At 43.7% G+C, this 69,688-nt stretch overlaps 4 protein-coding genes across 7 annotated transcripts; all 4 read right to left on the reverse strand.

Moving 5' to 3' along the window:
* Positions 1 to 22,402: 22,402 nt before the first annotated feature.
* On the reverse strand, positions 22,403 to 25,091 carry LOC123583478 (cathepsin G-like). The gene is made up of 5 exons (XM_045450572.1): positions 24,962 to 25,091; positions 24,045 to 24,192; positions 23,469 to 23,604; positions 23,047 to 23,301; positions 22,403 to 22,647 (listed from the first exon to the last, which is right to left on the reverse strand). The coding sequence occupies exons 1-5, from the start codon at positions 25,014 to 25,016 to the stop codon at positions 22,474 to 22,476; spliced, it is 768 nt and encodes a 255-aa protein (XP_045306528.1). The 5' UTR covers positions 25,017 to 25,091; the 3' UTR covers positions 22,403 to 22,473.
* Positions 25,092 to 37,764: 12,673 nt separating this feature from the next.
* On the reverse strand, positions 37,765 to 41,409 carry LOC123583479 (granzyme H-like). 4 transcript variants are annotated; one of them, XM_045450573.1, is made up of 5 exons: positions 40,801 to 41,400; positions 39,568 to 39,754; positions 38,926 to 39,061; positions 38,465 to 38,722; positions 37,765 to 38,036 (listed from the first exon to the last, which is right to left on the reverse strand). In XM_045450573.1, the coding sequence occupies exons 1-5, from the start codon at positions 40,853 to 40,855 to the stop codon at positions 37,881 to 37,883; spliced, it is 792 nt and encodes a 263-aa protein (XP_045306529.1). In that variant the 5' UTR covers positions 40,856 to 41,400; the 3' UTR covers positions 37,765 to 37,880. The 4 variants fall into 4 exon arrangements, with proteins under 4 accessions (XP_045306529.1, XP_045306530.1, XP_045306531.1 ...); XM_045450574.1 differs by having other exon boundaries at positions 39,568 to 39,715; positions 40,801 to 41,393; XM_045450575.1 differs by having other exon boundaries at positions 39,568 to 39,728; positions 40,801 to 41,393.
* Positions 41,410 to 42,598: 1,189 nt separating this feature from the next.
* LOC123583481 (mast cell protease 1A-like) lies at positions 42,599 to 45,633 on the reverse strand. The gene is made up of 5 exons (XM_045450577.1): positions 45,432 to 45,633; positions 44,164 to 44,314; positions 43,785 to 43,920; positions 43,327 to 43,590; positions 42,599 to 42,969 (listed from the first exon to the last, which is right to left on the reverse strand). The coding sequence occupies exons 1-5, from the start codon at positions 45,574 to 45,576 to the stop codon at positions 42,697 to 42,699; spliced, it is 969 nt and encodes a 322-aa protein (XP_045306533.1). The 5' UTR covers positions 45,577 to 45,633; the 3' UTR covers positions 42,599 to 42,696.
* Positions 45,634 to 54,571: 8,938 nt separating this feature from the next.
* Positions 54,572 to 58,209, reverse strand: LOC123582253 (granzyme B-like). Its single transcript, XM_045448498.1, has 5 exons — positions 58,039 to 58,209; positions 56,315 to 56,462; positions 55,722 to 55,857; positions 55,261 to 55,518; positions 54,572 to 54,778 (listed from the first exon to the last, which is right to left on the reverse strand). Exons 1-5 carry the CDS (start codon positions 58,091 to 58,093, stop codon positions 54,608 to 54,610), a joined length of 768 nt encoding a protein of 255 aa, XP_045304454.1. The 5' UTR covers positions 58,094 to 58,209; the 3' UTR covers positions 54,572 to 54,607.
* Positions 58,210 to 69,688: the final 11,479 nt, after the last annotated feature.

A 69,688-nucleotide genomic window follows, 5' to 3' on the forward strand; every position in this document is an offset into this window, starting at 1 on the left:
CCTGAGCCGAAGTTGGACACTTAACCAACTGAGGCACCCAGCTGCCCCTGATTTCTCTAATTCTTTTTTTTTTTTTCATTTTTTTTAACATTTATTTATTTTTGAGACAGACAGAGCATGAACAGCAGAGGGGCAGAGAGAGAGGGAGACACAGAATCTGAAACAGGCTCCAGGCTCTGAGCTGTCAGCACAGAGCCCGCTGCGGGGCTCGAACTCACGGAGCGTGAGATCATGACCTGAGCTGAAGTCGGACGCTTAACCAACCGAACCACCCAGGCGCCCTGATTTCTCTAATTCTTAAATTGTGCTCTTTTGCCTTAATCTCCCTCTTTTCTCTGCTTTGTTATTCCCCATAAGTTTGTCCGCTATATTGCTGATTCTCTGTTCTACCTCATCCATCCTTGCCACTGTGGCATCCATTCGTGATCGCAGCTCAGTTATAGCATTTTTTATTTTATCCTGACTAGTTTTTACTTCTTTTATCTCTGCAGAAAGGGATTCTAACCTTTTTTGACTCCAGCTAGTATTATTATCGTGATTCTAAATTCTGGTTCAGACATCTTGCTTGTATCTCTGTTGGTCAAGTCCCTGGCTGTCGTTTCTTCCTGCTCTTTCTTTTGGGGTGAGTTCCTTTGTTTCATCATTTTGAAGGGAGAAAAGGAATTAATGAGGCAAAAAAAATTAAAATTAAAAAATTAAAAATACACACACACACAAAATCGAATAAATGATGCTAGATCCTAGGTGTGTTTTGGTCTGAGTGTTGAAAGTGGCTTGATTGGGGCGCCTGGGTGGCTCGGTCAGTTGGGCGTCTGACTTTGGCTCAGGCCACGATCTCGCGGTCCGTGAGTTTGAGCCCCACGTCGGGTTCTGTGCTGACAGCTCAGAGCCTGGATCCTGTTTCAGATTCTGTGTCTCCCTCTCTCTCTGACCTTCACCCATTCATGCTCTGTCTCTCTCTGTCTCAAAAATGAATAAACGTTAAAAAAAAAATTAAAAAAAAAAGTGGCTTGATAGATTAGAGAAAAAAGGGGAAAGAAGAAAAAAAGAGGAAATCGTTTGAAAATTTGAAAAAATGAATACACTGAAGTAGACTAAAATGAAATGATGGAAGTAAACTAGAATTTGAAAAAACTTACGCAAAGGTAAAAAATATAGTAGAAAAAAATTAAAGAAAAATATTTTTAATAAAAATTAAAAATAAAGATGAATCTTTTCTCTTTCTGTATTCAAGAAAAAGAAACGAAAAAGAGAAAAATGAAAGTAAAAAAAAAGGAAATCGTTTGAAAATTTGAAAAAATGAATACACTGAAGTAGACAAAAATTAAATGATGGAAGTAAAATAGAATTTCAAAAAAATTTACACAAAAGTAAAAAATATGGTAAAAAAATTAAAAAAAATTTTAATAAAAATTGAAAATAAAAATGAATTTTTTCTTTCTGTATTCAAGAAAAAGAAAAGAAATAAAAAAGAGAAAAAAAGAAAAAAAGGGAAAGAAAATTGAATAGATGGACCTACTGACAGACTATGGCTGAAATTACTTCGTTTCCCCCTAGAAGTCAGACTATGAAGCGGTTTATAGTCCATAAACTAAGCAGGTGGTGAGACTTTTGTTCTTGAAGAGCGAGGTTGGCCCAGTTGGGCAGGGTTTAGTGTAACGGCTCCGTTCTCCACTAGATGGTGCTGCTAGCCTCCTGGGGTAGATTATTGTGGTGCTCATAGATGTGTATGTACATGTGCGGGAGCGGTGAAAATGGCGTCACCCAGGTACCCGGTCTCTAGTATCAGAACTCTGTTCTCCCCGATCAGCAACCGCGCACCCATCCTTTGTCTTCAGCTTTCGTCCACTCCCCGCTTTTACACTGTCCGTGACCAAACCCCAGGTAGTATCTCTCTCCCGAGTTTTGTCTCAGATGGGGTTGTTTTTCCTGACCCTTTACTTCTGAAGGCCCGCGGCTTTGACCCGTTCTGCCTCTCTGTGGAGGGTCTCACCGAGCAATGGCTGGGTGCCAGCTGCACCCAGGAAAGTTCATGGGATAGTGTAGCAGCAGTGTCAGGGATTATGGAAAATCACAACACACATCTGGCACCAGGCTTCACACTTAACGACTTTGTTCCAGCACCAGTGAATGTGGCCGTTCTCTGGGGTCTGCTGGGACCAGGTGGCTTCAACAGTCTCTACCAAACGTCCTTTCAGCAGTGGAACTACTTCTCCCCATGTGGCTTGAGAACCTCTCGGGCCCCAGTCTGCTCCTGAGGATTCGCCCTTCCCACCAGAGCACTGCCAGGTATTGTACTGAGGAATTTCAGACTCTGTGCTCCCCTTGTTTACAGTCTTAATGGAATTTAAACCCTCTCTTTTCTCCTTTCTCCCTTTTTAGTTCAGCTCCTGTGGCTGTTTCTAATTTTCCACTTTCTCTCTAGCTGCTTTTCGGGAGGGGTGCTTTTCTGTATTCTCTCCCCTGACGCCGTCCTCTCTCTGCATGCAAAAACACTTCCCTGCCCTCTGTGGCTCCTCTCTCCCCAAGTTCACCTCTCTGTGCAGTGTACCTGCTGAATTCTATGGTTCAGGTTGTGCAGATTGTTGTGTTAATCAGATCAGTTTTCTAGGTGTGCAGGATGTTTAGTGTTGGTCTGGCTGTATTTCTTGGATGTGAGACACACAAAAAACTTCCATGCTGTTCCGCCATCTTGGCTCCCCCCACTTCCACCCAGTCTTAATCCCTTGATGATCACGTGACACATAATTGGCACTATCTCCCTTATCCTGACCATCCATTTATTTTCTCTTACTAACATATGAGTTCTTTCAGTGACAATGTTAGTGTCAGCCTGGATATCACAATTCTCCATTCCTCTCAGGCTCTGGGTTTCTGATAAAATGCCACTCACTCACTCACTTTATCGTTCAAATATATTTGATGAGCACTTACCAGGTGCCAGACCCTGATGAGTGTGCCATCTCATCATCGCAGTGCAAACAGCGCAGTGCAAATAGCACAGTGCTGTAATGGACAGATGCAGAGACACTGTGGGTGGTAAGAGAAGCTGTCCAGGCCATCCTGGCAAGGCAGCGACAGCTTCATTCTGTCTGAGATCAGAAGGATACGTTATATTTTGTCACTGGACAAATTGAGACAGGTCCTTCTCAGCAGAAGTAGCAACATATCTAAAAAGGGCAAGAGAAAGACTGCGTGATTGGGGAAACTACAAGTCCCTCAGTATTACTGAGGCATAATGTTAATGAAACAAGGGCAGGAATGGTGGAAGATGAGGCCAGCTAGATAGGAGCCAGTTTAGGGATGGCTTGTCTGCTGTAGAAGTGTGGAGTTTGTCCTATAGGTCAGCGGTTACAATATGGTGGTAAAAAATACATTAACATAAAACTTACCATCTCCACTATTTCTGAGTATGCAGAACACTGGTGTTAACCTTATGCACATTATTGTGCAATAAAAATGTTTATTTATTTTGAGAGAGAGAGAGAGAGAGAGAGAGCAAGTGGAGGGGAGAGGGGCAGAGAGAATCCCAAGCAGGATCTGCATTGTCAGCACAAAGACCTGATGCAGGGCTTGAACTCACAAACCATCAGATCATGACCTGAGCTGAAATCAAGAGTCTGACACTTAACTGACTGAGCCACCCAGGCACCCCACTAGGATTTTTTCATCTTGTAAAACAGAAACTCTGTACCCATTGGACAACAGCTGCCCTTTTCTCCTTCCCACAATTTTTGGGAAATCACCGTTCTAGTTGTTTCTTTTTTATTATTTATTTGTTTATTTATTGAGAGAGTGCACACAAGTGAAGGAGAGGGACAGAGGGAGAGAGACAGAAAGAATCTTAAGAAGGCTGCATGCGGGGCGCTTACGTGGCACAGTTGGTTGAGCATCCAACTTCAGCTCAGGTCATGATCTCACAGTTTGTGAGTTTGAGCCCCACTTTGGGCTCTGTGCTGACAGCTCAGAGTTTGGAGCCTGCTTCAGTTTCTGTGTCTCCCTCTCTCTGCTCCTCCCCTGCTTGCTCTGTGTCTCTTGAAAATAAATAAACCTTAAAAAAAAATAAGGCTCCATGCTGAGCGGGGCTTGGTCCCATGATCCTGGGATCATGACCTGAGCCAAAATCAAGAGTTGGATACTCAACAGACTGAACCATTCAGGTGCCCTACGTTCTATTTGTTTCAAAGAGTTTGACTACTTTAGATACTTCATATTAGTGGAGTATTTGTCTTTTTAAGACCGGTTACTTAGTATAGTGTCCTCAAGTTTCATCCACGTTGTAACATATGACAGGATTTCCTTCCTTTTTAGGGTTAAATGATATGCCATTGTATGTATCTATCACATTTCTTTTTTAACTTAAAATTTTTTTTAATATTTATTTTATTTTTGAGAGAGAGAGAGAGTGCGAGTGGGGGAGGTGCAGAGAGGGAGGGAGACACAGGATCTGAAGCAGGCTCCACACTCTGAGCTTTCAACATGGAGCCCCACGTGGGACTCAAACTCACAGACCATGAGATCATGACTCAAGCCGAAGTTGGTGCTCAACTGACTGAACCACCCAGGCACTCCTTCCTTTTTTTTTTTTAAGTTTTGTTTATTCATTTTGAGAGAGACAGAGAGAGTATGAGTGGGGGAGAGGCAGAGAGAGAGGGAGACAGAGGATCTGAAGCAGGCTCTATGCTGACAGCAGAGAGCCCTATGTGGAACTTGAATTCATGAACCGTGAGATCATGACCTGATCCGAAGTCTGACGCTTAACCTACTGAGCCACCCAGGTGCCCCATAACTTGTATCTTTCATTTAAAATTATGTTTGTGGGATTTGTTCATGGGTCATTGTTTCTGTTGTATGAATACATCATAATTTATATATCCATTTTACAGGTGATGGACACCTTTTTGTTCTAGTTTTTGATTATTAGGGATAATGCCAGTGAAAGCATTCTTAAACACATATCCAGTGCACATTTGCATGAATTTCTTTATGGCTGTAACTAGGAATGTAATCATTAGGTCAAAGTATATGCATTCCTTTAACTCTGATAGGAAATGCCAAACTGTTTCCAGAATCATTTTGCAAATTTGTGCTCTCATCAGCAACTTACAAGACTTCTTTTTGCTCCATATTTGCACTAGCATATAGTATTTTCAGATTTTTTTTAAAGTTTATTTTTATTTATTTTGAGAGAGTGGTAAAGAGCAAGCGGGGAAAGGGGCAGACAGAGAGGGAGACAGAATCCCGAGCAGGTTCCGCACTGTCAGTGCAGAGCCTGATGCAGGGCTTGAACTCGTGAACTGTGAGATCATGACCTGAACTGAAGTCAAGAATCAGCCAGCTAGGCACCCCTCAGATATTTTTATTTTAGAGAGAGAGCGAGAGCGTGAGAGCACGTGGGCCAGCGGGGGAGGGGCAGAAGGAGGCGGGGATAGAGAGAATTGTAAGCAAGCTTCATGCTCAATGTGGAGCCTGACTTGGGGTCCATCCCATGACCCTGGAATCATCATCTGAGCCAAAATCAGGAGTAGGAAAAATAAACCAAAGTCAACCAACTGAGCCATCCAGGCACTCCTTCAGATATTTTTTAAGTAAAATTTTTTTGAAGAATTACACGTATCGAAGTATACAAATCTTGTGCTGGAAGTCCTTGCTAGATTAATTTGGCAAGAGAAAGACACAAAAGGCATCCAAATTAGAAAGGAAGAAGCAGAATTGATATTTGCAGGTGATATGACCTTATATGTAGAAAACCCTAAAGTCTCAACCAAAACTCTATTGGAACTAATCAAGGAATTCAGTAAATTTGTAGGATATAAAATCAACATACATAAATCAGTTACATTTCTAAATACTAACAATAAAATACCTGAAAAAGAAATGAGGACAGCTATTCTATTCACCAGGAGATCATGGTGCTGTGAATCTGGGTGTTTTCTAACAGTATGATAAGGAAGACTTGCTCGCCTCTCCTGTCAAAGAAAGAATAGTTTTGGCAGGGGAGAAGTGGGGGGAAGAAAAAGAGCAATTTGCATTTTTCATTTGTATTGTGAAATGTGAAAATAAAATTGTCAACTGTTTTAGTTAAAAACAACAACAACAACAACAACAACAACAACATACTCCTGGGGCACCTGAGTGACTCAGTTGGTTAAGTGTTCTACTCTTGATTTCAGCTCAGGTCATGATCTCATGTGGTTCATGGGACTGAGCCCCGCGTCGGGCTCTGGGCTGACAGCGTGGAGCCTGTTTGGGATTCTCTCTCTCTCTCTCTCTCTCTCTCTCTCTCTGCTCCCTGCCCCCAAAATAAATCAATAAACTTAATATATATATATGTGTATATATATATATACATATATATATACACATATGTATATATATACACACACGCATATATACTCCCGATAAACTATCATAAAGTGGCACACTCATGAAACTATAGCCTAGATCAGAAAATAGACTATTGCCAGCACCCCAGAAGCTCCTCTCTGCCCTTGCCAGTCAATCTCTTTCTTTTCCCTAAATGTAACCTCTATCCTGACTTTCATCACCATAGATTAATTTTGCCTATTTATTTTTAAACTTTATACATTTAGAATCAATCAGTATGTATTCTTTTGTGTGTGGCTTCTTTTATTCAACATTGTTTTTATTTAAAAAAAAAAATTTTTTTTAATGTTTATTTATTTTTGAGAGAGAGAGAGACAGAGTGTGAGCAGGGGAGGGGCAGAGAGAGAGGGAGACACAGAATCGGAAGCAGGCTCCAGGCTCTGAGCTGTCAGCGTGGAGCCCGAAGCGGGGCTCGAACTCACAAACTGTGAGGTCATGACCTGAGCTGAAGTCGGACGCTTAACCGACTGAGCCACCCAGGCACCCCAACATTGTTTTTATTTTTTATTACTTTTTTCAACATCATGTTTTTGAAGACTCATTTTTGTGGATTGTTTGGAATGGTTTTTTTTTCATTCTCATCGATGATTCATGTTCTATTATGATTATTCTACAATTTATATGCCCATTTTACTGGATATTGGAATTTCCAGAGTTTTTGCTATTGGCAATAGAGCTGCTGTGAACACCATGTATCAGTATCTTATTGCAGTTTTTATCTTTTTTGTCTTTAGCCTTCTCTGAAGACTAATACTATTGCAAAATTTTTTACATACTTATGGGCCATTTTGGTATTATTTTGCAAAATGTGTGAGATTTTGCTCATTTAAAACATTACGTTGCTGAGGAGTGCCAGGGTGGCTCAGTCAGTGGAGCATGTGACTCTCGATCTCGGGGTTGTGAATTTTGAGCCCTGTGTCGGGTGTAAACATTACTTAAAAATAAAATCTTAAAAAAATTACATTGCCTGTATTTATCTCAGTGATTTGTGGAAGTTGTGTGGCTTTATATATCTTGGATGTAAGTCCTTTGTCAAATATATGCCTTGCAAAGGTTTTCTCCCACTTTACGGTTTGCCTTTTCACTGTCTCATCTTTTCATAAACAAAAATGCTTTTTAAAGATATTTTTCCTTATGATTAGTGTTTTTTTGTGCCTTATTTAAGAAAATTCTTACTCACCTGGAGGTTATGAAGATAGTCTTCTATATTAACTTCTGAAGTTTTCTTTGGGAGGATATTTTATTTTTATTTTTATTTAGTTTTTATTTTTATTTTATTTTATTTTATTTTTTCAACGTTTATTTATTTTTGGGACAGAGAGAGACAGAGCATGAATGGGGGAGGGGCAGAGAGAGAGGGAGACACAGAATCGGAAACAGGCTCCAGGCTCCGAGCCATCAGCCCAGAGCCCGACGCGGGGCTCGAACTCACGGACCGCGAGATCGTGACCTGGCTGAAGTCGGACGCTTAACCGACTGCGCCACCCAGGCGCCCCTAGTTTTTATTTTTAAAAGAGATTTTATTCATTTATTTATTTCAAGAAGTCTCCACACCCAGCCTGGGGCTCAGACTCACAACCCAAAGATCAAGAGTTGTGTGCTCTATGGACTGAGCCAGCCAGGCACCCCCCCGGGGGAAGATTTAAAATCAGATTCTATCTCTTCAACAGACATTGGGCTAGTCATATTTTCAAAGTTTCTTGTGTCAGTTTCGATGAGTTATGTTTTTCTAAGAATCCATGAATTTTCTAATCTAGAATTTCAAATTAGTTATCATCAAGTTTTATTATGTACAATTATAATATCATTTAAAAATATGTTTATTGTCTGCAAAATGTGGAGTGATGCCAAACTTAGGAGATAGGAAGAAACTGAAACAGCATTAGGGTGGGAAAGTCAGGGTAAGGCAGTAGGGGCATAGCAAGGATTCAGAAACCAGGCCACGGTATTCTAAAAGAGTGCCCAGAATCTGCTAGGGAAGGTGGACAGATGATGACATATGTAAGAAATAGGCAGAGGTCTTACCCTTCAGGGACTCTGAGCATACCAGGGCTCAGGAAAAAGGTCTGCTCAGCCCAAGTTGAGTTGGGATGGGGAGTAACTTCTTTCTTCCTTCTCGCTCTCTCTCTCTTTTTCTTTTGAGCCCCCAGCAGGAAAATGAAATGCCCCTTAAGCATTTTCTCCTGGGCAGAGTAGCTGGGGGTGGGGTGGGGGTGGGAATGTGAGGTCTGGACATTTTTTAGTGTGAAATTTTAGTGCTGGTCCTGGTGGGGACTGGGGAAGTCCTAAATATGTAATGATTTGCATTTAACAAATTGCAGGGTGGGAGTGACCATCTTTCTCCAGACTGCTTCTTGAATTGGGGGAAATCCTGGGAGTAACAAAATGAAATGAAAACCAGATAAGGATGTTGGTTTTCTTGAGTTCATCACTTTCTCATCACGAGTCTCATCAAGATCATGGCAAGTTCTCACTTGCATGGTGGCATTCTTTTCTCTATCCTGTCCATCACTTTTCAGAAAGCTGATAAATGAAGTCACATTTTTTTTCCCCAAAGGAAACATAAAAAAGTCTTAAGGGTGTAACCCTAAGCCTGTGCTCCTCATCTACTCTTTCTTCAAAGGTCACTGCCTAAGGAGCTTTACGAAGATGGGTCCCTTGGCTCACTCTTGGACCTGAGGCTTACGGAAGCTTCCCTCTGGGCTTCTTCTCCCATTGAATTTCTTTGCTTTTCCTGTCAGATTGTCTCACTATTAGCTAGACACAATTCAGGAGAACTTGGTCCTAGGAACATCCCAGCCCTGGGCTCTGAGAGAGTTTTCAGGGAGGGTCTTGTGTGGTGAATGGGCTCCCTGCTATCTCACAGAGCAAATGAAGAACTGAGAGTGAGGGTGTTTAACTCAGAACACAGTGGAATTGCCTGGGTTGGGATGGGGCAGGTGTGTGTGGCAGCTGACTGGAAGCATTATATGGACTGTCATATGGTTTGTGTTTTGTTTGGACCTATGCTTTCATATGTATGGTGGAAAAGGGAAGAGGTTGAATTCCATGTACTTTCTGTCCAGGTTGTTGTCTGAGTAGCCAGATGGGGGAGGTTGGGATGCAGGCTGGTGAGGAAGGAGGTGGCTACGCGAACTGAAGCTCTCTTGCTGCTGAAATGGTTGCGTCTTGGAGAGTACTGGCCTGGCAGTTGGGACACAAAGGTTCCCATCTGGGGACAGCTCTCTGAATGGCCCCATGTGGTTACTTCCCTTTCTGTGCCTCAGTTTCTTCATATTTCAAAGGAGGAAGTTGTTCTACATCAATGGGTTTCAAAATTATTAATTTTATAATGCCAGGTATATCTTTTATCAAAGAAAATTTTATACCTATGCCTGTACCTGAAAGAGCTAGAGATAGGCTCTTCTGATTGAATCAGAAGTGAGGGACTGGGACCTGAGATTATTTCATTCCTTACCATTCTCTTCCTGTTTAAAAGCCATGGAACAAGATGATAAATTACACAAACAACCTTCTGTTCTAGTGCCAATAGAATGTATGTTTAGGACTAATGAGCGAAGGAACTGAAACCTTGACAATTTTGAGTCTTTCTATCCATGATCATGGAATACCTCTTCATTTATTTAGTTTTTCTGTGACATCACTCATCAGAGTTTTGTTGTTTTCCTTATATAGATCTTGCACACATTTTGTTAGGTTTATACTTAAGTATTCCATTTTTTTGGTGCCAATAATGTAAATAATATTGTGTTTTTAATTTTGAATTCCACTTGTTCATTGCTAGTATATAGAAAAGTGATTGATTTGTGTTTATTAATCTTGTACCCTGCAACCTTGTTATAATGGCTTATTAGTTCTGGCTGTGTTTTTGTCAATTCCTTTAGATTTTCTGCATAGATAATTATCTCCTCTGTAAATATAGACTTTATTCTTTCTTCCCAATCCATTTACCTCCTTCCCACCCTTTCTTATTTCATTAGCTAGAACTTCCAGTATGATGTTGAAAAGAAGTGCTGAGAGGGGACATCCTTGCCTTGTAGCTGATCTTAATTGGAAACTTTCTCGTTTTTCACCACTAAGTATGATAATAGCTGCAGGTTTTTTGTAGATATTCTTTATCAAGTTGAAGAAGTTCCCCTGTATATCTAGTTTACGGTAAGTTTTTATCATAAATTGGTGTTAGATTTTGTCAAATGTTTTTCTATATCTATTGATATGGTCACGTGAGTTTTATTTTTCAGCTTGTTGATGTGATGGATTACATTAATCGACTTTCAAATGTTGAACCAGCCTTGAACACCTGAGGTGAACCCCACTCATTTGGGGTGTATAATTCTTTAAAAAACATTATTGGATCTGATTTGATCATGTTTTATTGAGGATTTTTGCATCTATGTTCATGAGAGTTAATTGGTCTGTAGTTTCTTTTCTTATAATGTCTTTGTCTGGTTTTGGTATTTAGGTATAGCTGGCTCCAAAGAATGAGTTAGGAAGTAATCCCTGTACTTCTATCTTCTGAAAGAGATTACAGAGAATTGGCATAATTTCTTCCTTAAATGCTTGGTAGAATTTACTAGTGAATCCATCTGGGCCTGGTGCTTTCTGTTTCAGAAGGCTATTAATTTATTGGTAATCTCTTTACTAGATATAGACCCATTCAGATTGTCTATTTCTTCATGGGTGGGGTTTGGCATATTATGTCTTTCAAAAATTGTTCCATTTCATCTAGGTTGCCAAATTTGTGGGCACAGCGTTATTCAAAGAATTCCTTGATTATTGTTTTAATGTCCATGCGATTTGTAGTGATGTCCCTCTTTTATTTCTGGTTTTCATGACCTATGTCCTCTCTCTCTTTTTTTCTTAGTTAGCTAGGGGCTAATCGATTTTATTAATCTTTTCAAAGAGTCAGACTTTGGTTTAATTGATTTTCTGTATTGATTTCCTGTTTTCAATTTCACTGATTTTTGCTCTAATTCTTCTTATTTCTTTTCTTCTGTTTACTTTGCATTAATTTGGTTGATTTTAGAGATTTCTTCTTTTCTAATAATATAGGCATTGACTGCTATAAGTTTCCTGTAAGCATTGCTTTTGCTACATCTCACTAATTAAAAAAATTTTTTAATGTTTATTTATTTTTGAAGAAAGAGAGACAGAGCGTGAGTGGGGAAGGCAGAGAGAGAGGGAGACACAGAATGCAAAGCAGGCTCCAGGCTCTGAGCTGTCAGCACAGAGCCTGACATGGGGCTCGAACTCACAAACTGCGAGATCATAACCTGAGCCGAAGTCGGACACCTAACTGACTGAGCCACCCAGACACCCCAATATCTCACTAATTTTAGATAAGTCATGTTTTCATTTAGTTCAAAATATTTAAAAATTTTTTTTGAGATTTCTTTTTTGACCATATGCTCTTTAGAAGTTTTTTTTTTTTTTTTTTAATGTTTATTTTTGAGAGAGACAGAGTGAGTGGAAGAGGGGCAGAGAGAGAAGGAGACACAAAATCTGAAGCAGGCTCAAGGTTCTGAGCTGTCAGCACAGAGCCGATGTGGGACTCGAATCCCTGAACTGTGAGATTATGACCTGGGCTGAAGTCGGCTGCTTAACTGACAGAGCCACCCAGGTGCTCCAGAAGTTTAATCTCCATGTACTTTATGATTTTTTAGTTATCTTTGTGTTATTGATTTTTAGCTAAATTCCATTGTGGTGCAAGAGCAAACATTGTATGATTCCCATGATTTTATTTTTTTTTTAAAGGGTATGTATATTAAGAAATTTTTTTATGTTTATTTATGTTTAAAGGAGAGAAAGACACAGTGTGAGTGGGGGAGGGGCAGAGAGCGAGAGGGAGATACAGTCCAAAGCAGGGTCCAGGCTCCAAGCTGTCAGCACAGAGCCTGACTCAGAGCTCGAACTCACAAGCCATGAGATCATGACCTGAGCTGAGGTCAGATGCCCAACCGACTGAGTCACCCAGGCGCCCCAGGATATGTATATTTTAAAAGTTTGTTTATTTTGAGAGAGAAAGTGAGCATGCATGTGGAGGAGAGGGGCAGAGAGAGAGAGTGAGAGAGAGAATCCCAAGCAGGATCTGCAATGTCAGCGAAGAGCCCAATTCTGTGAGATCATGACCAGAGCTGAAATTAAGAGTCAGACACTTTTCTGACTGAGCCACCCAGGCGCCCTGATTTCCATTCTTTTAAATTTGTTAAGGTGTGTTTTATGGCCCAGAATGTGGTTTATCTTGGTGAATGTTCCATGTGATCATGAGAAGAATACATATTCTGCTGCTGTTGGGTAAAAGAGTCTAGAGATGTCCCTTGTATCAAGTTGATTGATGGTATTGTTGAGTTCAACTATGTCCTTACTGATTTTCTACCCCTGGATCTGTCCACCTCTGAGACAGAGGTGTTGGAAGTCTCCAGTTATGATAGTGGATTCATCTGTTTCTTTTTTCAGTTCTATAGTTTTTGCTTCAAATAGTGTGATGCTCCTGTGGTTAAGCAAATGCATCTTTAGAATTGTTATATCTTCATGGAGAATTAGCCCCTTTATCATTATGTAGTGCCCTTCTTTATCCCTGATAACTTTCCATGCTTTGAAGTCTGGTCTGGTGAAATATAGCTATCCCTGCTTTCTTAAAAAAATTTTTTTTAATGCTTATTTACTTTTGAGAGACGGTGAGAGCCATGGAGAGGCAGAGAAAGAGAGGGAGACACAGAATCCAAAATAGACTCCAGGCTCCGAGCTGTCAGCACAGAGCCCAACGTGGGGCTCAAACCCATGAGCTGTGAGATCATGACCTGAGCTAATCCACCAACTGAGCCACCCAGGCGCCTTTCCCTGCTTTCTTTTGATTAGTGTTACCATAGTATATTATTTTTCTCTATCCATTTACTTTTAATCTATATGTGCTTTTAAGTGTAAAATGGGTTTGTAAACAACATATAGTTGAGTCTTCTTTTTTGATAGACTCTGACAATTTCTGTATTTTAATTTTTTTTTTTAACGTTTATTTATTTTTGAGACAGAGAGAGATAGAGCATGAATGGGGGAGGGTCAGAGAGAGAGGGGGACACAGAATCTGAAACAGGCTCCAGGCTCTGAGCAGTCAGCACAGATCCTGACGCGGGGCTTGAACTCACGGCCCATGAGATCATGACCTGAGCCTAAGTCGGACGCCTAACCGACTGAGCCACCCAGGTGCCCCAATTTCTGTATTTTAATTGGTGCATTTTGACCACTGACATTCAAAATGATTATTGATCTACCATATTTGTTACTGTTTTCTTTCTTTCTTCTTTGCTTTTTGTAGTGGTTGACCTACAGTTTGCAATATATTTACAACCAATCCCAAGTCCTCTTGCAAATAATACCGTACCATTTCACAGGTAGTGTGCCTCCCTTATGATAACAAAATAATCCTAATTCCTCCCTCCCATCCCTGTATCATTACTGTCATTCATTTCGCTTATGTATAAACTTACATTCCATAATATATATATAATGTTCTATTATGTCCACTTACACATGTCATATATATATCACGTACATATATAACATTTATGTATTAAGTATATATATATAGGATCTCACTAAAGACACCATGGACATTGCAAGGATAATCAAGGAATACTATAAACAGTTCTTTGCCCACAAACTTGATAATCTAGATGAAATGGGCCTATTTGAAAGATACCACTTGCCAGCCTGCATGGTTTCTGAGGAGAAGTTGGATGTAATTCTTATCTTTGTTCCTCTATAGGTTAGGTGTTTCTTTCCTCTGGATTTTTTAGGGATTTTTCCCCTTTATCTTTGATTTTCTGTAGTTTGAAGATGAGATGCTTTGGTGTAGTTTTTTGGGGCAGTTATCCTGCTCCGTGTTCTCTGACCTTTCCTGGACATGAAATTTGTGGGAAATTCTCAGTCATTATTATTTCAAATATGTCTTCTGTTCCTTTCTCTTTTTTCCTTTTCTGGCATTCTCATTATGCATGTTACATATTTTGTAGTTATCTCACAGTCCTTGGATGTTCTGTTTGTTTGTTTGTTTTTCAGTCTTTGTTCTCTTTGTTTTTCAGTTCTGGATGTTTCTGTTGAGATATGCTTAAGCACTGAGATTCTTTCCCCAGTTTCAATCTACGAATAAGACTCGTCCAGTTTCAATTTACAAATAAGCTCATCAAAGACATTCTTCATTTCTGAAAAGCGTTTTTGATCTCTAGCCTTTCTTTTTGGTTCTTTCTTGGCATTTTCACCTCTCTGCTTACATTGCCCATCTGTTCTTGTGCCCTGCCTTCTTCTCCATAGAGCTCTTGGCATATTAACCATAGTTGTTTAAATTCTTGCTCTGATAATTCCAATATCCCTGCCATATATGGCTTTGATGCTTGCTCTCTCTCTTAAAATTTTATTTTTTGCTTTTTGGTATGCCTTGTCATTTTTCTCTTGATAACTAGACATGATGGTAAAAGGAACTGCTATAAATAGGCCTTTAATTATGTGGCAGTAAGATGTGGGGAGAGGGGAAGCATTCTGTAGTCCTATGATTCCGTCTCCATCTTTTAGTGAGACTGTGCCTCTGGACTGTGAATTTCACATGTCTCCCTGGGGGGGACAGGATAGCTAGGGGGCTGGAGTTGGGTATTTCCTTTCTCCCGGGTCAGTTAGGTCTGACAGTACCCCAGCAGGTTAGGCTTAGGAGAAACTGGTTTCTCCTGAGGGCAAGGCTTTTTAAGAAGAACAGAGTCTTCTGTTTTCTTTCAGAATGGCTCATTTTCCTTCTTTCCCCCCCCAGGAGCATGAGGGGATTTTCCTCCAGTATTTACTGTGAAAATCTGATTGAGCACTAGGAGGTAAATCTCACCGAAGTGTGGGGTCCCTCTGTGGCCAGGTCGTCCTGCAGTTTCTTAACTCTCAGGCTTGTCCACACTGAGCCTCCAGCAGTCTGTCAATTACAGCTCAGGTTTTTCTGCACCAGCACTGGTTCCCACAGTGGTTCTTGCTCCGGAATCTCGACTCCATTGAGCTGTGGCTCCCTGTATTTGCCTGTCAGTTTTTCCAAATCATAGGGGTAGTGGTTTGCCCTCTCCCCCCCCCCCCACCTCTTATGACCCCAAGAAGGGTTTGCTGATTGTTTAGTCTGTCAGCTTTTTACTTGTTGTTTGGTCTGTCAACTTCCAAGCTCCTTACATTCTTAACTTTAGGCGCTAGCTGATTGTGTCAAGTTGGATTGGATGTTGCCAGATAAGTGCCTTTAGACCTGGGGTTTTGTGGCGTCATATTGAAATCATGTCTAATTTGATCACTTTCATATTATCAAAAACAGTTTTGTATTTTCTAAGATTTTATGATGCTTTTTCAGGTTACTTGTTTTTAATTTGGGGACTTCCTTTTTCTTTTTGTGTTGCTATTTATTTATTTATTTATTTATTTATTTATTTATAAAATTTAAATCCAAATTAGTTAACATAGAGTGTAATAATGATTTCAGGAATCGAATTTAGTGATTCATCACTTACATTCAACACCTAGCACTCATCCCAATAAGTGCCCTCCTTCATGCCCATTGCCCATTTTAGCCATCCCCGTACCCAGAACCCCCCCCCCCCAGCAACTCTCAGTTTGCTCTCTGTATTTAAGAGTCTCTTATGATTTGTCTCCCTCTCTGTTTTTATCTTATTTTTCTTTCCCTTCCCCTATGTTCATCTATTCTATTCTTAAATTCCACAAAGGACTGAAATCATATGATATTTGTCTTTCTCCAACTGACTTATTTTGCTTAGCATAATACTCTCCAATTCCATCCATGTAGTGGCAAATGGCAAGATTCCATTCTTTTTGATAACCAATATTCCATTGTATATATATACCACATCTTCTTGATCTGTTCATCAGTTGATGGACATTTGGGTTATTTCCATACTTTGGCTATTGTCAATAGTACTGCTATAAACATTGGGGTGTGTGTGTAATTTGGGGACTTTCTGACAATAGCTCCTGGGATAGATAACCACTTTCAGCTTTGGAGAATGAGAAGTTCCAGCCCTCATTTTCAGCTTTCCTCTGCTGCCAGGATCCTGTGGCATCCTAATAATGTCACTTTTTGGGTGACAGGGTATGACCCATCTAGGGGAGAGGACCCATTATGTCTCTTTGGAAGCAGTTTTCTGTTCTGTAATTTCTGTACGTTGTATATCCAATGACAGACCTGGGGCTCAGAAAATTTATGGGAGTGAGGCAAGAAAAAATCATAGTAATAACCTCACTGGGATGCTGGGGAAGTGTCACTGCTGGCATAAGCCAGGCCTCTGAGTCTAGGGATTGTTACATAACAAACATTCAGCTGAGGAAATTTTAAGGATCTAATTGGCTTTATTAAATGATTTATGAGTCAGGCAGCATCGCATCTAGAAAACAGAGGGTCGCTCCGAAGAGATGCACAAAATGGAGGGTTTTTATAGAAGGAGGATGGGGCAAGAAAGCAGAAGGAAACAATTTGTTTCAGGAAAGTGGCTTTTCCTTAGGGAAAAAACAGATTACCTCATCTTCCTTAGGGGCCTGGAGAGGACCCACAAGGCAGACTCAATGGAAAAATTCCTGACTGACAGGTTTAGACAACATTTCTGAGGGAGGTTGAAACTGCAGTTAGATTAGGTATCAAGCCCTGGTTTGGGGACTGGATCTAAGTGAAGCCATTTGGGGCCTGTGGTTTTCCTTTTAACAGAATGGTCCCTTACCTCCTGGAGGTTAGGAGATCAGCCAAGAAAAACAGGAGTAGAAGTAAATTCTTGAAAGGCTGAATGGGTCTGTTAAGAGGTTTTCTTTTTCCAGGCTTTTCAGTCCTTGAGGTGAAGTAGAAAAAGGGGCTGGCTCAGTGACCACCAATTTTCTCCTGGTTCTGATTCTCAGGCTATGAGCTTTCACTCTATCGCCCTTCCCCTCACACAGAAAGATCTTTTCTGTGGTGAGGTTGTTGCAGGAACCACATTTCTAGGCTGTTGATAGTGTTATCAACAATGATAGTATCATTGCTCTGCAGTTCTCTGTACACAGGGCTTGAGAGCTATCAGCTTTTTTTTTTTTTAATTTTATTTTTTAAAATTTACATCCAAGTTAGTTAGCATATAGTGCAACAATGATTTCGGGAGTAGATTCCTTAATGCCCCTTACCCATTTAGCCCTTCCCCCCTCCCACAACCCCTCTAGTAACCCTCTGTTTGTTCTCCATATTTATGAGTCTCTTATGCTTTGTCCCCCTCCCTGTTTTTGTATTATTTTTGTTTCCCTTCCCATATGTTCATCTACTTTGTCTCTTAAAGTCCTCATATGAGTGAAGTCATATGATATTTGTCTTTCCCTGACTAATTTCACTTAGCATAATACCCTCCAGTTCCATCCACGTAGTTGTAAATGGCAAGATTTCATTCTTTTTGATTGCCAAGTAATACTCCATTGTATATATATACCGCATCTTCTTTAGTCATTCCTCCATCGATGGACATTTGGGCTCTTTCCATACTTTGGCTATTGTTGATAGTGCTGCAATAAACATTGGGGTGCATGTGTCCCTTTGAAACAGCACCTGTTCCTTGGATAAATACTTAGTAGTGCAATTGCTGGGTCATAGGGTAGTTCTATTTTTAGTTTTTTGAGGAACCTCCATACTGTTTTCCAGAGTGGTTGTACCAGCTTGCATTCCCAGAGGGCTGTCAGCTTTTGGATAGAATACAATCAACCTGATACTTCCAATGACTTCTTTGTTCATTTATAACTTCATACAGATAAGAGAAGACCTCTGAAATCTTATCGCAGATTGGACATAATGTTGATACTGCTTTTGTATCTGTTGGATAGGTCATCACTTGGAAGGTGGAACATATAAAGTAACTTCTTGTTTTCATTCTTGGCCCCTAACTCTCACAGAGGGTTAAGTAGCTTGGTAAGTCACACTAATACAGGGATTCCAGAAGATACTCAGGTTAGTCAAACACTGTCACTTGACAGAGCTGTACGGATTGTGGGAAGCCACAGGGAGGCAGGTTTCATTTTGGAGAAGGGAGAGACAGGATGGGTCCACTTGGCCTCAAAATACAGACATGAGAGTGGCAGGCCCACGGCCATGTGGCCAAGGGCCTGGGAGAGGAGAAAGTGTGAGGAACAATATCTTTTCATTGGCAGAACTGGCTGGGAGTTGGGAGACCAGGGTCCAGTATTGTGCCTGAGAAGAACTCACCCCAGGGCCGTGCTGGTCGCTTTCCTTTCTGGGCCTTCTCTTTTAATGGAGCTGGTTAGTGTCTATCAGTGTCCTTCAAAATTGTGACTTTCTTAAGCCATGAATATTTTCCTTAAGTAAAACTTGGACCTGTGCTAAGTATTTAAAATTGATGAGCTGTTCTGATGGGGTGGTATGGGGTGAGGGCTGGTCCCTTCGTTTTCCTCCCTTTCAGGCGGTGCCCCAATTTGAAAACCATGTGACAGGATGGATTCTGACTAATGGCTTGTCCATCAGAGCAGTCCTGCAGGCCCAATGGAGACACAGTTTTGGAGAGCTGGGAACTAACTCCTGCAAATCAAATTGCCTGTTGCTGGTGAGAAGTAAAATCCTCAGTATTGCACACTCAAGCGTTTCTGCTGAGAGGCTGTTTAGCTTGAGGAGACCAGGAACCAGCCAGAACTGCAGGTCAAAGTATATGATGTTTGAATATAATTCACTCTGTTTTTACTAAAAGAAGGAAGGATGTTCTCAAGAGGCAGACAGTTAGATCATCTAGTATCATTGTAAAAGGAAACAAGAAAAATGGTGAGATTCTACTCTATCATAAGACAGAGATAACACAGCGCTGCTATTTTAATCATATGTAGGCATTGTCTACCTAATCCTCATGTATTTATTTTTTCCTTTAGAATATTGATATACATAATGATATACTTTTTTTTTGTATATTAAAGCAACACAATAAGATACAACGAAGTGTAACTCTAAGAAAAGATGAAAAAAAAATGCTGTTCAAGTGACAGAAACACAAAATAGCGTACTTTACCATACATATTAATGTTTCATTAGTCTTACAGTTAGTTACTAGTGGCCATAGTCAATAATCTATTGTTGATTAGTTTAAAAATAGCACATAAGAGAGAATTAAATAAGAATGAAATAGATTTTTGAAACACCTATGGAAACACTCAATCTTAAATAACTTAGATGTGTAAAATTATTTATTACATATTATATTATTATGTTTTACTTTTTGTTGTCTATTTTGGCTAACTCCCCAGGTCACACTCTAAAAATTAGTCTCCCTAGTACTGGGAGAAATATACTTGGGTAAATTTTGACTTTCTGTGCCTTTTTGCAGGGGGCAACGTGTTTCTCCTAAGACCATGTTGACAGTGAAGGGTGCAGAACACATTGTCCTGGGAGGGCAGAAGTGCAAGTGCAAATGGCGTGGTTTGGGTTGGCAGAGATGGGGTGACCCTAGTGCCCACGTCTTCAGTGTCCCCTACGTCTCAGCACACCTGTTTTTTGGAGCAACAGTCTGGAGGCAAACTTCACTTTCTGTCAAGGCTGGGGTTCCCAGGTCCTTTGCATTCTGGTCCCATTTCTTCTGTCGCTGTTGACTCAAGGTCAGGGCTGTCCTGTGGAGGTGACAGAGCCACGCTCCTTGAAGAACCCCAGCCCTCAATATCCCTATCCTATGTCTAACTTTCCGTACCTGTCCAACTTGCTCTTGGAGCACCCACCTTTCCCCTCTTTTCCTCAGACACCATTATCAAGGTCACCACCCCTCACCTCTGTAGCTCTGCTATAGCTATGATGAACTGCCAGTGTCTAGTTTCTCCTGACTCTGATGCTCTGCCTTGGGGGTGGGGGGGGGGGAAGGTGGGGGGGGGTGAGTGGAGTCACCAAGTCTCTGTAGACAGGCAGTCTGCTGTAGCTATTGGTTTGGGAGAAGTTCCCAGTTGGGTTTCTGTGTACGAGCTTGTCATGGTTGTTTTATGGCTTTTCAATCAAGTCAGGAGGGCATGTAATACAGAGTTTGCATGTGGAGAAAGAAAGTGGGAGAAACCGAGTCCTTTTGCACTAGTTTTCAGTGTGCAAAAGACTTGCTTCCCAAAGTTTTGCTGCTGCGGTTTACTTAATAGGGAAGAGTGCAGACCTGTGGAGGGGTGGGGATAGGCTTGGCTTCTGAGATGCTCATGATCAGAATTGTCCTCTGGAGGTGAACACTGTGAGGTCTGTGGCAATCTTCCCAGAAGGGCAGCGGGAGAGAGAGAGATGCCTTGGAAGTGCTGACTGGCAGAGAAAGACATGGAGGTGAGATGGGTCGGCCCTGGTGTTTCCTGGGCACTGAGTCCAGAGTGGTGCTCTTGGGCTTTGAGTAAATGTCACCGAGAGGCAGGGCTAAATGGACTCATTCGTCGCTCTCCCTTCCCTTTTCCCCACCAGCAAGTACTCTTTCTGTTTGCCAATGGAAACACTTAATAATGAGACTGTTATCCCCCAGAACATGCAATTAATAGATAATTCCTATGGATAGATGATAACAAATATAGAGAGTGCCTGTGTATCGTCAAAGATGTGATGTTGATTACAATTTGGTTGATGAATGGCTTACACTGAATATTATAGGCAAATGACTTTCTGATAAAAAATAGCCATACGATAATGATTGAATTTACTTCAAAGTATTTTTGTATATAGCCAGTTAGACTTGATAAAATATGAGTTCAGTGACTATTCCATTCAAGATGATGGAAACTGCAAAAAGTCAGATGGTAAATGTCACACTGCAAGGAGTAATTAGCATTTTGATGGATGTAAAAAAAAAAAAAAACCTTCCAGCTGATTCTGTACAGTTATCTTAAGAAGGTGTTTAAAGTATGGTTTAAATTATGCAATTTTTAGTAATCTTTTATTTGAATATAATATTGGTATACACAGTTATGGGCTAATTTTTAGGGTACACGTCCTTATTTTAGTCAACATTTTGTGTGGAGTTTTGTGTAACGTTGGAGTATCAACATAAAATGAGAGTGGCTAGGTAGCTCAGTCACTTAAGTGACTCTTGATTTTGGCTCAGGTCATGATCTCACAATTTGGTTCATGGGATGGAGCCCCGAGTGGGGCTCTGTGCTGACAGCGCATAGCTTGCTTAGGATTCTCTTTCTCCCTCTCTCTCTGTCCCTCCCCGACTTGCATGCATGCATGAGCACACTCTCTCTCTCGAAATAAACATTAAGAAAAGAAAGATATTTAAAAAAAAAAAAAGATGAGAACAGTGGTCTGTAATTCAGTGGGGTTTGGTTGTAGCCTAAGGGTTTAAGAGAAGAATGTTGGCTGTCCATAGGCCCTTGGATTGCTTCCATTTCTTGGCCATCGTGAATAACGGTGCTGTGAACGTGAGTGTTTGGTCGCTATTTTTAAGCAAGCAAATCTTTATTTTTTTCTTCCTTCAAGTACTTGTATGGTTTCATTTTTTTGCTTTTAGATATCTGATTCATTTGAGGTTTATTGTGGCTTCCAGTGCAAGGAGTAGGTCCAGTTTTATCTTTTTTCCCCCAAATGACTATCTCGTTGTTCCAGTACCATCTATTGAAAACTCATTGTTTCTCAGTGATTTGAGATGCCACCTTTATCATGTATTAAATCAAGCTTTGTATTGAATTTCAATTCTGTCCCTTTGGTCTCCCTGCCCTACACATAGCACTGGCATACAGTTTTAGAGTCTACTTTAATACCTAGTAGGGGAATCTCTGGTAGGATGAAGAGTAGAGAGCTTTGCCCTGAGAAGAGATATGTCTTTCTACCCTTCTCCCAGGTGGTAGGGGGAGGAGAAATGAGGGAATGGATGGCCGGGAGGAAGGAAGTAGCTCATCCTGATCTCCAGAGTGGTGTGGGAGGGGTTAATTTGTCCTGGGGAAGAACCCCATTTTCCTGGAGGAGCCCAGACTCTGTCCTGGCATGTGCTTGTTGTGTACCGAATGATGTTTAATGAACCCATGAAAAGTCAGTTAATTCCACTCTAGACATGGACATTTATTAAGGCTCTGGCCACCCCCTCTGGAGCCGCCCCAGAGCAGAATCAGTCACAGCGGCGTCCAGGTCTGGTTCTGCTGCTTGAAGCGTTCCATTGTTCTGCTTATCCAGTTCACGAAGCTGGACACCCTGGTGAAGACTGCGGGAGGAATCCCCCTCCTGTCTCCATAGGAGACAATCCCCTCGGCCACATTGTTACATATCAGGGGGCCTCCGGAGTCCCCCTGTGGACAAGGAGAGGAAAAGACCTTAAACCAGACCTCTGGGCTCCTGCTGCCCTAAGGCCTGGCTCTCAGAGAAAGCAGGGGTGAGTCGGGGGAGGATGGAAGGGTGGTGGAAGTATGGAAGTCAACCTTCCGGTCTTTCCATGGTTGGGCTTCAGGCCTGGCTAGCGTTACTGTCTCTAGCTCAACCCAAGTCAGGGTGCCTTTGCCTTCTCCAGGAAAACACTGCACACGTATATGTTGTGTGCCCAGTGCTCCTCCCGTTACCCTAGAGACCAGATTGATGGGAAAAGACCCTACCTCCCTCTGCTCTGACCCCTCCAGACTGACGCCGTGGGGAATAGCCTGTTTCGACTGCCCAGCCTGTCAGGCAGTATTGGCAGATGCCCATGGCCTTACCAGGAAGGCGGACTTCCTCGAACTTGGGTTTCCCACACAAATTTGTGTTTGGCCGGTGTAGAAACTGAAGCGATCGCGGCACCTGCTATCCCTCTGCACGGTTAGCTGCACCTCCTGGAGTCTGTCTGTACTCCTGCTCAGGCTCACCAGGCCCCAGCCTGCCACGGTGCACACGGCCCCAGGTCTCAGTCTGGCCTGTGCCTGAGGCAGAGACACTGTCCTCACAGCTTCACTCTGTTGGATTCTGTTTTCCAGCTGGCAGGAGAAGGGGAGGGGGCACTCAGGGGCGGTGTGTGCAGCACACCGTCCCCACCCTGCAGCTCTGCCCCTGCCTCCTCCTCAGCCTCCCAGGATGGCCAGGCCCCCCTGCACTGGGAGTGGACTGGCTCAGCAGGAGAACTGGAGGGTGGGGCGGGCCGTACCTGCAGTAACATGATGTCATTCACGTTGCTCTGTTGATTGTAGTCAGGGTGGCGGATGGCTCTGAGCACAGACCTGCGCTGCTGGGTTCTTTCCTCCCTCCTGATGTTGTGGGCCCCCAGGATGACGGTGATAGGACTGCAAAGGAGAGGTGGCCTAGGGGTAGGCGTGAGCCTCAGGAGCTCAGCACGCAGGCTCTGCAGGCCAGGTGGACGGCCCAGGGCGGCAAGACTGCAGCCGAGGGAACCAAGGGGACAGGAGGGTTTCAGGGGCCGAGTCCTCTGTGCTTCTCCTCAGCCCTGAGCTGAGGGTGGTGGGGGACGCAGTGACTGAGCCTTGCTTCCCCTGGAATAAGTTGAGAAATAGCTTGAACTCCTATTTTGAGCCCTACTGTGTGCTTTCATCTCCTCCTCCTGCTCTTTTTGATCATGTCCTCCTTTTCTCTTCATTCACCCTGGCCCGTTCTCCACCCCCAAATCCCACTCGTCTCTTTTTCCCCTTCGTTGCTGGAAGCTTGCTTTCACATGGCTGGTCAGGGGCTCTCCTGGGCCTGCGGTACTGGCACACGAGCTGCTCACCTTCCCCAGCAGTGAGCTGCCGTCAGCACAAAGTCTTCTCTCACCAGGAAACCCCCGCAGGTGCTGTACCCCACTGGAGTCTGGATTATAAGAAAAGCCATGTAGGGGCGGGAATGAGGCCTGGCCTCTTGGCCTCCGATGATCTCCCCTGGAAGGAAGCATTGCGCACTTATCTCTGTGCTTGCTGACCCCGTGGTGTGGGCATCAGGGTGGTGGCTCCAGAAAGGCTGGCAGGTGAGGAGGCAGGAGACATGAGGGAGTGGAGGAGTTGTGGGTGAGAATTGGGTTTGCAGGGCACCACACGTTGGGGGAGGACTCCCGGGTTTGGCAGGAACCACTGCTAGCTCCCCATCCCAGACCTGAGCTCCCTCCCAGCTCCCCGGAGGATAGCTCTGGTTCCAGGCAGGGTCAGATTCAGGCTCCCACCATGAGGAGAGGTGGTCTGCTGCAGGGTGGCAAATTTGGAGCCCTCTGGGGTGGCCTCTTCGGAAGTTCCCTGGTACTTTCTTCCTCAGGGAGCTTCCCAGGTCCCTCTGAGGCCTCCTCAAGGTCATCGCATGAGCAGCAGGGGACTGGTTTTTCAGATTCTAGACATGAGCTGATGGTATTGTTATTGCTGCATCCTTATTTCCTAGGCTCGGACACATGGACTGCAGAATGAATCTAGAGAGCACATGTATATCACGTGTGCTTTGTGCTGGCGTCAAGTCCAAGGGTTTCATGTACACCAACTAACTTAACTCTCATTGAACTCTAGGAGGTACACACTGGTATTCTTCCTAGTTTATAGATGAGGAATCTGAGGAACTGTGAATTCAAATAACTTGCCCAACGGTACAGAGTTAGGAAGTGTCTAGGCAGTCTGGCTCCAGGGTCTGTGAGAGGGGTCGGGCCTGAGTCTGGGGGTGGTCACTTACCTGCCCCAGCCCCAGGGGGTAGGAGAAAGGCCATCAGGAACAGGAGCAGCTGCATCTTCTTGGGAAGACTGCCCCAGTCAGATGCCGCTGCCGCTCTCACTTGCCAGACTTGTACCCCCCAAGAGAGGAAGGAAGTCTGGGGGTGGGGGCTCAAGAACAGTCCCGTACTCCTGCTGGTGTGACAGGTTTCGTCACCTGTGGCTGCCCAGGAAGCTTGCCCACCAACTGCCGGTGATGTGGGGGAAAGAGAATAGTCCAAGCCAACGCTGTCCTGCACAGCTGCTGAGTCAGTGCTGGCGGCAGAAATGGGCACCTGTAGTGACAGGGAAGGGGGCTTGGGACCCTGTGTCCCAGAACCCTAAACCCACCAAATTCAGTAATATCCCAACAAGGCAGGAAAACTGGTAGCTGCCTATCTCCTCTGTTTCCTGCCTTTCTAGGATGAGAGCCTCAGTCCTTTGGCACTTGAGTTCTTTAAATGAATGCACATTTCCTATATTGCTTATTTATTTATTTTAATTTTTTTTTTAGGGAGAAACAGAGCGCATGAGAGTGGGAGAGAGGGGCAGAGAGAGGGGCTGTGTGTGGAGCCTGATGTGGGGCTAGATCCCATGACCCTGGGATCATGACCTGAGCCAAAATCAAGAGTTGGATGCTCAGCCAACTGAGCCATCCGGGCACCCTCTAGATTTCTTCTTTAAGTCATACTTAGTAAGGTGGGGCCATGGTGAATGAAAGATGGGTGTGGCGTGGTGGGGGGGATGTGGTGAGGACACTAGGAATAAGTCAGAAGAGGAGGCCAAAGAGTGAAGAGGAAGCCTGCCTATCTTTACCCTTTGGTCCCTGGACCCCCTGCTGGCACCTTTGCTGCTCCCACTTCTTTTTAGAGGTTGTGGAGGCAGATCAAATAGCTCCCTCTCCTGAGTGGGTAGAGTGCACTGCCAGGGAAGGAAAAGGGCAGAACAAGGCTCTGCCACTGATAATTACTTTCTCAGGGCACTTGAGCCCCAACAAACTCTCCGTGAAAATTATCACACATTGAGAATTTCTGTTTTCCTGCTTCCTACTTAAGGTGAGGACCTTTTTGTCCCAGAATGCTCCCTGCACACAGAAAAGACCTAGAGACTTAGTTTTGTTGAGAGCTGTCAGACCCTGGCTGAAAAACAGCGAAGATCCCTTTCATCCATGATATGAGTCCAATTAACTTAATCCCCATTCTTTGCCCCCAGGGGCTTCTAACAAGGGAACGCATGCTTGCTGTGCTCCCTGTAACACATAAAGCACCACCTACAATACATAAAGAGCATGCAGTCCACGTTGAGAAGAAGGCAGTACAGAGTAACACAGACACACTTAAAAATACTTAGAAGATTCTGTGGGTGCACAGAAAAACATTGTAATATAGCATAATTTTTGCGAAAATGTCAGATTTAAAAACTAATACAATTCTCAAACTTTTATAGATATGATGGCCCCATTTGAACGTCTTATGAAAATTAAGAATCCTCTCCTTATATACAAATATACATGATTTTCACAACTGCAAAGAACTTCATCCTTCTCTGATACATGCTTAATGATGGCAACGTTGTGAAATTTCTTTCTGCATCTAGAAAGAACTGTGTAGAAAAAAGAAAAATTATTATAACGGCTTTATTAGTGCCTTAGCATTTGGGACAATTTTAATTTATTGCTACTTAAATGTTTTCAACACTTTAAAAGCATTAGTCTATGGGAATGCAAGCTGGTGCGTTCACTCTGGAAAACAGTATGGAGGTTCCTCAAAAAACTAAAAATAGTGTTTTTTTTATGACTATGACTCAGTTTTTTATGACCCAGCAATTGCACTACTGGGCATTTATCCAGGGGATACAGGTGTGCTGTTTCGAAGGGACACATGCACCCCCATGTTTATAGCAGCACTATCAACAATAGCCAAAGTATGCAAAGAGCTCAACTGTCCACCGATGGATGAATGGATAAAGAAGATGTGGTATATATATTCAATGGAGTATTACTCAGCAATCAAAAAGAATGAAATCTTGCCATTTGCAACTACGTGGATGGAACTGGAGGGTATTATGCTAAGTGAAATCAATCAGAGAAAGACAAAAATCATATGATTTCACTCATATGAGGACTTTAAGAGACAAAACAGATGGACATAAGGGAAGGGAAACAAAAATAGTATAAAAACAGGGAGGGGGACAAAACATAAGAGACTCTTAAATATGGAGAACAAACAGAGGGTTACTGGAGGGCTTGTGGGAGGGAGGGATGGGCTAAATGGGTAAAGGGCATTAAGGAATCTACTCCTGAAATCATTGCTTCGCTATATGCTAACTAATTTGGATGTAAATTTTATTTTATTTTTTTATTTTTTATTTTTTAGAAAAATTTTTAACGTTTATTTATTTCTGAGACAGGGAGAGACAGAGCATGAACAGGGGAGGGTCAGAGAGAGGGAGACACAGAATATGAAGCAGGCTCCAGGCTCTGAGCTGTCAGCACAGAGCCCAACGCGGGGCTAGAACTCACGGACCGCAAGATCATGACCTGAGCCGAAGTCGGCTGCCCAACCGACTGAGCCACCCAGGCGCCCCTGGATGTAAATTTTAAAAAATAAAAAAATAAAGTTAAAAACAAACAAACAAACAAACAAACACAAACATTAGTCTAACTCTTTTAAAAAGGGGAAAAGGATAAAGACCAGCCTGAGGGAAAAAGGGGAGTAAAATGTATGCTCCCAATGATCTACATAGAAATATGGACAGAAGAGTTCATGAACAGCGACCTAGGATTTCATGCCAACCTTCCCACGAGAAACAACCCCAAGCAAACCTGTTCAAAATATCCTAAACCTTACAAGCCTCAAAGAACTGCCAATGCAGGAGTGTTTATCACGCTAAAAAGGAAGGAATAATGGGCGTTAGGTGGCTACTATTGTTCTGAGGGAATTTACTGAACCTACAAAATTCAAAGCTCTGCTCTGATGGCCACATAAGGTGAAGGGTGCAGAAATCAAAGACCAAAACCCACACAACCAGGTCCAACCAGAGACACTCCTCACAATGAGCTGGGGCATTAAAAGTCTATACTCTCAAAGTAACAAAGAAGAGGTAATGAGCTCATCTTTGCAAGTGATTTAATGAAAGATTGGAATTACTTGAACCTTTCATGGAATCTCAGACCTTGAACTTGCATTGATGTGGTTCTGGACTGTGTCCCAAAGTGCCTGATGGAATCAAATGCAAATCTAGAGAAAATTCACTTAATTCCAGGGTTTGATTTATACCTAAAAATTATTTTTTAAGTAGAATGACAAGCATATAGTCAAATATAAACAAGAGGATAAGCAAAGAGATAAGACAACAGAAGTAGGAAATGATAGACAATAAGAACAGAGAACAAATTTAATTATTGGGATAAGTGTATTAGAATAATAAAATATAGATAATGAGACAATTATGCCAAAATAAAAACAAGCTTTAAAAAAGCTGCAGGGAACATGAACCTTAAAAAAAGTGACATAACATTTGAAAAAGTGAAAAATGTAATAACCAAAATTAAAGTCACAGTGAAAAATGTAATAACCAAAATTAAAGTCACAGTGGAAAAACTTAATAACAGATTAGACAAAGCTAAAGAGAATTACTAACCTGAAATGGCTCAGAAAAAAGTGTTAAGAATGGAACATAGACAGACCTAAAGATAAAAATATAGAAAATAATAGAATTAGAAGATCGTACATATATTTACTTGGAATTCTAGAGGAAGAAGAAAAAACAAGAGGTCATATAAAATAGAATAGTGGCTGAGATTTTTAAAAAGTTGATGAAAAATATCCAACTAGAGGTTAAAAAAAAAACTTCAAGCAGAATAATACAAAGAAATTGATACCTAGAAATCATTGTCTTAAAGAAATGGCAGAAATCTTTAAAAAAAATTTTTTTTATTAATTTATTAAGTCAGCTCCATGCCCAATGTGGGACTTGAACTCTCAACCCTGAGATCAAGTGTTGCATACTCCATTGACTGAGCCAGCCAGGTGCCCCAAGAAATGGCAGAAATCTTAAGAACAATCAGAGAAAGAAAGATTACTTTCAAATTAATACTGGATTTGAGGCTGACTCCTTAGCAGCAGCAATGAGTGAATACTCTCCAGGAAGAAACAACTTCATAGTCATTTGGCAAGATTTTAAAAACACATCCTTTCTTAAAAAAAGTTTTTTTTTTAAGGTTTTATTTTACTTTTGAGAGAGAGAGAGAGCGAACAGGGGAGGGGCAGAGAGAGAGGGAGACAGAATCTAAAGCAGTCTCCAGGCTCTGAGCTGTCTGCACAGAGCCCAATGTGGGGCTTGAACTCACAAACCATGAGATCATGACCTGAGCTGAAGTCGGAGGCTTAACCGACTGAGCCACCCAGGTGACCCTAAAAACCAAAACTTTTAGAAGATAAGATAGAAGAATTAATTTTTTTACAAACTTAAGGTAGGGGAAAAAAAAACTTGAAATAGGACATAAAAAGCCCTAATATAAATTATAATTACAAAGGAAAAAATAGATAAATTGATCTATATAAAAATTCAGAAATTCTGACCACTAAAGCCACTATTAGCATAGTGAAAAGTAAAGCTACAGAATGGAAGAAGATATTATCAATAACTGAGAAAGGGTTTGTATTTGGGAGATACATGTGTGCATATTTGTATATAAAAGTCATATTTATATATAAGCCATTGGAAAACCATTATGTAATTTTGAAAATCTGCATGAAATTGACAAATCCTCAGAAAGTTTAACTTAATGAAACATATTCAAGAAATTTGCATTTTCTTATAAACACTAAATAAATCGTTCAGTTGTCAAAAATATTCCATTAAGGGCAGCTATAGACTCATATGGCTTCACTGGAAATCTCTACAAAATATTCAAAGAATACTACACAATTTCTTCTAGAGAGTAGATGGCACCTATCTCCTTTATGAGACTAGCAAAATGTTGAGGCCAAGCCCAATGAAGACAATATGGGAAAGAAACATTACAGGCCGTATCAGTTCAGAATATTGATGCAAACCAAATCAATCAATTAGTAAAAAGGTACCATGACCTTCCTAGGAATGGGGAGGGATTTCATTCAAAACTCAGTTGCTGAAACATGTCACATTGATTTATGGAACAAGAAACATATGATTCTTCACTTGAAGCAAACCAAGGAAAACATTTGCCAAAATTCACCCTCATTATTAAAAAAATTTTTGGTAATCTATGAATAGAAATGATGGCTTTAATCCGGTAAAAATTATCCACAAAAATCTCACAGCAGTCCTTATACTTAAGGGTGAAATGTTGAATTCTTTTTGTTCAAGAGCAAAACAATACAAGGACACCTGAGTACCCATAATTATCATTTCTCTTCAACATCAGACTGGAGATTTTAGCGAGTGCAGTTAGGCAGGAAATAGAAGTGAAAGTTATGGGGAACAGGAAAGAAGGAAACAAAACTGTCATTGTTTGAAGATATGATAGTGTACATAGAGAATGCCAAAGAATGGACAGATAGATTACCATAATTAATAAGATAGTTTAACAGATTTGTTAGACACAGAATCAATTTAAAAATTAATCACATTTCTGGGGTGCCTCGGTGGCTCAGTTGGTTAAGTGTCTGACTCTTGATTTCCGCTCAGGTCATGGTCTCACGGTTTGTGAGTTCGAGCCCTGCATCTGGCTCTTGCTCTGTCTGCCTACCTCTCTCTGCCTCTCCCTTACTCTCTCTCTCAAAATAAATAAATAAATATTAAAAATTAATCACATTTCAATATAGATAGCAATACTGTTAGGAAATGAAATTTTGGAAAAGGTAATATTTAAATGGCATGAAAATGATCAAATAACTAAACACAAATCTAGAACAAGATGTGCAAGATGTCTTTGGTGAAAATTATAAAATTGCATTAAGAGACACTTGACAAAACCCAAACACAGAGAGATTCTATGTTTGTGGATTGGAAGACTAAATTTTATAAAAATATCAATTCTCTAAAAGTGATCTGTAGATTCATTGTACTCAAGAAGTATTTCATACAGCTTAATCAGTTCTAAACATGTGTGGAAAAACAAATGGCTAATAGCCAAGACGCTCTTGAAGAATAAGATGGGAGGTCATGCTTTTAGCAAATAAAGCCATAGTAAGGAAGATGGTGTGGTAGCGATATGGGCACAGGAACATAGACTGATGGTCTGGGAATAGAGATCCCATACACATTTGCGCACTGACATACACATATGGACACATATGATATATGGACACTTGATTTATAATGGAGTTTGAATGGCAAAGCAGTGGGGAAAAGACTATTGTCTTTTTTCTCCCTGATAAACACAACCAGGACAATAGATATCTTTATGGTGTCCTATAGACAGCCCCCAAAATAAAACATGACCTTTATCACATACCATATCCAAAAATCCATTTTCAGTGGATTATGGATCCGAGCATAAATAAAGATTTGAAAATATAATGTAACAATGTCTTCACGATAGGTAAAATTTTTAAATCATATGCATAAAAACACTAATCATAAAGAAAAGGATTGATGAACTGATACATTAAAATCAAGAGGAAACAAAGACAATAGGTAGAGGGGGTCAAAGATGCTTATAACACACATAGCACTTACATTCCAATTATGTAAAGAACTGCTATAAATCAATAAGAAAAAGGCAATTCAATAGAATAATGGGCAAAAGACTTGAACAGCTTCATCTCGAAAAAGAAAACATCCAAGTGGTCAACACACATATGAAAAGATGTTACTCTCAGTAGATACCAGAGAACCAACCAGTTTAAAGCTTATTTATTATTTTTTTTTTTTCAACGTTCATTTTTTATTTTTGGGACAGAGAGAGAGCATGAACGGGGGAGGGGCAGAGAGAGAGCGAGACACAGAATCGGAAGCAGGCTCCAGGCTCCGAGCCATCAGCCCAGAGCCCGACGCGGGGCTCGAACTCACGGACCGCGAGATTGTGGCCTGGCTGAAGTCGGACGCTTAACCGACTGCGCCACCCAGGCGCCCCAGAACCAACCAGTTTAAATCACAGGGAGATACCGGTTACAGTCATCAGGTTGGCTCTTTTCCTAAGTATATATTCTAGAGAAGCATGTGAACATTTCCACCAGATACATGTCCAAGAAGGTCATAGCAGCATTATTCATGAAAGCCCCAGACTGGAAACAGTAGTAAGACTCATCAACAGCAGCACAAACATCAAATCGTGGTATACTTACATAATGGAATATTGCATATCAATGAAAATAAATAACTAATACCACATTCAGTCCCACAAATAAATCTTACAGACGTAATGTTGAGAGAAAAGTCCCTGAAGGATTACATTCACTGTGAAAATGAAACTATTTTGGATAGAAATGCGTCCATAGGGGGTAAGGGCATGATGCAAAGCAGGGAAGTGGTTATCACAAAAGTCACAACAGTAAGTTAATTCTGGGGTTGGAGGGCAGAGAGGGCATTTTTAGCAGGAAGAGACACATGGGGGCTTTCTGAAATTTGGCCAGCATTCTTAAGTGTATATATATTTCATGTGTATATATTTTGCAATAAAAATTTCTTTTTTTATTAAAAAAATTTTTTTAATGTTTATTTATTTTTGAGAGAGACAGAGACAGAATGCGAGTGGGTTATGGGCAGAGAGAGAGGGAGACACAGAATCCGAAGCAGGCTCCAAGCTCTGAGCTGTCAGCACAGAGCCCGACGCGGGGCTCGAACTCACCAGCTGTGAGATCATGACCTGAGCCGAAGTCTCAACCGACTGAGCCACCCAGGCGCCCCTGCAATAAAAATTTCTTAAAAGTCGGTTTTCCAGTGGTTGGGGATTAGAGAGACCATTTGGACAGAGAATGGAATGTCAGAGAATAAATGGGGGCACATATTTTTTTTAATGTTTTGATTTTCCCTTTTAATAAAAATTGTGATATTTGAACAAACATGACTCTGGTACATTTCACAATATTCCTAGCTGGTTACATCTACATTTGACTGTTTTATTACATTTCCGTCAGTTACAATTTTTTTCTCCTCTGGGATATTGGGACATTAAAGTAGGATGTCTCTCACCTCCTCCCTGGGCCCCATATACTGCCAAAATGCAAAGCTCTGGGCAGGCAGTTGCCTGCTGAGGCTGGGACACTTCCTCTCCCTCCCTTTGATGCTGCTCTGGTCAGAAACCAATCTGGTTGCCCTTGGCATTGTAGGAGACCAGTGTACTACTGAGAAGTTCCGGACATTCTTAGGGCTGTCCTAATATCACAGTTAGAAGGACAGACTAGAAGCTCCTTGGGAAGTTTCTGCTGATGAGCTGGTGATTGTTTTATGGAGCGCCAGCACTGGGAGAAGTCTGTTTCTTCACTATTGTCTTCCCACCACACATGTCTGCTGGGAGTGAGGCACTTTCTTGCAAAGAACTGGCCCTTGTTTTGGTCTAGTAGGAAAGAGCAGGTGACAAAGGAAAGTCAATGGGATCTGCATACAATCTCCCCATCAGCGTAGTTTGAGGGAAAGAAGGACCCAGAAACCCTGGATGTGGCAGAGGAAGACTTGAAAAGAGGCTCAAGGACCTCAGTGTCTCCTGGAAGAAAAGCACACCACTGAGATGGAGTGACTGGCCCTGGGGCCTCGGGTAAATGTGAGAAAGAGATGCAGGTGGACATATACCTTGAGACTCTCTTCCCAATTGCTCAGGCCATCCAACTATTCAACAATAGGAGCTCAGTAATATTAATTCTGATATATTCATGGAATGAAATACTATCTGGCCATTAAATAGCATGTTGTGGAAGACTGCTTAGTGGCATGGAGCACTTTGCACCACCTAATAGTAAGTGGAAAAAGTAGAATATGATGTGGTGTATGCAATTTGATACTAATTCTGTTTAAAAAGAGCAACAGCCAGAATAATCATTTTATGACTCTTTTTTTTTCACCTTTATATTATCCATTTTTTTTCTGTCATCAGTGTGTATTAGTTTTATAGGCAGAACAAAATTTAGGGCCCATGATCCTTATAAACAGCAAACACTATAACGAATTGTGGTAGAGGCGAGCTAGCAGTTTAGCAAAACAATTTCCTTTTCTTGCAGAGGACCTGGGTGAACCCAGTCATCCAGCCTCACTTGAGGTGAGGTGTGACTGTGTGATTACTGTAGCAAATGGGGTGTGAATGGAGATGGTGTTGTACCTTTCAGACCGGCCTATAACGAACCTCTACCTGGGTTCCACTTGGATGAACAAGAGGGACTTGGAAGACATCGTTAGGAACTTGAGCCTGGTTTCCTTAATCATGGGCACACATGTAACTTTTGTCCCAGCTGGGATACTTGAGAGTAAAAAGGGGCATTACTCAGCAGGAACACTCATTTTGGACTGTGGGTGAGTGAGAAACAGGTTTCCATTGTGTGAGTCACTGAAATGCTAAAGTTTATCTGGTAGTTAGGGTTGTCTTAACTAACACATGTACCAACTTTTTTTTTTTTTTTTTAATAACTTGCCTATTAATGTTTTTGGCTTAGTTTTCTTTCTTTTGTTTCCTTAGCCTAGTTTTCTAGAGCGGTGGACAATGTAGATGTCAATGGCTGCATAATACATAATATAAATGTGCCATATTTTACCAATTCTCTATTTTGGACATTAATACTGATTCCAATCTGAGGTCCATTATTAAATAATGGTGTGATTAATGAACACCTTTTGAATAACTTCCCTACACATGTGTGCGCGCACACACACACACACACACACACACACACACACACACACTTTAAACCTTATATAGGATTAAGTTCTAGAAATAAAAACCACAAAAGCAAGAGAGAGAAATAGGTGTGAACTGACTTCAAAATTTTAAGGGAACGTCAACAGCAGCCCAGTCTTCATGATGCTACCGTCATTGTAAGGTAATAGGTTTTCTTCCTAACGCATGTCATACTGTGTCAAGTGCTTCTATTGGGTGTAAGGGAAAAACTGACCCATCAGGCTCTGTCTTTCAAGGTCACACACCTCTGCCCCTGGTGGTGGATGTCCTTGGTTACTCTGCCCTTGGCTCAACCTTGCATCCTGGGGCTCCATGGAGCTCTTCATGGCTGACTTTCTGAGGTCTCTACATTTCTTAGGTGTGATGGCTTCTCCTCAGAGTGTTGTTTTTTTACTGCTGTGCCCAGAACTGTCCCCTGGTCATCACCTTCTACTGTTCTCTTGCTCACCTCCATACATGCATTCAGCTTTAATCTCACCTGTGCTATTGCTTTGTGCTGTGAGCTCCAGGGAAGACTTGGCAGACGGACATAGGGACAGTCTTGTGTGAAACATTGGCTTTTATTTGCTTTTCACTTTTTTTTCAGTGTACTGGATTTTGTTTTTCACATCTATGTGGTTTGTTTCCTTTTTAGTGAAGTACTTTCTTTCTCTCTCTTTTTTTTTTTTGAGAGAAAGAGAGAGAGAGAGAGAGAGAATCTTTTTTTTTATTTTTATTAAAACAATTTTTTTAACGTCTATTTATTTATTTATTAAAAAAAATTTTTTTTCAATGTTTTATTTATTTTTGGGACAGAGAGAGACAGAGCATGAACGGGGGAGGGGCAGAGAGAGAGGGAGACACAGAATCGGAAACAGGCTCCAGGCTCTGGGCCATCAGCCCAGAGCCCGACTCGGGGCTCGAACTCACGGACTGCGAGATCGTGACCTGGCTGAAGTCGGACGCTTAACTGACTGCGCCACCCAGGCGCCCCTAAGGTCTATTTATTTTTGAGACAGAGAGAGACAGAGCATGAGTGGGGGAGGGTCAGAGAGAGAGGGAGACACAGAATCCGAAACAGGCTCCAGGCTCTGAGCGGTCAGCACAGAGCCCAACGCGGGGCTTGAACTCACGGACCGCGAGATCATGACCTGAGCTGAAGTCGGATGCTTAACCGACTGAGCCACCCAGGCGCCCCGAGAGAGAGAGAATCTTAAGCAGGCTCCATGCCCAGTGCTGAACTCAACCCAGGGCCTGATCTCACCACCGAGAGATCGTGACTTGAGCCCAAATCAAGAGTCGGACACTTAACTGACTGAGTGCCCCAGTTCTTTCTCCTTTTGATGTGGGTCCTACTTGATTCAGTGTTTGTCTAGTTGTTCAGCTATCGTGAATTTGTTCTGTCACATTCAACTCACTAGTTGTGGTGTTTGAAGGATATGGGACCCTAAAATAAGGTTATCTGGTCACAATGAACTATCTTCCACCTGAAATGTGGCATTTCATGGGTCTGTGGACTAAAGTTCATGTCTTCTACGTGTGAAATAAAAATAAGCCTGCCTCTTCTCCCTCTCTCCCTCCCTCACTTCTGGGCATGGCCTCTGTCGTGCATAGATTACAAACCTGAGGACCTGTGAGTCTCCCACTTTCTTCCAACTTCACATAGCCCTTCTGGAACCAAACAAAGTCATGCCTGTGAAACTGTGATGTGTGATACAGATAAAGTTTAGGGATTTCAATTATTTTCAAGACAAGTTTTCTTGGGGCACCTAGGTGGCTCAGTCGGTTGAATGTCAGGCTTCGGCTCAGGTCATGATCTCATGGTTCATGAGTTCAAGCCCCATATCGGGCTCTGGGCTGATGGCACAGAGCCTGCTATGGATCCTCTGTCCTCCTATCTCTGCTCCTCACCAGCTCATCTCTGTCTCTCAAAAGTAAAATAAACATTAAAAAAAAAAAAAGAGAGAGAGAGAGAAAGACAAGCTTTCTTGTGGATTCTAAAAACAGATCCATTTATGCCAAACTGAACTGCTTGGTGGAAGGAGAGAAACCAGGGGAATTTAGGAGAAATGTCTCATCACTGTATGTTTCCCAATGGCAGGAACAGAGCCCCTTATATGCTTGGCACAAAGAGAGAGATCAAATTTGATCTGGTGGATGGCAATGTGGTACTTTAGTCCAGCAGCCTGGAGCCATCTGCCTCACAAAGCTGCCATAACCCAGGGTACCAGCAGGGGGAGTCTGGGTCCTGAGACTAGGCCAGGCTTAAAGGGGCTGAAGCTACTGAGTGAGTGACTCCATAGGCTATAGTAGCTAAGCTCCTGGGGGATGCTGGTTTGGACTGAGGGACTCAGCAGGTCCTACTCCTTGGGAGGTGGGTACTGGCTCCTCTGACAGGCATTGGGTGGGTTGGCAGCTCCAGGTGTGGCAGGATGGAAAACAGAGGCTGTTGTGGGATGGTCAGCCAGGGAGGAAGTTAACTGAATTTAGTCCTGGGCCCTGGGCAGTGCAGAAAAGTGAAACCTGGGTGGGGCTGGGGCTGCATCTCAGCCTCCTAAGCTGCAGAAAGTCTTGGCTGTAGGAGAAACCTGCCCCCATTGCCCCAGAAAGAGCCCCCCTGGAAACAGGAAATGGAATGCTTGTGGCATGGTTCCCTGGAGTTATTCCCTTTCTACTGACCAAATTGTGGGGTTGGTGATGGTGGTCGGCTTAGAGAAGTTATGGCATTTTTATGGCCCAGAAAAGATAATTTTTGGGGAGAGAGGATTGTCCTTTTAAAACAGAGTTTAGGCTGAACCCTTGCAGAGGGCTAAGCCCCAAAGAGGTGTTATTGAGAAACTGATGAGAAACTATGCAGCAAAGGGTTTAGGGAGGACCAAGGGCTGGGGGAGAAAGGAGAAAGCAAAACCTGGAATTGACAGCAGAAAACTTCCTGGGGCAGTGTTGCTGCATATTGAAAGTGGTTCAGTGAATAAATAAGACCGCAGCCATACTCGCTCTAGAGATCTATTTATTATGACCCTGCAATGCCCACTCCCCATCCCCCGAGCCCCAAGGGGTTCTTGCCTCTGCCCCAGAAAAGGTGGCCAAGCACAGAGGACAATTAGCCTCACGCCTGCTGAGAGAAGTGCTTCATTATTCTCTTTATCCAGGGCAGGAAGTGTGAGACCTTGTCGAAGACCCCTGGAGGTGTCCCATTCCCGTTTCCGTAAGAGAAAGTCCCTTGGGCCACATTGTTACACACGAGGGGTCCCCCAGAGTCCCCCTGTGGGCAGAGAGAGGAAGGACTGGGTTGGTGACCGCACTCCTGGTGGTCCTGCCCTCCCCACTGCCCTGGGGCTGGGGGTCTGTGTCAGGGGGCTGCATGGGAGATTGGGCCCTGGGCAGACCTTGTCCCCTCTCTCGGTCCCTGCACTCCATCCAGGCACTGACTGTTCTTTCCAGCACCACCCAGGCCAAACATTTCTCTCCAAACCTCAGGGAAACACAGGTGACAAGGCTGCTGTGAGGAGACTAAGGCTTCTTCCCCCAACAGGGGACCCCTGGAAGGGGTGGGGAACTGAAGACTGGATTTGTAGACCCAGCTGCCCAGGCTCTCAGGCTGAGGCATGAAGGCACAGCCACTCCCATACCCCGGACCTCCCTAGGTTCCTCAGCCCTGGGGCCTGTCTAGGTAGATGCTGGAAGCCTGACCTTGAAGCTGGTCTTCATCTTCTTCGGGTCTCCTACACAGATCTGGGTGGCCCCCATGTAATAGCCACGGAAGCGGGTTCTGCACTCCCGATCCTCCTGCACGATCAGCTCTACCTCCTGCAGAGTGGTTGCTAGAGCGCCCATGGCCATGCGTCCCCAGCCAGCCACACTGCACACCTGTCCCGGCCTCAGCCGGTCCTTGCCTTTGGGCAGGCCCAGGGGCCTCACAGCTGCAGTCAGCTTGGCCTTTTTCACCAGCTGATGGAAAGAAGCAAGAGGGGCCAGCTCAGTCAGTGGTCTCTGGGCCCAGGTACTCTATGCGGCTGCCCTGTCTTCCTTCTCCCCTGAGCCACTGAGACTGGTCAGGTGGCCAGGCCAGGCATGAAGGAGGGGACAGGTCCCAGTGGGAGAGGAGACAATGTGGACCCAGGAGAGCGAGGGCAGTGGGGAGGTCTCCTTACCTGCAGTAACATGATGTCGTTGGAGTAGTTCTTTGGATTATAGTCTGGGTGGGGGATGGCTCTTCTCACGGGGATGATCTGCTGGGTCTTCTCCTGCTTCTTGATGTTGTGGGCCCCCAGGATGACGCTGATGGAGCTGTGCCGAGAGCAGAGTGGGCAAGGGGGTGTGGGGGTCACAGGACACAGCTCTGCCCAGGAACCAGGAAGGGCAGGTGACAACCGGGGTGGGCAGGACTGGAGCCGAGGGGCACATAGAGGTGACAGATGGGTCCTGGATTCTCTTTTTTTCAATGACACTGAGGGTAGGAGCTCTGGGAGCTCTCTTTTGCTCTCAAGAAATATCATGAAATTACTGTGAGTTTGCATTTTGGTGCTAGGGCATGCTTCCGTCCTCCACTGCTGCTTTATTTGCCTGGTGTGGTCCATCTCTTCTCCAGTGTGCCACTTACTCTCACATCTGATCCACCGACTCCAAAGCTCACCTGTCTTATGTGTCAGCCTTTCTCTGCCCCAGCCACACTCCCAGCTGGCTCCTTTGATGAGCTCTCATAGGCTTGAGTGACCAGGAGCCTCGGATGGCCCCCTGGGCTGCAGCCCTGGGGGGGAAGGGCAGGGGTCCCCCTAGGGGTCTTTGCCCCTCACCTTCCCAAGCAGTGAGCAGCCGTCAGAACAAAGTCCTCGTTCACAAGGGCACCGCCGCACCTCTTCTTGCTGTTCCCGACGAGAAACTGAACAAATACCATGTAGGGCCGAGAGTGGGGCTTGGCCTCATGGCCCCCGATGATCTCCTCTGAAAGAAAATGCTGGTGGATGGGGTGACTGGGGGCAGCTGTGGTCAGGAGGGAAAGAGTAAGAAGGCGGTGACTGATGGTCTTCTCAGGTTCTCCTTGTAGCCGGAGGACCTTTCCTGAACCTCATGCCTCAGAACCCCCCTGAGAAGGGACAGTGCTTGTTCTCCACATCCTATTTCAGACAAGTGTGTGGGGGAGGTAAGATCTACCTTCAAGATGGTAGAATCTCAGAGGATCGTGGACAGGACTCCTCTGATGCCTTCTTTCTCAGTGAGTCCCCCCGGGCCCATCTGAGCCTCTGCTAACATCCTGATGGGTGCCATTTTCTAATAAGCTACCTATGGCCTTATGGAGTTGGATTCTCTAATATCCTCATGTTCCAGGGCCTCGCACACCCTAAGGTGTCAGTAGACATTTTTAAGTTGCATGAATGAACAGCTTTCAATTAGCATTTGGCTGAGGTTGGATGGAGAGATAGGGCTGGTGGGATTCAAGGCCGCAGGAATCAGGGAGGGCATCGGCAAAGACAGTGGAGCAGCCGAGGGCCTAGGAAGGCAGGGGTGGGTGGCACTGACAATGGGTTACACGGGCCTGGGACCGAGGTAGGGGTACAGTCATCTAGCTGCTGCTGAGATCACCCTCCGTGGGCAGGATGGAGCGGGTGGAGAGCACGGAGAAATTTAATTCTCTTTTAAAGCTGAGTCCAGGGACAACACCCTCTACTGCAGCTGGTTGGTCTGAGCTTACCTTTCCTGGGTTGGAGCGAGCAATTTCAATGCCTGTCTTTTGTAGTTTCATATCTCCTACCAAATGTCTTTCTACAAACAACCCACTTTCCAAGCCATAAGAGAGAGGCTAACCCCTACCAAACCTTCTAGGGAGTACCCTTCCTGCTGGCCATCCTTGTTGAGTGTGTCTGTCGAGCATCAGACCTGTCAGTCTTGGTTTGAGATAGGAGCTGGGGCTCAGAAAATTCCTGGGCTCAAAGGAGGACAATCCAGGGCCGCACTGGGCAGAAGGGTCAGGACTTACAGGGGGCTTTGTGGGATGGGCTCAGGCCTCTGGAATGGGGCTTGTCACTCACCTGTCCTGGCCTCAAGGGGCAGCAGAAGGGCCAGCAAAAGCAGAAGTGGTTGCATCTTCCCTGAAGTTCTGCCCAGGTCAGAGCAGCCTGTCTTTCTTCCTTCCAGAAGTGAAGCCCCGAGGGGAATGAAGGACAGGTGGCTCACTGAACGTCTAGGCCTCCTCGACTTGTGTTCCTGTAGAGCTGGGCGTCGTCATACAAAGTGGTTTTCTTGGGCTGGGTGACAATGGTAGTGCCTCCACACTTGCACTCCCACTGCTGAGTCACGAGGTGAACGTGAGAAGAAATAACAAGAAAGTGACGGCTGGGACTGCAGCCCTCAGAAGGCCTGGTACCTCAGAAGCCACTCGGTGACTAAATCGAGACAAAAATGTCTTTATTTCTCGGCTCTTGGCTCTTTTTCCATTCTGAGGAAACCGTGAATAATAACTGAGCTAGCTGGGTGCGGGGACATGAGAGGCATGGCTCCTGAGCTTGAGATGCTGATGGTCACCAGGGGCAGACCAAGAATCTGCGCTGAGTGTACCTTTCCCCTCAGTCTAAGCACACTCATCAATGGCAGACATTCAGCAAACCGCTTCTTTTCAGGCTGCCTTCACTTAGGTGGGGGTTTTATTTTAGTTTTTTAGTTATTGTTTGCTTAAATGTTAATTTCTTTTGAGAGGGAGAGAGAATGAGTGGAGGAGGGGCAGAGAGTGAGGGGGAGAGAGAGAGAGAGAGAGAGAGAGAGCGAGCGAGAGAGATCCAGGCAGGCTTTGGGCTGTCAACAGGGATCAGGACTGTGAGATCCTGACCTGAGCCTAAATGAAGGCTCAGATGCTTAACCACCTGAGCCACCCAGGTACCCCTGAGGTGGGTGTTTTTAATTTTTTTTAATGTTTATTTATTTTTGATGAAGAGAGACAGAGCCTGAGTGGGGAAGGGGCAGATAGAGAGGGAGACACATTATCCACAGCAGGCTGTCAGCACAGAGCCTGATGTGGGGCTCAAACTCATGAGCAATGATATCGTGACCTGAGCCCAAGTCGCCCACTTAACTGACTGAGCCACCCAGGAGCCGCTAAGGTGGGTGTTTTTATATAAGAGACTTAGTGATGGTTGAAAAATGGGAGAAAAAATTTACTCGATAAGCTGTAAGCTATAGGACACCTTTGAAATAATAGGATACCTTTGAAACACAACTTTTTATTATAATAAGTTTCCTTTGGAGACACACTCACACGTACACACACACACACACACACACACGCACGCACGCACGCATGCACACACATGCGAATCAGTGTGAGGTGGGAAGAGGCTGGATTAGACCAAGATGGAAGAGCACCTGAAGGTCATTCAAGCCCATGGAAAATGGGTTGCAGCATACCAGAGGGTGCGACCATGGCAAGGCTGTGACAGGCACTTGGGCTAGGCTGGGAGTACCGAAGGGTCCTCTTGAAACTTCTCAGGCTCCAAGCTGCCACGCTGATTTGGGGAGGGAGCGCTGCATGGGGAGAGCTACAGCTCTCCAGAATCTTCTTGCCCATTTCTCTTAGGGTGGAGAAGCGGCCCCCTATCTCAGAGCTTCTGAGGTGGTCCTCCTTCCAAATGGATTTCTTTATGTTGCCATATTGAGGTAGGATGGGGTGGGAGTGTAGGTGTGGGAGGAGGTAGAGGGCAATATGGATGAGACAGAAGGGTGCTCTAGAAGAGGGTCATTTTTCCTGGGACAGTGTCTCCCTTTTCCCGATGGAGCTAACAGTCAGCCTGGCAGGGGGCTGTGGCGCTGGGAGGTGTATTTGGAAGGAGCTGGGTCTCAGTGCAGCAAAACTTTTTATTCTAGAGAATGTGAACCAATGGTCGCCATAACGAATGAATGTTGTTTTGGTGAATAAGGGAGGAATCTAATTTCCACTAGAGATGGAAGTTTATTAAGTCCCTGGCGGCCTCCTCTCCACCCCCTTTGCCCAGTGCAGTTCTGGCCTCTGCCCCAGAGAAGGTGGATGGATTGATCCTGGAGGCGTCTGAGTCTGGTCCCGGTGGGCTGAAGTGTCTCATTATTTTTTCTATCCAGTGCATAAAGCCTGAAATCCTGGTGTAGACAAGTGGAGGTGTCCCACAGTGTTTTACACAGGAGACAATGCCCTGGGCCACGTTGTTGCACACAAGGGGGCCTCCGGAGTCTCCCTGTGGGCAGAGGGAGGAAAGGCTGAGCCAACCCTTCTTTGGTCCTGCCTTTCTGCTGTCCCTGGGGATAGGTGGTCTCTGTTAGGGGGCTGTGGGTGAGATCAGGGCCAGGGTAGGCCTGTGGCCTCACCTGGTCCTGGGGTTCCAGCCTGGTCCTTACACTCCCTTCCCTCTTCTCCCTCAGAAAACCTCTGCCCATAAGGAGCTGTGGGACAGTCTCTCACCCCTGCTACAGACACAGGGCCAGAGATGTGTTTGGATGGAAAGGCTGAAGACAGGGATATGGCTAGTTCTCACTGTCTCTTCTCAAAGCGCGGCTATCCCAGGGCTGGGCATGGACAGTACTGGGGATCTCACCTGAAGGGCAGACTTCTTCCTTCTTGGGTTCCCCACACACATCTGGGTGGCGGGGTTATACAGGTGATTGTAGTGTGACATGCATTGCTCATCCTTCTGGATTTCAAGCTCTACCTCATGCAGTTTCTCTGCCCCAGAGGAGCTGTCCATTCTGAATTGTCCCCAGCCGGCCACACTGCACACCATCCCTGGCCTCACCCACACATTCCTTTTGGGCAGCCTGATGGGCCTCACGCTGGCATCCAGGCGGGCCTTTCTTGACAGCTGAGTGCCGGAGGAAAGGTATTGTAATCTACCGATAGTCACAAAGAGCCCCGGGACAGTCATGGCATTGCCATCTTCACAGCCCCGGGTCAAGTGGAAGGTCATACTGGGAAGGAGGGAGAAGAATGAGGTCCCAGGGAATGCAAAGCCCCCAGGAATAAAGTGCACAAGAACCAGTGGAGCGAGGGCCCTACCTGCAGTAACATGATGTCATTGAGGAAGGTTTCAGAAGTGTAGCCTGAGGGGCGGAAGGTTTCTCTCACGGGGATGATCTGCTGGGTCCTCTCCTTCTTCTTGACGTTGTGGGCCCCCAGCGTCACAGTCATGAGGCTGCACACAGAGCAGGGTGGGGGTGGGGTGACAGGAGGTACAGCCTCAAAGCCGTGGAGGGAACAGGACAGCTCGGGGCAGGGCAGGACTGGAATTGGAGAGTAATTATAGGCAATGGGGCCCTGGGGCTGAGCATCTCTGTGCCCTCTGCTTCTTGGCAGCCCAGGCTGGGCGGGAGTTAACTTCACAGTTAACACCTGAGAGGTGTCCCAGAAGGGCGGGGTTCCAGGCGTCCCTTCTTACCTTCCCCAGCAGTGAGCTGCTGTTAGCACAAAGTCCTCACGTACAAGGAAACCCCCGCACTGTTTCCAGGTTTTGTCTGGTTTGTAGATCCGGAGAAATGCCATGTAGGGACGAGAATGAGGGTTGGCTTCATGGCCCCCGATTATTTTCCCTGAAAAAAAAATTCTACCCTGCCTGCTGTGCTCATGAAGCCGAAGGCTGGATGCAGAGAAACTGCGGCAGGTGGGAGTCGGGGTGGTGGAGAGCACAGTCCCTAGTAGCCAGCAGCAACCCAGAAGGCTTCCTTGGGCTACAAGACCCGTGAGACTCACATCTCCCTCTGACAAAGAGCAGAGGAGCCCTTGTTCCTTATTTCCTGCTGCAGACACATAGGGTGGCAGACAGAATTTGCATTAGGCAAGCAGTGAAATCCCCATGGATCCTGGAAAATCCTTTCCCTGAATGTACCTACGTCCTCTCTCCCCTTTTGTTTCCCAGACCTTAATGAACTGCTCCTCGTTTGTCATGTTTGGAACGTGAGCTCAAAATGCTCATGTTGTATTGTGGGTTGCGTTTGATCTTTGCCAGAGCCCTGCACGTAGTAGGTGCTCAGTAAATGTCTTGGCCGCCTGAAACAATGGTTCTCGATGAGCCTCTCGATGAGGGCTGGTCATGGTTCTAAGTAGCAGGGAATACGGGGCCTGCCAAAGCCATTGTGCCCGTTGTGACTGACAAATTACCAGAGGGAACTTGAAACAAAAATGGTCCAACGTAAGTGCTATGGGGACCAGGACGCCACCAACTGTGAGATCAGCTGGGTCCTCGACTTCTTTCATGGACAGCATAAGAATGCCAAAGCTTGGAGAAACGAGTGAAGGTTGAGGGTAGATTTTAACACCTTGGGTTAGAAAGTTAGCGGGCGTTACTTTGACTACAGAAGCTGGTCCCCTTCTCCAAGCTGCCCTTTCCTGAGGCATTACTCATTTCTCATTCCTACCTTCGAACCTGCTTTCATATGCCTTTGTAAAAGAACCCAATTTCCATATGACTAGGTTAGGACCTGGGAAGGGGATGGTACCCACAGGCCCTCCTGGGGATCAGCCCCCTGCCCTGCCATTCCTGCTGAGTGTTCATCCCACTTCAGATCTGCCCATCTCTGAGTGAGGTGGGCAGATCTGATGCGGGATGAACACTCAGCAGGGCTTGGATGTGCCTGAGTGTAGCATGTAGGCAGGGCTGTGCCACGGTGGGATGGGGCTGGGCCTCTGCTGGTGGGGACAGTCACTCACCCGCTTCAGCCTTGGAGGCCAGAAGAAAGGTCAGCAAGAGCAGGAGCGGCTGCATCTTCTCAAGAAGGCTGCCCAGGTCGGAGCTGCTGGTGCCTCGTCCTAGTGTCCTTTCCCTGGTGTTCTTCTCTGGTGTTGTGGTATTCATCACATAAGGCTCCTCCCTCTGAGTGCCTCCTACTGCTGTCTGATCAAGTCCTGGACTGAGTGAAATAACTTATCAGTCACCCTATTGGTATCCGTAGCTCTTGACCACACCAGCTGAAAACAGGAACCACAGGCTAGGGATGGGGTGGTTAAAAATGTCCCATCAGAGAGCAGCAAGTCCCTGAGCTGCAGAAATCTGAGCTTCATGATGATAGATCCAAGACGTTTCCTCTTCCTTGGCTGTCTTTAGCCCGTCAGGACGATCTGTTACGGAGGCCCCTTTCGAGTGAGACTCAGGGGTATTGGGGGTGAGATTCTTTGCTTCTGGTGGAGGAGACAAAATCATCGGTGACCTGATAAGGATGGTAAAGGCCATGGCTAGAGAGATGGACAGAATGAATGGTGTGGGAGTCATGTTGAAGAGGGCTTGGTCCAGTTACTAAAGAACTGAGTGGTTTAAAACAACAGCAGTGACACCACCACCACGACCACAACCACCACCACCATTTATTTTTTCCATGAATCTGCAAGTTGGTCAGGGTTTAGCATGGAGAGCTCCCCTTTGCTCCCCTTGGTGTCAGGAGAGGCTTGAAGGTTGGAGGCTGGGATCACCTGAAGGCTCAGTTACCAGTGCCAGTGGTTGGTGCTGGTTGTCTACTGGCATGTCAGCTCCTCTCCATGAGGTCCTCTCATGTAGTCTTTGCATGGGCTTGTTTAGTCTTCCTTGCAACGTGATGGTTGGCTTTCCCAGAGGGAGGATGTCTCCCAACTCAAGCCAGGCAGAAGCTGTGTTCTTTCTTTACCAGACTTCGAAGTCATACGGCATCCATTCTACTAAATTCAGCTTCTTGGGGCAATCAAAAGCCTCCACCCGGGGGCGCCTGGGTGGCGCAGTCGGTTAAGCGTCCGACTTCAGCCAGGTCACGATCTCGCGGTCCGGGAGTTCGAGCCCCGCGTCAGGCTCTGGGCTGATGGCTCAGAGCCTGGAGCCTGTTTCCGATTCTGTGTCTCCCTCTCTCTCTGCCCCTCCCCCGTTCATGCTCTGTCTCTCTCTGTCCCAAAAATAAATAAACGTTGAAAAAAAAAAATTAAAAAAAAAAAAAAAAGCCTCCACCCGTATGAAAAAGGAAGGGGCATAGAACCCACTTCTGAGGGGGAGGAGTGTTTCAGTCATGTCAGAAGAGCCTGCGGGATGGGAGACATACAATGTCAGTCATAGTAAAGGACAATCTGCCACACGACTTTAGGGGCAGGTGGAGTTGGTCAGAGGACTTGAAACCACTGATTGGTTTCAGGTTATAAGTCGAGGTTATAGCCTTTGGACAGATTGGGGCCTGCTCTGTCGAAACCAAGTGTATTGAGGATGGAAGAGAGTTGGGTCTCTGAAATGAATTCCTGATAGTGTGTGAAGTGGCAGTGAGTGCCAGGGAGCTAGAACAGGATCCTCACACCACTGTCTGGAGACCTATATTCTCATATCCTTGTAGTATTTGCTCAATAAGTTCTTCTGATGGTCTCTCCATAATGGACAACAAGAAGGGAGTCACGGAATTGAAAATATTGTTGCTTCTAAACATGTTGATCCCAGTTCTCTTGAGAAGCAATAAAGTCAACAGTGACTCTGACTGGTGGGGAGCCAGAGTGAACCAAAAGACGGCTTTCAAGCCCCTGCGAGGTGGGGAAGGTGGCCACACCAGGCTTCCTATGCGGACACCCTCCCCCTTATCCCGCATGGGCTTGGACGGCCTGCACTGGGCAGTCCAGCTTGGGTTGGCAGAATAAACGTGAGGTGAGGAGGGCAGCCCAGCTCGGGAAGTAGACGCTAAGTGCTGTGAGGGGGGCATTCACATCAGGGACTGGCCTAGTAGGTGGTATCAGAGCTCAAGGAGGCAGACAGGGGCCTCCACTGAGGGGGCAGTCTGGTGCAATTCATCAGAGCAGTTGGGTATAGTGAAGTTTGCATTGGCACAAAGGGGCTGCCTTTAAAAGGGAAACAGCATACGCCAAGGGCAAGGCTTTTTTTTTTTTTTTTTTTAAATTCGTGTAGCAAGGTGTATATTTTTTTGTCTATAATTTTACTTTCATCTTATCTATGCCTGTATATTTAAAATGTATCTCTTGTAACTAGTACAAAATTCGGTCTGGCATTTCTTAGCTAGACTAACAATCTCTGCCCTTTAATTAGAGTCTTCAATCTCTCTTTATGTTTAATGGAGCTGCTGATAGGGTTGGTTGAAGAATATCTTATTGATAGTGATTTGTATTGGTGTGACTTAGTCTTTGTTTTTTTGTTCTTCTTTTTCTGCCCTCTTTTGTTGTGTTCCATTTTGTCCTCTTTGCTGGCTTTTATTTATACCTGTATATTTTATCTTATTTACCCTAGGATTACAATAGGACTCCTCACGTATCACAGTCTCTACTTTGAATTGATGTTATGCCACTGCACATAAGAACGATGTCTCTCCGTTTAACTGCCCTCCCACCATTTGAGTTATTTTTGTCATACATTTTACAATATGCCATAATCCCTAAAGCATTCTTGCCTAAAGTAATCAATAATCTTTAAAAGAAATTTACATAAAAGCTTTTATATTTAGTCACATTTCACACTTTTATTTCTCTTTTTCCCTTCCTGCTTTCAACGGGACCATTTCCCTTTAGCCTAAAGAACTTCTTTTAGTGCTCTTTGCAAAGCAGTTCTGATGGCAACAGTTCTCTTATCATTGTTTTCCTGAAAATGTCTTCATTTGGCCTTTACTTTATTTTTTTAAAATTCTTAAAATTTAATTTATTTTTTTAATTTACATCCAAGTTAGTTGGCGTGTAGTGCAACAATGATTTCAGGAGTAGACTCTTTAATGCACATTACCCATTTAGTCCCTCCCCCCTCCCACAACCCCTCTAGCAACCCTCTGTTTGTTTTCCATATTTAAGACTCATGTTTTTTCCCACTCCCTGTTTTTATATTATTTTTGCTTCCCTTCCCTTATGTTCATCTGTTTTGTGTCTTAAAGTCCTCATATGAGTGAAGTCATATGATGTTCGTCTTTCTCTGACTACTTTCGCTTAGCATAATACCCTCTAGTTCCATCCATGTAGTTGCAAATGGCAAGATTTCATTCTTTTTGATTGCCGAGTAATACTCCGTTGTGTATATGTACCACATCTTCTTTATCCATTCCTCTGTTGGTGGACATTTCGGCTCCTTCCACACCTTGGCTATTGTTGATAGTGCTGCTATAAACATTGGGATGCATGTGCCTCTTTGAAACAACATACGTGTATCCCTTGGATAAATGCTGGGTTGTAGGGTGGTTCTATATTTAACTTTTTGAGGAATCTCCATACTGTTTTCCAGAGTGGCCGCACCAGCTTGCATTCCCACCAGCAGTGCAAAAGAGATCCTCTTTCTCCACATCCTCGCCAACGTCTGTCGTTGCCTGAGTTGGTAATGTTAGCCATTCTGACATGTGTGAGGTGGTATCTCATTGTGGTTTTGATTTGTATTTCCCTGATGATGAGTGATGTTGAGCATTTTTTTTCATGTGTCGGTTGGCTGTCTGGATGTCTTCTTTGGAGAAGTGTCTATTCATGTCTTTTGCCCATTTCTTCACTGGATTGTTTGTTTTTGTTTCATTGATTGTTTGTTTCACTGGATTGGTGTTGAGTTTGATAAGTTCTTCATGGGTATTGGATACTGACCCTTTATCTGGTATGTCATTTGCAAATATCTTCTCCCATTCCGTCGGTTGCCTTTTAGTTTTGCTGATTGTTTCCTTCACTGTGCAGAAGCTTTTTATTTTCATGAGGTCCCAATAGTTCATTTTTGCTTTTGTTTCCCTTGCCCCTGGAGATGTGTTGAGTAAGAAGTGGCTGTGGCCAAGGTCATAGAGGTTTTTGCCTGCTTTCTCCTCGAGGATTTTGATGCTTCCTATCTTACATTGAGGTCTTTCATCCATTTTGAGTTTATTTTTGTGTCTGGTGTAAGAAAGTGGTCCATATTCATTGTTCTGCATGTCGCTGTCCAGTTTTCCCAGCACCACTTGCTGAAGAGACTGTCTTTATTCCATTGGGTATTCTTTCCTGCTCTGTCAAAGATGAGTTGGCCATACGTTTGTGGGTCCATTTCTGGGATCTCTATTCTGTTCCATTGATCTGAATGTCAGTTCTTGTGCCAGTACCATACTGTCTTGATGATTACAGCTTCGGAATATAGCTTGAAGCCTAGGACTGTGAAGCCTCCCACTTTGGTTTTCTTTTTCAAGATTGCTTTGGCTATTCAGGATCTTTTCTGGTTCCACACAAAGTTTAGGATTGTTTGTTCTAGCTCTGTAAAGAATGCTGGTGTTATTTTGATAGGGATTGCATTGAATATGTAGATTGCTTTGGGTAGTATTGACATTTTAACAATATTTGTTCTTCCTATCCAGGAGCATGGAATCTTTTTCCATTTCTTTGTGTCTTCTTCAATTTCTTTCGTAAGCTTTCTGTAGTTTTCAGTGTATAGATTTTTCACCTCTTTGGTTAGATTTATTCCTAGGTACTTCATGGTTTTTGGTGCAGTTGTAATTGGGATGGATTCCTTGATTTCTCTTTCTGTTGCTTCATTGTTGGTGTATAAGAATGCAAGCGATTTCTGTGCATTGGTTTTATTTCCTGCGACTTTGCTGAACTCATGGATCAGTTCTAGCAGTTTTTTGGTGGAATCTTTAGGGTTTTCCATATAGACTACCATGTCATCTGCAAAGAGTGAAAGTTTGACCTCCTCCTGGCTGATTTGGGTGCCTTTTATTTCTTTGTGTTGTCTGATTGTTGAGGCTAAGCCTTCCAATACTATGTTGAATAACAGTCATTTTGCCTGTACTTTTAATAATATTTTCACTGGATCTAGAATTCCAGGTTGAATTCTAGAAATACGTTGCCTATTTCTTTTTTTTCCCTTCAACTGTTTAAAAAATGTTATTTGACTGTCTTCTGACTTCTATTATTATCTGGAAGAAGCTCATTGTTATGCTTCTTGTTTCCTGTAAAGTAATGTATCTTCTTTTCCCCTCTACTTTCATTTTTTGATCTTTATCAGATACCAATTTGACTATTATGTGCTTAGATGTGGGTTTCCTTGTCCTACCTGAGACTCACTGAAGTTCCTGACTCTGGGGATGAGAAATGCCATCCAGTAATAGGCCTGTGATGAAAAGGAACCCATGGCTGCTCTTCTCTCGTGTTGAAATATGTTGGGTGGTCAAAAGCAGTGTCGTGTGCGATACAGATTGGTAATAAAGCTGTAAGTTCTCTAAGTCCACAAGTGTGGTAATGGAAGGCCGAGCCATCCCAATGCCTGTCCCTGAAACAAATGAGCAAGATTTGGCATTCCTCAGGCCTATCCCCCACCAGAAGCTGGCTTTGCATTTCTCTCTCCAGTCACACTGGGGCCTGACTCTTCTGGTGGGTGTGTGGGGAAAGAAGGGTAGTGAAAGGAGATCTTGGGGATGAGGGGCACTTCCTTGAGGTCTTTACAGAGTTAATTTATTTTGTTTTATTTCTTAATTTTCATCACAGAGATTTTTAAGCAAGGGAAGAATTGTTTCCTCTGAGTTGGGGGTTGAGGGATATTTACCCAGACAAAGGAGATTTGAAGGAATTGGCATGTTAAGGTGCTCACCTACTTGCATGCGAATGTGCCCATGAATAGACTGCAGCTTTACCAAGGCAGATGTTTTGAATACTTGTCAAGGAATGGCTGCCACAGGAGCCTAGAGGCTTTTTCTCCAGGGAGGTGTCTGAGCAGAAGCTCATCTTTTGTTCAGGGATGCTGATAATTCATCACAGCCTGGGCATTAGAAAACATGTCAGGCTTCTTTTTAGAAAAATTAAAAAAGATGTGTATTTATTTTGAGAGAGAGAGAGAGAGAGAGAATCCCGAGCAGGCTCCATGCTGTCAGTGCAGAGCCCAACTTGGGGCTCGATCTCATGAACCTGAAGTCATGACCCGAGCCAGAATCAAGAACTGGACTCTTAACCAACTGAGCCACCCAGGCACCCCCGTCATGTAAGGCTTCTTCCTGGCCTGGCTGTCAGGAGTCCTGGGTTCAGTCCAGGTTCTGTCCTAACTCTGGTCCCTTTAGTCAGTTATGATCTGTTTCTGGTACTTTGTCTCTCCCTCATCTCTTGAGGGAGGATGAGAGACTACAGCAAGTGTTCTCAAGCTTGTTTTAAACCACAGAACCATTTCCTCAAAGCAGCTGTACTATGTGAACTGAATATGCAGGTGGCTGGGCAACTTTATTTTTTTTTTTTCAACGTTTATTTATTTTTGGGACAGAGAGAGACAGAGCATGAACGGGGGAGGGGCAGAGAGAGAGGGAGACATAGAATCGGAAACAGGCTCCAGGCTCTGAGCCATCAGCCCAGAGCCCGACGCGGGGCTCGAACTCACGAACTGCGAGATTGTGACCTGGCTGAAGTCGGACGCTTAACCGACTGCGCCACCCAGGCGCCCCTGGGCAACTTTAAAGAATACTATTTTTAATTTTGCTTTCTGCATTTTCCTTTTTGTCTTTTCCTTTTTTTTGTTTAACTTTATTTATTTTGAGAGAGAGAGAGAGAGAGAGAGAGAGGGAGAGAACAAGTGGGGGAGGGGCATAGAGAAGGAGAAACAGAATCCCGAGCTAGCTCTGTGCCATCCGGGCAGAGCACGATGTGGGGCTCAAACTCATGAACCACGAATCGTGAGGTCATGACCTGCGCAGAGATCAAGAGTCAGACACTTAACTGATAGTGCCACTCAGGCGCCCCTCCTTTTGTCTCTGTTAATCAAGGAACCAGGTCCTTAGTATGCGTTCGATGCAGGGATTTTTTTTTAGCCCCAAATCGGAAGCTGTATGATCTCATCGCTCTTCCCTTGCAAAAGTACTCGAGGTCGTTAAAAGATTGTGTTGCTTCAGGCTTTGTGCATAAGATGTGAAAGGGCATGCCTTTGAGGGTTACATGATCCCAGAGTGTTTACCCCATGTCACAAAAGAGGATGGTGTTGTGTATTTTTGGTGCAGGTTTTTTGGTGCAGGCTAAACCATCAGCCCAGAGCTGGGACCTTAGGCCCAGCTCCCAGGCAATGCCCACACTAGTGGTAAGACCTTGGTGGTATGGCTCTTGCGGGTGTCTGGTGAGGTATGCCCAGCATAGGGAGATCCTCGTTCAGCAAAAAATCACATCTAAGCCTCTATATCGTGGCCTCCAAGCCACAAACTACCAAATGTGGAAAAGTCTAGGCAGTCTTGGGGTCTGTGGATGCAACTACGTAACCATGGGCCTAAAGGGCAGTGGTGGTTCTCCATTTTTCCAGACCACGTGAGCCTCCCTGATTCTAGTTTGAGTCTGCACAGGAAGGGTCTTGCAGTCATGACTGGGATCGTTACTGGCCCATCCAACTGGATGGGTGTTTAACTTAAGCTTAAATTGCCTTTGGGCAAATATATAATGTGGTTTTTTTCTACCATTTGAATCTATGCAATGACATTCATACCTGCTGCTTTTGAAGCAAATGTCCCCTAGGTATAGAGGGTGTTACAGTAAACAGAGTTTGGTAACTTCATGTCTAGACGCTAAATGACTAAAGTCATTTCCAAATCTATGCACTGCTGTTCTAGAGTCACATGTGATAATATTTATACAGACTGTGACCAGCAATAATAAAAAAGTACAAATTCTTGATTCAGGTGGACTTCCCATAGAGATGTAGGCCGTGTGGACAGGTGTGAAGGAGGGAGAAGGGGTTAGATGATTCGGGTGAAATTCAACAGTGTCGGATTCACCTGGGCTCAAATGATAGAGCCTGCATTATGTTTCCTTCATGTCCCCAATCAATGCCTGACACTTAGTAAGTGCTCAATCAGCATTTGTTTATTGGTTGATGTAAAATGTTGTGCTTTCCAGTCCTACTGCAGCGAAGAGCCCTTTCAAACTCAAAAGACTGATATAGCCCAGGGTGGCCAGCAGGGAGTCTCAGCCTAGAGGCTGGCAGTGACGAGAGGGACAGGTGGAGAGGGACTTAGGCTATGGAGTGACTAGACAGCCAGTGGACCCTGAGCACATGGGGCGACATTGGGCTGGATGTGAGGAGTTGAGCTGGCCCTTCCCAGGTGATCGATGGGGCCAAGGGTTCTGGAGAGCCACCCGCCAGCCCTGTCCTCCATGGACCCTGTCTGGTGCCCTCACAGGGCATGTGCCTCTGATGCCCCTCTCTGTGAGGGCGTGGACTGGGCTGACATCTCAGTGGCGAGGCCCTGTTGGAACTCTGGGTGTTCTAGGTGGAAGGGATATGAGGAAGGGGCCGGCTCAGATCAGTGTTGTCTGGAGGGGACAGGAGTTGTGGCCACTGAACATTCCCAGGGGTTTGGAACACTCTGAGGTATGGAGAAGAAGGGGCAGCCAGGAGACTAGAGGCTGAGCTGGCCCCTGAGCTCAGAAGAGGTCAGGGAAGGGAACTCAGTCGAGATGAGGATCAAGAGCTACTCAAGAGACCCAGCCCCACTCTGTGCCAGCATCCTTGTTTGTGGGAGAGAAATGTCCTTCCACTTCCCAGTGGGGGACTATGTCCTTGGGCCACAGCCCAAGACTGGGCAAGCGTGGTTTCTAGGACCCATGTTGTTATCCTTCCTCCCTGCCAGAGAACACAGGGGAAAGAGGTAAGAACTTCACCCTGAGCTCCAGGACCAGAGAGGTTCATGCTTCCTCCTAATGGTACCCAGCTTCAGCCCTGGCAGAAGGGCAGGCTCTGGGGAGACAGGTGTGGGTGAGAGGGAGCTGGAAGGAACTTTTCATGGGGTTGAAGGGGGAGGTGGGGGGAGGAGGAAGAAGAGGGAGCAGAAAACAGCAGAATTGTGTCACTGGCCTTCTAAGCACAGAGTGGATGCCAGGGAAAGAGGGTCGGTAAACACACACAAGAAACCAGCCCTTCACACTCAGTTGAGAGACATTTATTTGACAGCTGGCACCTTGCCTCCCACCCTCCCTACTGTGATTCTAGATCAGCTTCAGAGCAAATAGTCTGGTTCCTGCAGGAAGAGGCCTCTCATCGTTTTCTTTATCCAGGGCAGGAAACTTGTGACTTTAGTGTAGGCCCGTGGAGATGCCCTATCTTTTCGTCCATAGGAGACGATGCCCTGAGCCACATTGTTACACAGGAGAGGGCCCCCAGAGTCCCCCTGTGGACAGAGATGGGGAAGGAGTGAGCCAGCTCTCCTGCTGTCCCTGCCCTCCCTGTGCCCACTCCCCAACCTCACCCCCCACACCGCCCTCCCCAGCCCCTTTGAGAAGGGTGCTTTGCGTGGCCTTCATGGGAAGTCAGGAAGTCTGAGGGCAGGGCAGGCCTGGACATGGCCCCTGCTTTACTTCACCCCAGGTGGCAGCTCCCTCTCCTCCCCTGGTCCCAGATCCTCTGCTGGGGACTGCTGGCTTCACTCTCCTCTTTAGGCCCCCCTCCCCCAAAGCAGGTGGGCGGGGCTGCTCCTCAGCATGGAGGAGGAGCCCAGTACCCCAGGTGGGTGCCAGCTATGAGGAGCCCCCTGTTTTTCTCACCACTGCACGCCCAGGGCGCACAATTTTCTAACATCGGTGCCCTGGCACAGGGCAGAGTGCTGCCAATCCCTCCTTCTGGAGGAGCACTGCATTTGGATCCATCGCTCACCTGAAAGGAAGACTTCTTTTCCTTTGGGTCTCCCACGCAGAGCTGAGTTTTGTGGTTGTAATAATTGGGGAAGCGGGATTTGCACTCCTGATCCTCCTGCACGATCAGCTCTACCTCCTGCAGTGTGTCTGGGTATCTTCCCGTGGCCATCCGTCCCCAGCCGGCCACACTGCACTCCTGTCCCGGCCTCACCCGGTCCTTGCCTTTGGGCAGGCCCAGGGGCCTCACAGCTGCAGTCAGCTTGGCCTTTTTCACCAGCTGATGGAAAGAAGCAAGAGGGGCCAGCTCAGTCAGTGGTCTCTGGGCCCAGGTACTCTATGCGGCTGCCCTGTCTTCCTTCTCCCCTGAGCCACTGAGACTGGTCAGGTGGCCAGGCCAGGTATGAAGGAGGGGACAGGTCCCAGGGGGAGAGGAGACAATGTGGACCCAGGAGAGCGAGGGCAGTGGGGAGGTCTCCTTACCTGCAGTAACATGATGTCGTTGGAGTAGTTCTTTGGATTATAGTCTGGGTGGGGGATGGCTCTTCTCACGGGGATGATCTGCTGGGTCTTCTCCTGCTTCTTGATGTTGTGGGCCCCCAGGGTGACGTTGATGGAGCTGCATGAGAGCAGAGTGGGGCGTGGGGGTGTGGGGTCACAGGACCTAGCCCAGGATCCATGAGGGCAGGTGGCAGCTGGGGTGGGCAGGATTGGAGCCGAGGGGAAACTGAGGCAACAGAAGGGCCCAGGTTTGAGCTGTCTGTGCCTTCTGCTTCTCAGTAGCTGAGGTAGGATTCTGGAGCCGTTGCTGACCATGTCGGTGGTTCTCAGGGGACAGTTCCCCAGAGAAACATGTGAAATTGCATGACTTTGCATTCAGAGGTCAATGCAGGCCCCGGCTCTTCAGCAATGCCCCTAGCTCCGGCCTCCCCTCTCCCCGCAATGTACGGCCCTCCCTCACTCCCTTTCAGGAGCCTTCCTGACTCCTGTCTTCCTTGGAGACCTGGGAGCTCCCATTGCAGAAGGCAGGGCTCCCCGCTGGGCTTTTCAGGGCTATGCTGGCTGCTGCTCCTCACCTTCCCCAGCAGTGAGCGGCTGTCAGCACGAACTTCTCTTGTATCAGGAACCCACCACACTTACTGCACACCTCCCTATTCTGGATCCACAGATGTGCCATGTAGGGCCGGGAGTGGGGCTTGGCCTCATGTCCCCCGATGATCTCCCCTGAAGGAAAAATCTGTTCTGCTCCCGTGCACCCACTGAATCCACAGAGCAGGCGTGGCCTGGATCTGGGAGGGCCATGGAGGGGGCCTCAACTTCCTCCTCTGGGAAGGGGATGGGTAGTAGTCTTGGTCTGTGAATCTACCTTCTACATATAATTGGAGGTGAGCATACCTGTCTTTGGGATAGCCAAGTTCTAGAGGCTCCTGAAAACTCCTTTCCTGACTTTGCTTTGTTTCAACTGAGTTTCTAAGGCCCCTGTCATCCTGTGAAGTCTAGGATGTTGCTGCTTTTCCAGTGGCTAGGACTTAAGTTTAGGGATCTAGATGTTGTCTGACATAGTCTATTTGCTAGGGCATGACATGGAGCAGGTGCCTAGTAAGTGTTGGTTGGCTTCCTGAAGGCGTGGCTCCCCAGTGAGCCTCTTGGAGGAGGGTTGGTAGGGCTACTGCTGGTAGGATTCTGGAAAGCAGGGAAGTTTAGGTCTTCCAAGCTCATCTTTGAAAAAGGAGAGCCACAGCCTTCAACAAGTACAAAAAGATTGAGATCATACCATGCATATTTTCAGAACACAATGCTATGAAACTTGAAATCAACCACAAGAAAAGATTTGGAAAGGTAACAAATACTTGGAGACTGAAGAACATCCTACTAAAGAATGAATGCGTTAACCAAGAAGTTAAAGAGGAAATTAAAAAGCTCATGGAAGCCAATGAAAATGATAACAACACAACCCAAAACCTCTGGGATGCAGCAAAGGCGGTCATAAGAGGAAAGTATATAGCAACCCAGGCCTTCTTAAAGAAGGAAGAAAGATCTCAGATACACAACCTAACCTTACGCCTTAAAGAGCTGGAAAAGGAACAACAAATAAAACCCAAAACCAGCAGAAGACAGGAAATAATAAAGATCAGAACAGAAATCAATGCTATTGAAACCAAAAAAAACCCCGGTAGAACTGATCAATGAAACCAGAAGCTGGTTCTTTGAAAGAATTAACAAAATTGATAAACCACTAGCAAGTTTGATAAAAAAGAAAAAGGAAAGGACCCAAATAAATGAAAGAGGAGAGCCACTAACACGCTGGGAAGAAAAGCAGAGTTGGAGAAAGGGATGAGGAGACTTGGGACAGAGCAAAGGCCACAGCAGTCTTGTGGGGACAGTGATCCCACGAACTCTGGATGCAGCTGAGCCCCGGGCTTCTCTCCCAAGCAGATGCTTCAGGAAGCACCTGGCTCATCTCACTCGGAAGCCAGGCCTACTCTTCCCTTTGCAGGGGGATTTATTATGTTCTCTTCCAGTTCTCATCCTCTGCTAGGAAAGTTCCATTTCCAGATGGCAAAGGTAGAGCCTGGGGAGGGGACAGTATCCCCTGGCTCTTCTGGAGACCAACCTTCTGCCCTGGCCATTCCTGCTGGTAGCTAATTCAGCATCATACTTGAGAGTGTGAGGCAGGATGAAGCCTGGGGTTCCGAATGTTCCTGGTGGATAGATGGATCAGGGGTGTGCAGAAGGGGCAGGAGAGCTCTACCCACGGTGGGATGGGGTCGGGCCTCTGAGGGTTGTGGTGGTCACTCACCTGCCTTTGCCCTAGAAGGCAGGAAAAAGGCCAGTAGGAGCAGGAGAGGCTGCATCTTCCCAGGAAGGCTGCTCAGGTCGGAGATGCTGGTGCTTTCTCTGTGCTCTCTTTTAGCTTCCACCAGAGGAAGCGGGTGGAGATGGGCTCATTGACCTTGAACTCCCCTCTGGTTTTGTGGTGCTTCATCTTCGATGGCTTTCTACGAAAGCTTCCCTGCCCCCACTCCCTCTGTCTGATGGTGTTCCCTGGGTGGTTGTGTGAGAATCGTGCTGTGACCACATCAGAACCCACACCAGTTGACTCAGACCTGACCACTTGTTCCTCCCAGAATAGGAAACCAAAGGTACCAAGTTGGGGCTGAAGGTTGTGGTATCAACCTGTAGAGGTACTAGAGTCCAGAAACCTGAATCCCCAGTGATAAGACCACCAATGCCTCATTTCCGTGCTGCTGCTAAGTTCATGAGGATAATTTCTTTAGTAGACCCTTGTCTGTATGCTCAAACGTATTAGAGATGTGTCTCCTTCCCTCAGAGGGCTGATGGTCTGGTGGCGGAGACAGAAACAGCAGTGATCAGGATCCAGTCTGGTAAGCGCCATGGTAGAGGAATACACAAGACGGTAAGAGAGCATGACTACTACCTACTAAATCCATACAGTAACCCATTCGTCATCACGCCTTCTTTCTTAGGGATTTTTAGCATCTGTTTTTAAATTACAAAAATGCTCAGTGTGATAAAGCTCATCTCTCCTGTCAATGTTTTTTTTTCTAATTATTTTTTAATGTTTATTTATTATTGAGAGACAGAGACACAGAGTGTGAGCAGGGGAGGGCTAGAGAGGGGGGAAGACACAGAATCCGAAACAGTCCTCAGGCTCTGAGCTGTCAGCACAGAGCCCTATGTGGGGCTCAAACTCACAAACTGCAAGATCATGACCTGAGCCGAAGTTGGCTGCCCAAACGACTGAGCCACCAAGGCGCCCCTCTCCTGTCAATGTTTTTAACAAAAGTCCTGCACCTAATACGTATTGGTTTAAGTTAATGAACCACTGTGACCTAGATGTTGAATCACTGATTAAGCCTAGGTCATTCCTGCTTTGGGTGGACTGGGGTCAGTCCCACCCAAACCATAACAAGTCCAGGTTGGTCCAAAGAAGTCCAGGTTACTAGATTGTCAATACCATATGAAGTGGGAAAGCGTGCTGGGCAATCAAAGACCAATAGTTGTCCTTTCAGTATTCTCTGTCCTCTGTCCAGAGAGCCACACTCCTGATATAGCAGGCTTGGCACATAATAGATTCACATTTGCTAACCAAACTCTGTTGCTGATCTCACTATAATGGATGGGAGGGACCAATTTTTTGTAAACAGCCAAGCCCAATTCTGTTTAAAGAACAACTAAGTAGGGGCATCTGGGTGGCTCAGTCAGTTGAGTGTCTGACTCTTGATTTTGGTTCAGGTCATGATCCCAGGGTTGTTGGATAAAGCCCCACGTTAGGCACTATGCTGAGTGTGGAACCTACTTGGGATTCTCTCTCCCTCTGCCCATCCCCCCTACATGTGTACTCTCACAGCACTCTCTCTCTCTCTTTCTTAAAAAAAAAAAAAAAAAAGAACAACTAAGTATCTCTGAGTGGTTAGAATCTGGTGATTTAAGTTTCCATCTCTGCATTTTCTGTATTTTACGATTTTTCTATGAGGAATATTATGTATAAAAATATATAATTCCAGTGTTAATATCCTCCTTATCAAATCAAGTACATTTTTCAAAACTACTTTTTTTGAACTTAGCTTGCCCAGTAGTGGACATTTAAAAAATAAAAGTATCTTTCTGATTATAGTGGTAATATATGTTCATTAAGAAAATTTGGAAAGTAGAAAGAAAAAATGTCACTCATTTGTCTGTCTCTTACTGATAGACTGTTACCATAAGCAGTGCATTTTAAATACCTGGAATCAAAGTACATATACAATGTAGTTTTTTTTATCCTCACTTAACCCTATAGCTTAGGTATTTTCTTTATGCTCTTAAGAATCTATTAGCAATATCACTATAGTTTCTCTTTCCTAGTTGTTAAAAAATTTAGCACACAATTATTTTCTAAAATTGTTGGAAAATTTGAAAAATAACTTAAGCAAAGAGAAAACAATTAAAATTATATGATTTCTCATCATTCATTGATAATCATCTTTAATGTCTTGAAGTATGATCTAATATATTTTTCTCTCATGTGTATCTATATTTAAATTTTTTATTTTTATTTTTTTTAGATTTTTTCAATTTTATTCATTTATTTTGAGAGAGAGAGAGAGAGAGAGAGAGAGAGGAGAGAGAGAATCTCAAGCAGGCTCCACACTGATAGTGCAGAGCCCAGTATGGGGCTTGATCTCTCTCATGAACTGTGAGATCATGACCTGAGCTGAGATCAAGAGTTGGACTCTTCACTGACTGAGCCACCCAGGCACCCCACCTGCATTTTTTAAAATTAAAAAAGGATTATGCTAAACATGAGGCTATGACTCAATTAAAAATTGAGGTGCTATGTGAAATTCACATAACATAATTCATTAAAGTGTACAATTCAGTGGGATTTAGTGCGTCCAAAATGTCGTGTGACTACCACCGTTTCTAGTTTCAAAATTTTTCATCACCCCAGAACATCCATCCATCCCATTCATAACTTAATGGGTACTTAATAACTTTCCATTCTCCCTTCCCCACCCCTGCCTGGTCTACTAGCGACCACTAATCTTTCTGTTTCCATGGATTTGCATATTCTGGATATTTCATATAAAAATTATCATGTAATATATGACCTGGCTTATTTTTTTTTAATGTTTATTTATTTTTGAGAGAGAGAGAGAGAGAAACAGCATGAGCAGGGGAGGGGCAGAAAGAGAGGGGGACAGAAGATCTAAAGTGGGCTCTGCCCTGACAGCAGAGAGCCTGAAATGGGGCTCAGGACCATGAGTCATGAGATCATGACCTGAGCTGAAGTCAGATGCTTAACTGACTGAGCCACCCAGGTGCCCCAATGTCTGGCTTTTTTTGTAAGCATTACTATTTTTCCACATCTTCATCAATACTTGTTATTTTTCATTTTTTTTATTATAGCTATCCTAGTGTGAATGGGGTGGCAGCTTGTGTTTTTGATTTACATTTCCTTATGACAAATTATGTTTAGCATCTTTACCTATGCTTGCTGGTCATTTGTACATCTTCCTTGGAGGAATGTCAGTTCAAGTCCTTTGCCCATTTCTCAATGGAGTTGTTTGTCCTTTTGTTGTTGAGTTATAAGAGTTCTTTATATATTCTAGATACTAAACTTCTATCAGATGTAATTTGCAAATATTTCCTTCCATTCTGTAGACTGTATTTTCATTTTTTTATTTTCACTTTCTTGATACTATTCTTTTGTGTGAAAAATTTAAAATTTTTTTTTTTAAATTTTTTTTTTTTTTTCAACGTTTATTCATTTTTGGGACAGAGAGAGACAGAGCATGAACGGGGGAGGGGCAGAGAGAGAGGGAGACACAGAATCGGAAACAGGCTCCAGGCTCTGAGCCATCAGCCCAGAGCCTGACGCGGGGCTCGAACTCACGGACCGCGAGATCGTGACCTGGCTGAAGTCGGACGCCTAACCGACTGCGCCACCCAGGCGCCCCGAAAAATTTAAAATTTTTTAATGAAATCCAATTTATCTATTTTATCTTTTGTTGTTTGTGCTTTTGGTGTCAAATCTAAGAATCCAGTATCAAGTCAGAGGTCATGAAGATTTACCCTATGTTTTCTTCTAAGAGGTTTATGGTTTGACTCTTATATTTAGGCTGTTGACCCATTTTGAATTGATTATTGTGTATGGAGTGAGGTAGGGGTTCGACTACATTCTTTCCATGTAGTTATCTGTTTGTCTCAGCAACATTCATTGAAGGTACTATTCTTCCTCCACTGAATAGTCTTGGCACCGTTGTCAAAAATCAATTGGCCATAGATGTTTGAGTTTATTTCTGGACCCTCAATTCTAGTCCAGTCATCTATATGTCTATCCTAATGCTGCTACCACACTATTTTTGATTGCTATAGCTTTGTAATATGTTTTGAAACCAAGAAGTGTGAGTCCTCCAACTTAGTTTTTCTTTTTAAATATTTTAGCTTTAAATATTTTAAATATTTGGGGCTCCTTGCAATTCCATTTGAGTTTTAGAATTGGCTCTCCCATTTCAGCAGAAAAGATCATTGGAATTTTGACAAAGATTGCTTTGACTCTGTAGATCACTTTGGGGAGTATTACCATCTTAACAATACATGCCTTCCAATCCATGAACATGGGATGCCATTACATTTATTAGTTCTTCTTTAATTACTTTCAGCAATGTTGTAATTTTCAGTGTATAATTTGTTCACCTCCTTGGCTAAATTAAATTTAGTCCTAGGTATTTTATTCTTTTGGATGGTATTGTAAGTAGAACTGTTTTTAAAATTTCCTTATTGATTGTTCATTGCTGGTGTATAGAAACAACTGATCTTATATTTTACCTGCAATTTGTTGAATTCATTTTACTAATTTGTATTCAGCTCCCTCCCATGTTCTTATTGTCAGAAATTACACTTTTATACATGTGTACACATTAATATAGCTGGGATCTGGTTCCAAATCTGTGATCTTATCCACAGCTCTGTAAATGTCATCGTATATGTATATATATAGACATATATATTTATGTGTGCTTACAGTTCTTTCATGGTCTAGTGGCTAGGATATACTTACATGTGCTGTGTGTATAGTTGTATGTTTTTATTTGTTTTGATCCCTTCAGTTTTTCTTTCTGACCATGATTTTGGTACATTGTTGTTTCAGGAGGATTTTTAGTGTTCAAACAGAAACTGTGTGAAGTCAACTATTTTCCCCTCATTATGAAGTAGTCAAGATCTTTAAGATATTCTGCTACAGAGGTCTTTGTGGGTAACCACATGTGAGAAGACATGACTTCAAGGGTGATGGGAACTCAGAGGGAGATATTTTCTTTGTGTGAAGATGAGTATCATGTTAGTGGTGTGTGTTATTTGGTTGGGGAATATTCATCCACAATTGTGACTAAATTTAAATCCAAAGTAGCACTCCAGATTGGCATCAAGACCTGGGAGGGGGTGACTGCTGGGCATGCCTGGCTAGACTGCGCCAGGCACAGAGTCAAAAAAGAGTCTCATACCACATGTGTGGTCTCTAAGCTAAGAGCTGAATGAATTTTAAGGGTCATCATGGGCTTGAAAACTCAGTGTGTTGCAGTAACCATGATGCTCTGAAGTTTAGAAGTTGTTCTCCATTTTTCTGTCACCATGAAAGCCTCCCTACTCTGGTATGATTTAAGGAAGATAAGGAAATGTGGTATCTCCTCCATGTCAGAGTTTATATTGAACTTTATACCCCATTGGATACCCTAAGTGTAAACCATAAAGAAATGGCTGCCCTGGTTATATATTTTCCTTCCTGCATCTCTCCTGCATCCAGAAGTAGGTCTCCACTGACACCAGAATTATTAACTCTAATCCTAGGGTCAAATGTGACAACGTACATGAAAACTGGACGTTGTAAGACAAATATTAACCTTGAATAAGATGACTTTCATTTGTGTGGATTTCCCACACAGATTCAGTCTAATCCAACCAACCTGATCAAGGAAGCAGATTTAGGGAAATTCTGATGATTATCCTTTGGCCTTAAGTTTCATGAGGGCATGGAAAGTGCCTGCCATGCTCACTTCTGAGCCTCTCATTTATTATGAGCACATAATAGGTGCTCAGTATCTCTTGTTTGCTGATTGATAGCAAAAGTAATGCTGTTAAGTTCCAGTGCAAAGTTGCTTTCCCTTGCTCAACAGATGGCTATAGCCATCTTAGATGGATCTTAGACCAGAAGCCATGTTACCATGGGTGATCAAAAGACTGGCTGAAAGGGGCCAAAGCTGTGAGTGAATGGTCTATGAGTGAACTCTGAGCCTATGGAGGATGTGGGACTGGGTGTGAGGGGCTCAGCCACACAGGAGGTGTGGAAAAGAGTCAGGCTGGGTCATAACATGGCAAGGAGTTATGAGGAGGTGGTGAGAGGTAGAAGAGAGAAAGAAGCAGAAGGCAGAGGAGCAATGTGAGCAGAGGGAACAGAGGCAGACTTGGCCCATAGGTGCTACCCAGTGATTATTGAATAAATAAAGGAGAAATCAATCATTTCATTCTAGAAATGGATATTTACTAAGGCTGTGGCAGCCTCCATGCAGGGAGATCTGGACTCTTCCCCAGAGACAATGGTCAGTCACAGAGGGCACTTTGCTTGGTCCCTGGTTTTATTGATCTCTTTTTCCAGGCTAGGAAGCTCAGGATCTTGAAGACCTGGAGGTGTTCCATTTTTCATCCAAAGGAGATGTGTTCTGTCTTCATAGGGGGGTACTTCATGGTACCGGGGGGTACTTCATGTTCTAGGATTTTCTCAGTGGTGTCTTGTCATGAATAGTTATTGATTATTCTTCTTGCGGAGAGCATAAGCAAGGGAGGAACAGAAAGAGAGGGAGAGAGAGAATTCCAAGCAGGCTCTGCACAACTAGCACAGAGCCCGTTCAGAGGCTAGATCTCACAAACCATGAGAAAATCATGGCCTGCACTGAAAACAAGAGTCAGGAGCTCAACCGACCGAGCCACCCAGATGTCCATTAATGCTTTTGTTTTTTGGGAGTGAGAGCCTGCAAATAACCAGTTAATGTTTTTAGCCTGGTTTTCTATAGGGTTCCTAAAAATCCTATTTATGTTTATACCATACTCCATTATGTGGATATACCATAGTTAATGATTCCCTACTTTGTTATATAGGCCATTTCTAATTTTTGACAATATTAAATAAAATTGAGAGTAATATCTTTATGCTCAAAGTTTATTGTTTATTGTAGCCTCTGTGTGTGTGTGTGTGTGTGTGTGTGTGTGCGCGCTTTGGGTTCTGCTTTTTACTCCCACTGGTAGAATGGTTGTGTCATATCATATAAACATTCTAAAAAATGATATTGGAACACTGAACTGTTTCTCTTTTTTGTTGGGAAACCTACTAAGAAAGACAAAGACACCTAGGATCCTGGCTCATCAAGCACTCTCTGGTTCTTGCCTGGCCATGGTCATTACCATAGTGTGGTACTGTTTCATCCTTGTGCCTCTCATCCCTAGGATCTTGCCTTTACACCATTAGACAGGGCCAGGGTTCCCACCAGGTGCTAGCAATTTAGGAGGATGAACATGAGGGTAAACCCGCCTTGTGAGGATCAGGGGATGGTTGGGGGGACTTTCATCCCTTCCCTTGCTCCAGCCTCAGTCCCTTATCTGCTGGGTCAGAACATCTCCCTTAGCTGGTTTCTCAGGTCTTTCCCTTTCTTTTTCCATTATTCTCTAGCCTATCAAATAACAATTTGAAGTGGAGAAGCGCCATTGGATATTTATAGTTTCCTCTAAGTGGTACAGAATTCCCCTAAATGTAGCAAAGGGGATTTTTAAAATTCAGGAAGAGGCTATTAGGAAAGAGTTTACACACCAGATTGGATTAACTGCTTATAGGAGTCATCGCGCGAAGAAAACCAACCTATGACAAATTTGGGTATTTCTCACCGAGATTAAATGGTTTTTCTACATGTTACCAGGAGAGGAGTCCACTAAAATGTAGTCGTTGAATGATTTTCTGTGATTTTGTCAGGTAAAGAATAACTGCCAAAAAGATAGGGCAATGGCTTGGGAAAATAATTATAATTATGGCCCTCACAGGAGAAAATGAATCAGGTTACTTGAATAAATACAAAAGTATGCCGACTTCTATCTTTAGCTTTAGTGGGCCAGGTTAGTTAGTCTAACCCTCTGAACGAAAAAGAGGGGAGAAAAATTTTTTAAAGCACTGGTGAAACTGACAAGACAGCGGAGAACTGTCAGGTTAAATTTTGGATTTAATTCTGAAACCCAGAAAGGCAAGCAGAAGTCAAAGCAACACAAAGCATTTTTTGCCCTGAAGGTATTTGCCATCTGAACAATTTGGCCCTAGTTTTGGTGATTTCTTGTGGCAAGAAGGATAAAAGTCAAAGCCCTGGGTTTAAGCAATATGGAGAATCAAGTAGAAAACTCCCTCACTCAAGTCTGATGTCCCATGGGCTCTCCTTTAGCATAAAGGTAAAGTGGAATGAAATCTATCCCCACCAGAGAAGACAGCCTTGGTACTGAATAAAGTAGAGAAACAGCTAAAAGGGAAAAACAACCAAACCCTGAGAAGAAGTTGTGACCAAGGGCCAACCTTCCTGAAGATTTACAGCCTAGGTTCTCATTGACTGGACAGACAGTGTCTAAAGCAGTGGTCTTGATTTTCTGGTGGTTTTGAAGGGAAATGCCCCCAGGTACCATGCAGAAGCAATCACGAATCCTCTCTGAAGGAGACTTTTTTTTTTTTTTTTTTAATGTTTAGTTTTGAGAGAGAGAGAGAGACAGAATGTGAGCTGGGGAGGGGAAGAGAGAGAAGGAGACACACAATCCGAAGCAGGATCCAGTCTCTGAGCTGTCAGCACAGAGCCCGATGAGGGGCTTGAACCCATGAAGGGTGAGATCATGAACTGAGCTGAAGTTGGATGCTTAACTGACTGAGACACCCAGGCGCCGAAGGAGACATTTTTATTCTAGGCCTTGGAAATCCTTCCATCCTCTACTCTCTCCCAATATCTTTTTAAAAGTGGCTAGCTGCACATAATCAAAATGGCAAAGAACACAAGAAAACATAACACCATGAAGAAGAGTCAACAGAAATAACACTTAGCAGGAACAGGTCAGCAAGTACTTGAGATGTTGGAATTATCTGGCACATATCATGTGCAAACTTAAAAATAATTGTAGAGAACAGGAAAATATGAAGTGTCATAACAGGTTTGATAAACAGGACTTGCAAAAATAATAAATGCAATAACAAAATTAAAAATTAAATGGATGGTTTGGCTTACAGACAGAAGACAATAGAAAAGAGCATTACCAGCTGGAAGAAATATCAGAAGAAGTTATTAGAGTACAATACGGAAAAAAAAAAAAAAAAACTAAACTAATCTAGTTACCAGGAACTATTAAAAGAAAATGAACATTGTCTATATAAAATGATCACAATTTCTAATAGTGCTTAAAAAATAGGCTGGAATTAAAATGCAAAAATGTTGGGAGAGGGTAATTGAGATTAAAATTCCTAATTTCTTTTATTTTCAGGGAGGAGGGTAAGCCTGATTAAATTAGTCTTTGATAAGTTAAGGAAACATAATGTACTTTTATGTAATCACTAAAATAATATAATATGTATATTTTGAATAAATATGTATACATATTTTGAAATATGTATCTCTTTCAAATTAGTAGAAGAGAAAAAAGGAAAGGTAAAAAGTAATCTATCCTAGAAAAGGTAAAAAAGAAGAGGGAAAAAACATAGAGTAGTTGGGGACAAATAAAGAGCATATTAAAAGAGTACACCAATGACTATATTAAAGGTAAACATACAGAATGCTCCAGTCAAAACTCAAAGAATGTCAGATCAACTATGAAAACAAAACATAAATATGTTTTCTGTGCAATAAACAGGTTTAAAAAGTTGAAAGGAAAAGAAAGGAAATGAATACACCATTGATAGTAACCATAGAAAACCATTATAGGTGTATTCATACCAGACAAAATCGACTTTAAATCAAAAGCATCTGTAAAAATAAATAGGGCTGTTTCACCAACAGGTTCATCAATAAATAGGTTAAGTTCATCAGGAAAACATAATGATTTAAAATTTTAATGTGCCTAATTTTATGGCTAGAAAATACATAAAAAAAACCCACAAAGAACTTCAGGGGAGATAAATAGTCTCAGGAATTGATAGCATAAGTAGACATTCCCCCCCCCCCTCCAAAATCAGTAAGAATGATTTAAACCAAACAAAGAACAAATTGGACCTAATATACATATTTGGAACATTGCACCCACCCCAGTGCAGAATATATTGTCTTTATAAGTATGCAGAAAATATTTTCCAAAATTGGTCATATACTGACCATAAAGCAGATTTTGAAAAATTCCAAAAACATAAATCTTGGGACTTTTTTCTGGCCACAACGTAATTAATCTAGAAATCAATAAAATGGCAGCTAGAAAAATCCTTATAATATTAGAAAAAACCCCATACTCTTAAATAACCCACAAGTCAAAATTCAACAAGGAATTAAAAATTGTGTTGAATTGAATAATAACAACAGCAGTTCTTTTTTTTCCCCAATATATGAAATTTAATAGTCAAATTGGTTTCCATATAACACCCAGTGCTCATCCCAAAAGGTGCCCTCCTCAGTACCCATCACCCACCCTCCCTTCCCTCCCACCCCCCATCAACCCTCAGTTTAACAATAGCAGTTCCTAATAATAGTTGTGGAATGCAGCTACAGCAAGTGGAGGAAAAGTTTATAGTCTTAAAACTCACATATTACAAAAAAACTGAAATTGTATATCTGAAGAAGTTAGAAATTAATAAGTGAAAAAAATCAATGAAGCATGAGGAAGAAAGCAGAAGTTAATGAAATCACAGGCAAACATACAATAGAGAGGTTTAATAAAGCAAAGATTAATTATTTGAAAAGGTTAATAAAATTGACAAACCTTGGGAGAAACTAACCAAGGATAAAAGAGAGACGGAGCAAATATTTAATATTATGAACTAAAAAGGGAGTATTTTTACAAATGCTGCAGGCCATTAAAAGATAAGCCAAGAATATTATAAAAAATCTTTGTGCTAACAAATTTAAATTTCAGACAAAATAGAAATATCACTGCCTAGCCCCTATTCAAGAAGAAATTGCAAATTTAGGTGATCCTGGAACTGGTAAAGAAATTGCATTAGCAATCAGCAATTTTCCACATAGAGAACTGATCTAGATGGCTTTATTATTAATTTTTACTAAAATTCAAGGAAGGAAAACTTTTAATCTATACAAACTTTTCCAGAAAAGAGGTAAAGAAGGAACATTACCCATCTCACTTTATAAGGCTGGCACAGCCTCGATACAAATAACAGAATAAGAAAGAAAATTTACAGGTCAATCTCATTCATGATTCATAGACACAAAAACTCTGCCCCAAGTATGAGCTCTTGAAATTCGTCCAACAATATATAAAAAGGTCAATATACCACAGGCAGGTTAGGTTTACACAAAGAATACAGATCTCATTGAACCTTAAGAAAGATCAATGAATGTAATTTGCCACAAAACAGATCTAAGAGAAAAGTCATAGAGTTATTTCAATAAACAGAAGAGCAGTTAATGTAATTCAACATCCACTCATGATGACAAAGATATCCTTTTACCAGACCAAAATGGAAAGACATTTCCTTAATCTAATGAACAGTGTTCATAAATCCTCAGAAACCCTTTACTCAGCTCCTCATCTAGTAAGAAAATTGCTGCTTCCGCCTTTCCCACAAGAATGCAGGAAAGTCCTTCTCTTTAGGCTTCGTAGCATACAGACTGTGTGATACTGGTATTCTCCTCCCGGCTATTTTCCTTGGGAGGCCTGAATTTGGAAAAGATCTCAAGTGGGAAGTCTGTAGAGATTGAAGTCTATGGAGACTGAAG

Source organism: Leopardus geoffroyi, chromosome B3, assembly GCF_018350155.1.
Source record: "Leopardus geoffroyi isolate Oge1 chromosome B3, O.geoffroyi_Oge1_pat1.0, whole genome shotgun sequence".
NCBI lineage: Eukaryota > Metazoa > Chordata > Mammalia > Carnivora > Felidae > Leopardus > Leopardus geoffroyi.

Excerpts from the sequence above, each read along its gene's own strand:
- LOC123583478 (XM_045450572.1), bottom strand. The coding sequence starts at position 25,016 with ATGCAGCTGCTCCTGTTCCTGATGGCCTTTCTCCTACCCCCTGGGGCT. Across the intron at positions 24,193-24,961 it reads ACCCCCTGGGGCTGGGGCAG|GGGAGATCATCGGAGGCCAA; the intron begins GTAAGTGACCAC and ends GCTTCCTTCCAG. Across the intron at positions 23,302-23,468 it reads ATGACATCATGTTACTGCAG|CTGGAAAACAGAATCCAACA; the intron begins GTACGGCCCGCC and ends TTCTCCTGCCAG.
- LOC123583479 (XM_045450573.1), bottom strand. The coding sequence starts at position 40,855 with ATGCAACCACTTCTGCTTTTGCTGGCCCTTCTGCTGCCCCTTGAGGCC. Across the intron at positions 38,723-38,925 it reads ACGACATCATGTTACTGCAG|CTGGTGAAAAAGGCCAAGCT; the intron begins GTAAGGAGACCT and ends TCTTTCCATCAG. Across the intron at positions 38,037-38,464 it reads AGATGAAGACCAGCTTCAAG|GGGGACTCTGGGGGACCCCT; the intron begins GTCAGGCTTCCA and ends CTCTGCCCACAG.
- LOC123583481 (XM_045450577.1), bottom strand. The coding sequence starts at position 45,576 with ATGAATACCACAACACCAGAGAAGAACACCAGGGAAAGGACACTAGGA. Across the intron at positions 43,591-43,784 it reads ATGACATCATGTTACTGCAG|CTGTCAAGAAAGGCCCGCCT; the intron begins GTAGGGCCCTCG and ends TCCGGCACTCAG. Across the intron at positions 42,970-43,326 it reads GGAAGAAGTCTGCCCTTCAG|GGAGACTCCGGAGGCCCCCT; the intron begins GTGAGATCCCCA and ends CTCTGCCCACAG.
- LOC123582253 (XM_045448498.1), bottom strand. The coding sequence starts at position 58,093 with ATGCAGCCTCTCCTGCTCCTACTGGCCTTTTTCCTGCCTTCTAGGGCA. Across the intron at positions 56,463-58,038 it reads GCCTTCTAGGGCAAAGGCAG|GGGAGATCATCGGGGGACAT; the intron begins GTGAGTGACCAC and ends TTTTTCCTTCAG. Across the intron at positions 54,779-55,260 it reads AAAAGAAGTCTTCCTTTCAG|GGGGACTCTGGGGGCCCTCT; the intron begins GTGAGCGATGGA and ends CTCTGTCCACAG.